This window comes from Diospyros lotus, chromosome 4, assembly GCF_014633365.1.
Source record: "Diospyros lotus cultivar Yz01 chromosome 4, ASM1463336v1, whole genome shotgun sequence".
NCBI lineage: Eukaryota > Viridiplantae > Streptophyta > Magnoliopsida > Ericales > Ebenaceae > Diospyros > Diospyros lotus.
Window position 1 is genome coordinate 31,679,435 of NC_068341.1, and position 72,089 is coordinate 31,751,523.

General features: G+C 37.4%; 2 protein-coding genes across 7 annotated transcripts in view; one reads left to right on the forward strand and one right to left on the reverse strand.

Moving 5' to 3' along the window:
- The first annotated feature begins 1,812 nt into the window (after positions 1–1,812).
- Positions 1,813–39,192, forward strand: LOC127800706 (alternative NAD(P)H-ubiquinone oxidoreductase C1, chloroplastic/mitochondrial). Its single transcript, XM_052335481.1, has 11 exons — positions 1,813–2,161; positions 2,262–2,467; positions 21,397–21,492; positions 23,025–23,091; positions 23,181–23,364; positions 23,587–23,680; positions 23,786–23,998; positions 31,249–31,647; positions 31,905–31,981; positions 38,608–38,711; positions 38,794–39,192. The coding sequence occupies exons 1-11, from the start codon at positions 2,110–2,112 to the stop codon at positions 38,931–38,933; spliced, it is 1,632 nt and encodes a 543-aa protein (XP_052191441.1). The 5' UTR covers positions 1,813–2,109; the 3' UTR covers positions 38,934–39,192.
- Positions 39,193–65,513: 26,321 nt separating this feature from the next.
- LOC127800704 (filament-like plant protein) overlaps positions 65,514–72,089 on the reverse strand; it is a 24,607-nt gene continuing 18,031 nt past the window's right edge. For 5 of the 6 annotated variants that reach the window (XM_052335475.1, XM_052335479.1, XM_052335478.1 and 2 more), the window contains one exon: positions 65,514–66,139. In XM_052335475.1, coding sequence (XP_052191435.1) covers positions 65,768–66,139 — 372 coding nt within the window. In that variant the 3' untranslated portion in view covers positions 65,514–65,767. Of the gene's footprint in view, positions 66,140–71,431; positions 71,595–72,089 lie in introns of those variants that run through there. The other variant, XM_052335480.1, reaches the window with a different exon arrangement.

Consider the following 72,089-nt stretch of genomic DNA (forward strand, 5'->3'; position numbering starts at 1 on the left):
GTGATCAAAGATGAGCTAGGCTTGAGTATTGGGTGTGAGCATGTCCTTCCCATGTAATGGGGAAAACTTGGCACCACATAGCATCTAATGTAGCTTGAACCATCATGTGGGAGGTGAAGAGGTCTAGGTGGTTGGTCGAGTCAATAGTGCCTCTATAGAGTTTTCCAACTAGGATGCTAGAGACTTTTTGGAAGGACTATTGCCATGATCTCTAGCTCAAAGGATGACTTAAACCAGAAGCTCGAGGTTCTTCCTTCCTTTTCTTCATCTAGGCAATCTCCTTTTCTAAGAGACATAATCGCTTCTCTTGTGGAGTTTCACTTGCTCAAGTATGAGCCAAGTTGGAGTAGTCTCCATCAAAGAGATGTCGTTCCTTTCTTTGTGCCTCGTGTGCCTATTCTCTCATTCCTCCTGGTGTAACTTCCTCTCTTCCCAGCATTCATCACTGTGCTCATCTCGACCCAAGTGTTGCTCATCTCAACTTTCCTCCTGACAGTGCTATTGGCTAAGGAAATTAACGAGTAACTAGGTTAAGTGTTGTACTTATCCTTCCAACTGAGTGAGACGATCCAGAAGTGGTGGTGAGTTTTTCGGGCAATGTCCCCTCGTGCTCCTTCATTACGTAGGCTTGCCCCTAACTTGGGTTAGAGTTGTTATTTCTTCTAGTGGCAGTTCACGAGGCGTTCCTTCTAGATGCCACACTAAAAAGGACTTGAGCTTGGAAAGAACACCTCGTAAGAAAAGAAAAGCAATCAATCCTATTGCGGGTGTTATGTGATGATGCTAGACCAATCATCCAAGTCTTGCCTTTAACCGAGTACCTACAAGGGCGAGGCCTTTGTCTCTAAGGAGAACTTTGATGCTTGAGTTAGTACGGAAAAGGTCAGCTAATATAGAATAGGTCTTTATTAATGTGTTTATACCTTCAAGAGTTCACTCCTATTTATAGATGGCATAGAGTGATATCTAGAGTGTAGTTTAACCGCTAGGGCAAGATTTTTAAGTGGTTAGAGAGATTGCTAAGATATTAAAGGAATTCTTAGTTAACTAGGTTTGCTAGAGAGATTCTCGATTGACTAAATCCAAAGGAGTAGACTAGTCCACCTTAATCTTTTACCAACAATTAATTTGGATTCGAGTCAGGGTTGAATCCAAGGATGGATATAGATCTTGGAGATCTAGGGGACACGTCGCACTCTTAGGTGAAAACACGTGGCAACTTCAAATTGGCTACATGTGATGCTTGGTGATTGGTGGGCCCACAAGGTATGAAGTAATTTCTCTCTTTCGGTTATTCCCTAGTCATCACTCTTGGATTAGATTAGCTATCTCAATTTGGTTCGGACAAATATTTGAATACCCTTATTAGTTGCACAAACACATGTTGCATGCTCTAGTATACAAAAGAAAAAACTATGAATCCAACTTAGGCATGACGAACGTTGTACAATGTCAAGGTACTTGGATCTATTCATGACAAGAGTGTTCACTTGGTTCGGATCAGAAGTAAAATTGGCAAAAAAATTGAATTAAAAATTGGATTGAACCAATTTGTTTTGGTCGAGTTCTACTACATGTTAACTATAGACAGTAGCTAGTGTAGTATATATACCACTGTATACATGCAACAATATGTACGTATTGTTGTTGCTGTATGTATCAGCAATGCGTAGTGCGTATAAATGTTGCAGAATATGCAGTATGCACTGCTGGATACTAACAATAATATATATGGCACATACATAACTGGTTTTCGGTCCCAATCAAGGCTGGACACGACCGAAACAATCCAAATCACGGATTGAAGACTAAAGAAGAATAAGCTCAATTTCGAACCAGGCTAATTATTTTGATTCAATCCGACTCAATTTTCAATCCGGACTGATATTTGAATTGTTCATGGTCGCACGGTTTATCGAAGCAGTACTAATGAAGGCCAGGATTGACAGCCGCCTCTTCCGGGTCCCGGCTTCGTCTATCCGGTCGAACAACCTGATCCGGTCTATCTTCTCAACCCAGTCCACACCTCTTCAAAAGCGTGGAACCGATAGAGCCACGTAAAAGCAGCAACAGCGCCCCCCACCCCCCTTCCTTCTCTCTCTCTCTCCAATGGCGCGCGCTACGTCGTTTGCCCCTGCACCGCGGCCACCATTATTCAACCGTGAGTTCTCTTCTATTCAGTAGGAAATCTACTCTTTTTCCTGTCAGTAGAATTACGAGTAAAACAATTGGATTGCCATATTTGTATTGGTTCTGTACAGGGTCTTCAGTAGGTTTGAAGCAATGGGGCAAACTGTTTATGCCGTGTTCTTTGACTAAATTCGGAGTAAATTCATTGTTGCTCGGAGGTTTCCGCAGGAGCGGATTGCGACTTCTTGTTTCGGGCGCAGCAGGAACGAATGGAGCAACAGCGGATGTGGCCGAAGGCGAAAGGGCACCGCGGCCTTACGCTTGGCCGGATAAGAAGGTTGAGATTGATTGAACTATTCTTAGGTCACATTCAGTATTACTTTTGGAAAATTATGCTAATATAGTTGATTCGTTATTTTGTTTGATGAGTTCAACAATTACATTTACTGGGAAAATATAATACGTGAGCTTTTGGTACTAGGTTTACGTACAACTAAAAACTGATGCAGAAATCTGAAAATTGTCTTGACTAACGGTTTGGTTTTGTAGCAAATTATTAAGGAGGGAAGCGTTCTGTTTGTTGGAATGCCCCTCAAATTGTTGCTATGCAATGTGCTTCTGGCTCCATTCTTTCTCTGCTTCTGGTGAATTGATTGGAGGCATACGCTATATGAGAAATATATCAATATGAAATATTCATTTTTTTTTAAATGCTTAACATGCCCAATGTAATTTACAACATAGAGACCGGTAGTTAAATTGCAATCGAGTCAAATTCTAGACTTCAATAGCCAATGTACTACAGCAAATATGGAATGCCACTAAACCATGGGTACTGAAAGAGCTATCCTATCCAGTGGATCAATTAGATTACGTTGACGTGTCTTTCTTTTCAAGCAATCAATTGGGATTTCTGACGGTGACTTGAATTCTTCAAGGCTTATGGATTTGGAAAGGCCCTTGTACACAACTGCTTGAAAGTAGTGCCATGTTTTGCTGCCCTATCTATATTGTACAGTGTTTGGTCTATGTTCATGACTCACCCTATTAAGTTGATTACAAGGGCTGTTTTAACACATAGTGGACAATAATTTGTTTTTTTAAGGTTTAGTGGCACAGGTTCAGGTTTTAAATGGTGTTCCTTGTGGTTAAATATTGTGGGATGGACCAAATACTTATTAATCTACATGGTTCATTAAGTGTTAATTGGTCTGACATTCATGATGATGGTGGAGAATTCTGGCATCAAAGTTTGTACTAGTAAAGAATGTGGCCTAGAGAAGTTCTAGGTGGTCGTTGGGAGAGTTAAAAGAAACAAAGGTTGGAATACTCATTTAAAAGTGTTGAAATTTTACTTTTCCAATACAATTTCAGTAAATGAAAAATAGAGTTCTAATATTGCTTGGTTGTTACTGGTTGTCTGAGAATCATCATGTTGAGTGTATTGTACCCTTTCCTATTTGCATTTGGATATCTGTGTCTCATGGGTTAAGAATTAAATGAATTATTTTATAGAACTGATTCTCTTTCCTCATTGATTAGAGTGAAAAATTGGTAGGCTAAATAAGGCTATTCCCTGCTATGCATTGCACTGTTATTGGTTTCCTTACCAAGCAGAAGTTAGATTCAGGATAATTCATTAGTTTATCTATAACCAAGTTGAATCTAAAAACTATTAAAATTTGTCAAGGCCTATTGAATGATGCTAGAATAAGTTTTTGACCAAGAAGCAGCGACTTCTATTTCATTTTTGTTTTTTTTATAAGATTATGACAAGTCCTTGAAACATAGTGGCAAAATGTACCCCCTCTGTCGTGGTCCATTATAGAAACAAGGAAATAAATTAAATATAGCTCTTTATCATTTCATAGTTATCTAATAAAGTGGAATTATAAGAAATTTTCACTTATTTCCATGAGTTATCTAATGAAATGGAATTATAAAGTGCCTAGAGAAGTCTTCTGGGGGGTTTTCTTAAAGAGGAAAGGAGTCCAACTTGCTTATACAAATTTTTAAAGATGTGTATCATGGAGCAGAAACAAGTTTAGAACTTGTGGAGGAGATATTGAGGCTCTTCTAATTTTGATATGATTACATTAAGGATCTGTATTAAGTTCTTACGTATTTGCCCTAGTAATAGATGAACTCACTAAACATGTTCAAGCAGAGCTGCTATGGTGTATCCCATTTGCAGATGGCACAGTGTTAGTGGATATGACAAAAGAAGGCATGAATATTAAGCTTGAATTATGGAGGAACACTTTTGAATCTAAAGGAATGTAAGTTTAGTAAGAATACAAGTATGGATGATGTTTTGATAAAATTTGAAGATTCCCAACCAAAAAAAAAAAAATTGAAGATCAAATTGTACCAAGAAAAGGCCAATTTAGATATCTTTGATTAATCATCCAAAAAGATATGGAGATTGATGAAGATGTTACTCATAAAATTAAGGTGGCTTGGTTAAAATGGAAAAGTGCATTTGGTGTTTTGTGATGGTAAGATTCAACTAAAGATAAAAGGAAAATTTTATAGGACAACTATACGACCAACTTTGTTGTATGGCACAAAATGTTGGGCAGTAAAGTACCAACATATGTGAAATATGAGTATGATAGGGATCAGCATGCTAAGATTGATGTGCGACCATGCAAGAAAAGATAAAACTAAAAAACAAGTTTTTGTAATAAGGTCAAAGTGACTCCTATTAAAGATAACATACATGATTAAGATGGTTTGGTCATATGAGAAGAAGACCAATAGAGGCTCTCATGAGGAGATTTGATTGCATGGAAGAAGTAGTTAGCAAAATAGGTAGTGGAAGACCAAAAAAACTTGAAAGGAGACACTTAGGTTTGATATAAGTAGGTGGGAAATTATTGAAGAAAACGAAATGGATAGAAATGAATGGATATCTAAATTTATAGTCGACCCCACATAGTGGAATGCTTGATATGTTGGGCTGGGCTATATGAAGTCTAGACCTTTAGCCATCTTTTTCTATGGTCATATCCTTTGTATAGCCATCATATCATATGTCAGTTTAAAGATTTTCCACCAAGTTTCTTTGGGTCTTCTTTTATATATTTTGCTACAAATTTTCTGCATTTCATCCATTCGCTTCATGAGTGTATCTATCGGTCTTCTTCTCAAGTGTTCAAACCATCTTAATTGTCTCTCCTGCATCTTATCCTCAATAGGTGCCAACTTTAATACATGTGATCTTATTTCTTATTTTATCTTTCTTTATATGGGTATACATCTATTGTAATATCCTTATCTCCTCATATTTTATAAATGTTGATACTTAACCATCTAATATTTTGAGTCATGCAACAAAAATGGTTTTATAATTGTCCGATCATATTTTCCTTTTAGATTTATAAGAATTTAATGATTTCATAAAATACTACACACTTGTCCACTTGAAGCATCATACCTTGATTCTATGAGCAACATCCTACGTTATCTTGTTTTTTTTTTTTCCTTTTAACAATTGAAGTAAGATATCTAAACTATTTTTTTAAGAATAACTTGATCTCCAAGTCTCCACAAAATCATCCTCACGTTTATTTTTGTTGAGCTTTCTATTATGTGTAGTTTTAGACTTGCTCAATTTAAAAACTTTGGATTTCAAAGGGCCTGTTTGATTGAACTTTCATTTTCAGTTTTAAAATTTTGAAAACAAAAACTGAAACAACGTTTGGTTACCTCTGTTCATTTCAAAATTTTAAGAATTTCGAATATTCCTAAAACCTTGTGTTCACTTTTGGTTGTTCATTTTATTTGTGTTCTTTTCTCATCCCCTCACACCTAACTTTCTATGCTACTCATTGTTGTCATGACACCCATATATTTTGGAATTCGACTTCACTGATGGCATCGCTAAAAATTGTTGGCCTTATCCCAAATCTCCTTTTCATCGACCGTAACCAGTGCCAATTCCTTTCTTTGTAGACATTCCCTATTGGCTTCTCTAAAAGACCTTGTTAACTCCCATCTTCATCTCATGTCTTATTCATCCTCTTTCACTATCAACTTCCTTCTTATCCTGCTTCATATTCAATTTCCAGTTGCAGCTCCAAAAATGTTAGGAGGTTACCATAGATGATTTTCTTTTTTAGATCTCATTCAGATTTGGTAGTTTTTGTATCTATTTTTCTTTTATTTTCTTTTTGGGTTTCTTGTTTGATTACTGTAGGTGGATGGTAGGAGGTCTTTTTAAATGTGAGGAGATTTCTTGTTTTATGGTTTCAGATTTGAGGAGGTTACTGTAGTGAATTTCTTCTTATACAACTTTTTTTTCTCTCTTTTTCTTTCTTGTTTAATTTTTTAATTAAAAATTATAAGTAATACTATTTTTATAAACAAAATGAAAATTTTAAAATAGAAAAAAATAAATTTATAGTTACCAGAAATGTGCTACGTTTAGTCATGGTATGGGATCATGTACAGGTTATATTAGCATGGCAATTTTGTGGTACGAAGAGGATAGGCTTAATTGGTTTATTATTTTAAGTTGTACTTAGATCAAATTAGTTGGATTGATACCTTGCTATTCTAGAAGCTGGTTTATTTTGTTTTGTTTTGAATTTCTTTTTATGTTCTTCTACAACTTATGCATTGAAGAATCCTATACAAAGAAAGTCAGGTTTGAATATAATTCAAAATGCAATACAATATATAAGAAGGTGAGCTAGCTAAGCTATCTTTTTTCTAATTTTTTTTGAAAATTATTCTGGCTTTTAGTTTCTTCCCTAGTTTTAAATTGTTTTAATTGATTCCATGCATTGGTTGGGATCCCATTCTTGGGGACCTAGATAGTGTTCCTCACAATCATAGGATGCAAAAGAACCACAATTCAAGAAAGCATGATCCAGATTACAGTTCTAGTGGGCTAGGAGGGAACTCGATAACTATGTGTGAATTATATATATATATATATAATAATGCAAAATAAACTGACTTTCTTAAAATCAAACAACATGTTCAATTGTTCATTTTTTATTTTCAAAAATTTGAAAATTAACAGCTTTATCAAACAATGGACTGAGTTTTTATTTTTTATAAAAGCAAATAAAAACCGAACACAAAAAATTGAAAAGCAAAAACTGAAAAAGAAACTAAAAACTGAAAGCTCTGTCAAATGCCCCTTAAGGTGTTTTTCCATAATTTAACTTTAATATTCATACCTTTTGTCTCACTTATCAATCCAATATTGTTTGCAAACAACACCAAAACACTACTTTTTTTATGTGCTTTATGAGTCCATCCATTTCAAGAATAAAGAGGTAAGTGCTTATTGTAGATCCTTGACGTAATCTAATTCTAAGATAAAAAGCCCTAGTATCATCTCTACCAAGTCCTGACACACATTTTTGCATGATCATATCCTTAGCAACATGTATATAAGTAATCCACGTTCCTTTCTTCTTCAAAATCAAAATCTTCCACAAGATTTCTTTAGACTCTGTCACAAGCTTCTTCCAAGCCTATAAATACCTTATGCATTTTTTTTAATATCTTGACCTTTTTATTAGAAGCCTTAGTAAGTAAGTAGCTTACCATGAATAAAACCAAATTAGTTTTCAGGGTCATTAGTTTTTCTTTAACCAATGCTCAATTACCCCCCTCCCCCCCTAAATTTCATAATGTGGCTCATTATATAGAACCCTTTATAACTTTCACAAGATTAAACATTTTCTTTATTGTTGTAAAGAGGCACTAAAGTGCTCTTTCTCCACTCGTTCAACATTCTTTTCGATTTAAGGATAATGAAAAAAATCCTTAAGTGGTTAGGTAGTCTCTTGGTATAAGCATCAAGATTCTCGCCTATTAAGAAAGTAGTTTATTCAGGAAAGTTGTTGATAAGCCATTCCAAAATAGCTTTGCCCTCATTATTTCTTCTCCAAAGGCCTAACCTTTGTGCTACTTATTTACTTTGCTGCCCACATGACCATTTAAGTTACCTTCTATAGTGATCTTCTCTACTTTAGGCATTTCTTAACGACCTCTCTAAGTCATTTCAAAATTTTGCCTTCATCTCTTCTCCTAACCTAACTTTTGTTGCATATGTACTAATAATTTTCCAAGTCTCTTCTCCTAGAATAATTTTAGCTGCAATAATCTTGTCTCCAAACCTCTTTCAATTTACTGCTTTATCTTTTAAATTCTTATCTATAATAATCCCCTCTCCATTCCTAGTATGATTTTTCCTTGAGTACCAAAGTTTTATCCAAATTCAGTTAACATTTTAGCCTTTTCGAACACATCTCATCTCTTGAAGAATCATACTAGGAATGGAGCTTCTTGTCAAATCATCAAATTCAGTTAACTCTTTTCCAAATCATCAAGTCCACTACTTCCATAGAGCTTCTTGTCAGAGTTCTAATGCTCCATGATCTAATCCTTACTCTTTGGCATTGGTTTAATTTTTTTAGTTGCATCTATCCATGAATATGTGAGAATCCATATACATTTTACACTACATTCAAGCATCAATGTAATGGCCATAGCTCATTTTTCACTGCTTTCAAGCAATACAATGCATCAGGAAGAACATTATGCAATAACAGTTTTCAATTTTTTTTTTTGAAAGAAGGTAGGATTTTATTAATGCAAATAATATGAGGACTATTATAACCAATAAATTATCCAGACAACAATACCACAAAACACTACCAAAAGTATTCAAAACAAGACCAGAATATGAATCCCACAACCACAATCAAAGCTGAAGAATTAGAAGCTAAACTGAGACCCTTCTGAAGCTGAATCCCAGATCTGCCATGTGAAACTGGATCAGATCCACTGCTACTTCCAAAACTGTAACAGATCCACACTTATAAGAAGCAGAGAGCAGGAATATGGAAATGAGCGGTCCCAAGCTTGTATCCAATAGATGAGGCATGTAATGGCAAACGTGGACAGATCCGAGGCAGGTACTAAACCATTATCAAACACCACTCTATTCCTTTCCAACCATATAGTCCATAAAATACTAAACAAAATGGAGAACCACAACTTTTTAATTTTTTTCCCATAGACAAAGCTTCCCCACTGGTCTAACAGGTCCAAAATAGATCTGAGCAACCCAACATAACCCCCACCACCGGAAAATCTTGCACCAGCAGTTCCAACTTACCTCTCATAGAAGGAATAAATGATCCACCGATCCTTCACTCAAAGCACAAAAAGGGCAGGCAATGTTATCAGCCCCGAAGAATCCTATCCTTGCTAAATTCACGTTTATGTTGATCCTGTTTAACAGAAGTAGCCAAGTAAAAATTTCCGCTTTAGATAGAGCAAGAGTAATCCAAATATTATTAACAGGCCGCAATGATTGAATACCCCTGTTGAGAACAGCATTAGCTTCAAATTGTAGGCATAAAGATCTGATGGAGAAGTCACCACTTGCCATCAAAGACCAGGAGATTGTGTCTTCAGAGTTAATACTGAAAGACTGAGAAGAGATTAGCTGCATAAGATCTTCCAAGTGTACTGACTCCCACTGGAATAAAGAGCGTCTCCAATGCAGATTCCAAACCCACACAGAACCTGACCAAGAGCCCACATTAGAAATTCAACGACCTTTATCCTCCAAAATCAGAACTAGTCTTGGAAACCTCTCCTTTACCATGGGCAGTCCCAACTAGTTATCTTGGCAAAATTGCACCGGTCCCGTTTCCAACACAAAACTTACTACTGCTTTCAGCCACAGTTCTAACCTCCGAAGGGTCAAGACAAGCTGCAGAAATATCCTTCCAAACTGTGCTAAAATGATGGGAAGAATTAGATGGAGATGTCAAGAGGGAGTGATATTATACTTGTCCATAATAACATAGCACCACAAATAACCATCCCCTCAAGAAGTCTCCACTACCATTTAGATAACAAAACATTGTTTTACTGAGGATAGAACCCACCCCGAGACCACCTAACTTCCTGCTTAACTCCACCTGATCACATGAGACAAGGGATGGCTTCTTCCCCTCACTGGACCCTCCCAAAAGAAATTTCTTATTTCTCAACAGCTAGGGTTTGTTTAAGGACAGAAATGAGAATGAGAGAGAAAGAGAGAAGAAGAGGGAGAAAAACAGAGAGAAATTAGGGAGAGGGTGGAAGAGAGAGAAAGGAATTCAGTTTTCTTATTTCTCAACAGCTTCAATACGGTCTTGAGTAGCTTTATATAGCTACTCTATATTCAGTTGTCAGTTACATGTAACTGAAAATGTACAACTGTTCTGGAACTAATCATTTCAACTAATCAATGGAAATAACAGAAATAATAGCTGCTAACTACTCAATTAATCTGCTGCAATCAACTCTCCTGTAAGCCCAATACACCTGAGGTCTTGACATTTTCCCCCTCCTTTAGAATTTTATTGTCCTCTGGAAATTAAAGAAACTGGGCAGCTTGAGGGAATTGGGTGAGCAGGTCCCGCAGCAACTCCCAAGGGTTGCTTCTTTCTCAACCTGATTATCATCTTCAATAGGAGGTAAGGCAAAGCTAGATAGATCCTGTGGACCAATTGTCTTCGTAAGTAAAGAACATGGAAGACTGGATGTATGTTAGTGTTGGATGGCAGCTGCAATCTCTGGGAAGGACGGAAGTGCAACATTGCAGGCTGCCACTGAATAGTCTGCCATGGAAATCCACTGGTCAGATTTTCTGTAACTTCAAATCCTTGTGCTTCCCATAGCTTGTATAGAAAACAGCTAAGCCACTTGACTTATTTTATTTCTGAGGAATTTCTGTAGTTTCTTCCCTGAAATTAGTTTACAAGTTCCCATCTGCTGCCAATAAGAGTCAACTTCTTCCCTTCTATTTCAAATGTCACCTCAAGTTTATTAAAATCAAAGAAAATGGGGCTAATTGTCCTCTCAGTGCACTCCCAACACAATGTCACAGCCCCCTAGTTTGAGAATCCGCAAGTCAGCAATAAATTCATGCCCTTGCATCTTCCATCTGAAATCCACACATCTTGACTTCTTGTACATCTTGTTCCCATTAGCCACTGTTACTGACAAGGGAAAAGTAGTTTTCACCTTGCAGTGCAATTCCTTGGCAGTGTTCTTATCCAAGAAGCTATAAGTGTTGCCACTATCGATCAATTGTGAGATAATTTATGATTTTCAACATATCAAGGAACATCTAAAGTGGTTTCTAGAAGCATTTAAATACACAACATTTAAAGTATTAAGAAAGGCTTTATAGTAGAGTCTTTTTGTTTTCCAATATAGCCTTTATGGCATTAATTCTCTAGGAATCTTTTTGTATTCCAAAGCTGCTGTAAATGCCTTGATTAGCCTTTATGGTTGTTTGGCTCTATATAAAGAGAAAAGAAATGAGTAACCATATCAGATTTAGTGAAATAAAAAAAAAACTGCAACTTTGCAATATTATCCAGCATTTGTGGTTCTTTCAAAAGTTTTATTTTTAAAACCACTATACTTCTACATGCACCAACAAATTTTGGTATCAGAGCCAACATCCCAATTCCAGTTTCAAAATGGCCTCAAATCCTCCATCTACATCAAGCACTATGTTCTCCTACTCTCAAAGCCAGGTTCCCATCTTTGAGGGTGAAAACTATAGATATTGGAGTGATCAAACGATGTTCTTCGTCATCTCTCAAGATTTGTGGGAATTGATTGAAGAGGATTATGAAGAACCACCAGCTGCAGGCTCGAATATAGCTTGGACTGCAGAGAATCAAACCCAATACAAGAAGAATACAAAGAAGAACGCCCTAGCCTTGATATATCTACATCAAGGCATAAGCAAGTCCATCTACCCTCGCATCTATGGTATCACAAAGGCCAAAGTTGCTTGGGAAACATTGAGGGAGGAGTTCCAAGGTAACAACAAGGTTGTTTCCATAAGGTTGCAGTCACTTTGGAAAAGTTTTGACACCTTATCCATGAAGGATTCCGAATCAATAAAGGAGTTATTTTCAAGGGTTTTTGAGATTGTGAATCAAATCAGAGGCTATGGAGATCAAATAGACGAAAAGAAGGTTGTGGAGAAGATTCTTAGGAGTTTACCTCCTAAATTTGATCATGCAGCAGCTGCCATCGAAGAATCCAAAGACTTATCAAAGATCACTATGTTTGATCTCAACGGTTCTTTGGAAGCACATGAAGAAAGGATCAAGAAGTCTTCAAGTCAGTCCTTGGAGCAAGCTTTTCAATCTAAGGTGAATCTAAAAAGGAAGGATCAAGAGAAGAATGGAGGCTAATTTCAGCAGGGAAGAGTCCCAGAAAGTCAAGGTAGAGGCCATGGAAAAGGCCATGGACGTGGAAGAGTCTTTCAACCTCAAAAACAGAACAACCAAGGCCCTTATTGAATCATTTGCAAGAAGACCAATCACGTAGCTGCTGATTGTTACCACAAATGCAAAAAGTGTCGAATCCCTAACCACTCTCAAGGGGATTGCTGGCATCAAAACGCTGAGAAATCTGGGGCCAATTTCTCTAAGGAGAATAATGAAGAATAGGTTTTTTACACCTGTTTAAGTACAGAAAGCAAGGAGGACAAAGTATGGTTCCTAGATAGAGGGTGCAGTAATCACATGACAGGGAACAATGAGCTCTTTGTGGAGATTGATGAGAATGTCTTAAATTCTGTCATCCTTGGAGATGGCAAGGTAGAAAGAATTAAGGGCAATGGAGTCATTGCTATCCATACTAAATCGGGAGAGAAAAGGTAGATTCATGATGTACTTTACGTTCTAAATTTGGCTCACAATCTCTTAAGTGTTGAACTGCTTGTTCAAAAGGGTTATCAAATTCATTTTGATAACAATGAGTGCAAGGTTATTGACAAAAAGAAGAATATGGTCATGGCAAAACTTGAAATGACCAAAAACAAGGTGTTTCCACTTGCAATGTCATATTCTAATGACATTGCTCTCAATGGAGAAAGCATTGAGGAATCCCTACTTTGGCACTTGCAGTATGGACACCTACATCAGAGGGGACTTCAGCTTTTGCAGCAAAAGGAGATGGTGAAGGGACTTCCCTGAATTGAGCAGAAAGATCAAGTATGCGAAGGCTGTATTTTTGGGAAAATGCATCATCTTCCATTTCCAAAAACAGCATGGAGAGCCAAAGCACCGCTGGAGTTAGTACATGCTGATATATTCGGCCCAACAAGAACCCCCTCTCTTGGTAATAAGAGATATTTCTTGTTGTTTGTTGATGATTATAGTTGGATGATTTCGCTTTATTTTATCCATGCAAAATCAGATGCCTTTTCTGTATTTCTTGAGTTTAAGGCTCTTGTAGAAAGGCAAAGTGGATATAAAATAAAGACTTTGAGGACTGATCGGGGGGGAGGGGGGGTGAGTTCGTATACCACCCATTCATGGAGTATTGCAGGAAAGAAGGGATACAAAGGCAGCTTACAGTAAGTTGCAACCCACAACAGAATGGAGTGGCTGAAAGAAGGAATAGAACGATTGTGGAGATGGCTAGAAGCATGCTAAAAGGAAAAGGACTGCCTAACAGCTTATGGGCTGAAGCTGTGACACAACAGCTTATATCTTGAATCGTTCCCCTACAAAATCAGTTTGGAATAAAACTCCCTATGAAGCATGGAGTGGGAGAAAACCAAATGTAAGTAATTTGAAAGTATTTGGTTGCCCTGCTTATTCCTTGAATAAATCTCCTAACAAGGATAAGTTTGATGAAAAAGGAGAAAGGTTGTTATTTGTTGGATATAGTGATGAATCCAAGGGATATAGATTGTTAAATCCCCAAACTAACAAGTTGATTGTTGCAAGAGATGTTATATTTGATGAAATGGCCGTGGGGCAATAGAGTTCCAGCTCTCAAACCTCAATTAAAGTGATTGACTCTGGTTCTGCAGAAAGTATAGAGACTGAAGAGGCATATCAGACACAAAATCTAGCAAATACAGAAGCTGGAAGTACTTCTAGAAGACAGATTTCAGGTTTTGGAGCCACAAGTTCAGTAGAATCTTCATCTCCAGCCCCTAATTTAAGAAGATCAGGTAGAATTAAAAGACCTCCTGAAAGGTATGGTGGTTTCAGGAGTTATTCAAATAATAAAAATGCAGAATTTGCTCTTTTTTCTTGTGAGACACATAAATTTGAAGAAGCAGTAAAAGAAGACTAGTGGCTGAAGGCAATGGATGAAGAGATTGCAATAATAGAAAAGAATAGAACATGGGAGCTGGTTGACCATTGTTGGTTATGAAGCATTCAACGACACTGTTTCAATTAAAGGAGCCGGGCAGGAGGGTCAGCTGCAACCGCTGCCACGTGGCAGCGGAGGGCAGCTTGGCAACCGCCCGGTTGTCCTTCTCTCGATCGTGCCGAATGCCTTGTCCTTGTGCGCAATCTGGACCGTCGATGCTGCCTTTTATCTGCTATAATCCCAGCCATTCTTTTGCATCGTGCGACCCTTATTTATTCACTGTGCATCGGGATTTGTAATGATCAGAGATTGAGAGAGAGGGTGAGTAGACGCTAAGGGGTTCAAGGGTTTTTCTCATTTTGTTGTTTCAGACTCTCTGGCTCCTTCTCGTTCTTCTCTCTGGTTCAATAGGGTAAGCCTCTGATCTTCCTCTTGTATATGGTTTTGAGGTGATTTTGTTAGTGAACCAGTCTGTGTAAATAGAGTGGTTGTGAGGTTTATATGTTGTAAGTATTGTAAACCCTATTTTTACTCCGATAGTGCAGTGAGCTCTCCTTTGCCAGAGCTCAACGTGGATGTAACCCATTTGGGTGAACCACGGTAAATCTCTCGTGTTATTTTTCCTTTCCTATCATTTGTGCGTTTACTGTTTGTGTTTTTCATTTCCCATTTTGTCTCTGTTGTTGGGTCTAAAGGCTTTCAGTGGTATCAGCGTGTGTGTGTGCGCGACAACCTTCCTAAAGGAAAGGAAGTGATTGGCTTGAAATGGGTCTTTAAGACCAAGTACAATGAAGATGGAAGCATGCAAAAAAATAAAGCAAGACTTGTTGCAAAAGGTTATGTCTAGCAGCCCGGTGTGGATTTTAATGAAACTTTTGCACCAGTGGCACGCATTGAAACTATCAGAATGGTACTGGCCATAGCAGCCCAATTAGAGCTGCAGGTTTATCAGCTGGATGTGAAGTCATCTTTCCTTAATGGAGAGCTTGAAAAGGAAGTCTATGTGGAGCAGCCTCCAGGCTATGACCTGAAGGGTAAAGAAGAAAAAGTTTACAGGCTGAGGAAGGCTTTACATGGCCTTAAACAAGCTCCTAGAGCTTGGAACAACATGATAGATTCCTATTTTCAGCGAAGTGGTTTCCATAGAAGTCCGAATGAGCCATCACTTTATGTGAAATGGAGTGGACAGAATTTTATGGTGATATGTTTATATGTAGATGGTCTGATCTACATGGGAAATAACCTGAAGTTACTTGCTGATTTTAAGCAGTCAATGATGCATGAATTCGAAATGACTGATTTGGGTGTTATGACGTATTTTCTTGGCATACAGGTGAAGCAAGGAAAAGGGGAAATTTTCATTTCCCAAGAAAAATACACCCTTGATATTCTGAGAAAGTTTCAGATGCTGAATTCGAAATCTGTATCCACTCCTATGGCATAGATTGAGAATCTGAAGGTTGATGATGGATCCAAGAAGGTAGATGAATGGCTGTATAGAAGTCTGATTGGTTCCTTGTTATATTTGACCCACACTAGGCTAGATATTATGCAGGTCGTAAGTATGCTATCCAGATTCATGAGTAGCCCGAGCACATTGCATTATTCTGCAGTGAAAAGGGTGATGAGATATCTTAATGGAACCAAGAAACTTGGACTCAGGTAAAATAAAGAATCAGAGTATTTTTTAAATGGATTCACTGACAGTGACTGGGCAGAATCCTTGGAAGATAGAAAGAGCACTTCGGCTTTTGTGTTTCTCTTGGGAAGTAACATTATTTTGTAGAGTTCAAGGAAGCAACAAACTGTTGCATTATCATCAGCAGAGGCCGAGTACACTACAGCTGTGGAAGCAGCTTGTGAAGCTGTTTGGTTGAGAAAGTTGCTTGCTGACCTAGTCCAGAAGCAAGAGGTGCCTACGATAATTTGTTGTGATAATATGTCTGCTATTGCTATGATGAAAAACCCTGTTTTTCACGCCAGGACTAAGCATATTGAACTCAGACATAACTACATTCGAGATTTAGTATAGAAGGGTAAAATTCAACTGAAGTTTGTGAGTACAAATGAGTAGCCAGTAGACATGCTCACCAAGGCAATCAGTTTAGAAAAGTTCAAGAAGTTCAAAGCTCAATTGAAAATCACAAATTAAGAGGGGAATTTCTGAGATAATTTATGATTTTCAGCATATCAAGGAGCATCTAAAGTGGTTTCTAGAAGCATTTAAATACACAACATTTAAAGTATTAAGAAGGCTTTATAGTAGTCTTTTTGTTTTCCAATATTGCATTTATAGCATTAATTCTCTAGGAATCTTTTTGTATTCCAAAGCTGCTGTAAATGCCTTGATTAGCCTTTATGGTTGTTTGGCTATATATAAAGAGAAAAGAAATGAGAAGCCATATCAGATTTAGTAAAAAAAAAAAAAGCTGCAGCTCTGCAATATTATCCAACATTTGTGGTTCTCTCAAAAGTTTTATTTTTAAAACCACTATACTTCTGCATGCACCAACATCAATACCATCAAATTTCTATTCCAAACTAATCCTTCCACTTTTATAATCTTATTAGTAGGGTGACCTTTCAGTGCATGCAGAGAAATTTCTCCATCTTCATTCCCCGATACACTCTTAGCAGCCATTTCTGCCTCTTCTAAGATTTCTTCTTCTTCATCCAAGCTTTCTATTCTCAACAACTGCCTCTTACATTGATGTCCAGGGCTACATTTCTCTCCACATTTATAGCACAGACCTAGCTGTCTTCTCTGTTCTAAAGTGGAGAGTTTCACCACACTAGGACCTTGAGGAGACCTAGGATAGGAATTTCCCTTAGTCACCCCTTGGATATTAACCCAAGAATTATTCAAAGACTGTTGACTCCAGAATTATTTCCTTTGTAAGGAATCTGATGCTTCTTAAAGATGGCGTCTACTGTTAATTCTCACAGTTTAGCCTTCTCGGCTGCCTGCTTTCCTGTCACAGGCTGCAACATTTTTACAGTACGCCTTAACTCCTCATTCAATCCACTAGTAAAGCCAGAGACAAAATAAGCTTCTGTTAATGTAGGATTTTCCACTATCATCAAAGATTTTAATTCTTCAAACTTAATCTGATAATCTAGTATAGATCATTGCTGTTTCAATTTATTAAATTCCTCAATGACATCAGTCATATTCCAATCACCAAATCTTTCATAAAATTCTTCTACAAATTCTCTCCAATTATAATCCTCCTTCAGCTTAACTAGCCTTGAAACCAGGTATTGGCCGCATCATTAAGATAAGCTGAAGCTAGATTTACCTTTTGATTTTCAGGCACCTTATAGAATTGGAAAAACTTTTGACATTGCCTGATCCACAATCTAGGATTATGTCTGTCAAATGTTAGTATTTCCGACTTTGGCAAAGGAGTATGGTTGTGATTCTACGAAAACTACCAATCTGATTCTCAGAATCGTTAACAGGTAACCTAGAGGTATTAGGAAGAGATCCATTACCTGTTATGATTGGTTCAACATTATCTCTTGGTGGAAAATCCACCAGAATGCTAACCTATGGTAGCTTTGAGAAAATCCATCTAACCTTTTTGCCAAACCATCCATAGATGCATCTAACTTCTTCTCTAAAGATTGAATTGCTTATTGATTCCAATTCAATCCTTCCTTAGTCTGGCACAGACCTGTCTCCATTGTTTCCAGTCTCACCTGCAGGCTGATCATCTGCGCCTCTAGCTACTTCATTCTCGTCCCTTCTGCCATGGTCTCCTTCCAAGAATTCCGGTTCTACTCAACTTCGAATAACAGCAAATTGAGAATCGGCTGCTTTGATACCAAATTGTCAGGATCCAATCTTGACCTAGGGTTTGTTTAAGGACAGAAATGAGAACAAGAGAGAAAGAGGGAAGAAGAAGGAGAAAAACAGAGAAATTAGGAGAAAATTGAAGAGAGAGAAAGGAATTCAGTTTTCTTTGTTCTCAATAGCTTCAATACAATCTTTAGTAGCTTTATATAGCTACTCTATATTCAGTTGTCAGTTACATGTAACTGAAAATGTACAACTGTCCTGCAACTAATCAACTGAAATACAGAAATAACTGCTGCTAACTACTCAATTAATCTGCTAATCTGCTAAAATCAACTCTCCTGTAAGCCCAATACACCTGAGGCTTTGACATTTTACCAGCTTTGACACCACTCCTTTAGGAAGCTTAAAAATGGATAAATATTAGACTGGGAGATTAGATAATACCACCTTAAACAAAGCCAATCTTCCAGCTATCGAGAGAGACATAGCCTTCCAAAAAGCCAACTTCCTGTTAACCTTCCGAATGAGACGGGCACAAGTAGAGATGTGCCTGGGACTTGCACCAAGTGGGAGCCTAAGATAAAGGGATTACCCAACTTGCAATTCAACAAAACAGCTGCTTCCCTCAACCAATTCTCTTCCATGTTAATCCCATTAGAGCACTTTTGCTGAAATTTATCTTTAACCCAGAAATCAATTTTGAAACAGATTAAAATTCTCTTCAAATTCTGAAGATATTTCATATTGCCAGGACAGAAAATCAAAGCATCATCCACAAATTGGAGATGAGAAATTACCAACCCACGAGACCCAATCTTCATCCCTTTAACAACCTGGAGCATTGAGCCTGGCCAATTAAACTTTTTAACCCCTCAGCTCTGAGAATATATAGAAGAGATGAGTAGATGATCTCCCTGCTTCAAATCCCTATCCATAGTAAAGGAATCAGCAATGGCTCTGCTTGCCAAAACTCTGATGTTTTCCTCAACACACTGGAACACCCAAGTGATCCACTTCTGTCCAAAGCCCATAATTCTCTTGATTTCCTTCAAATAAACCCAATCCACACTGTCAAAAGCCTTTTCAAAATCCAATTTAAACAAGATCAATGTCTTTCCCTTCTTTCTTGTTATGTCAATCAGCTCATTTGCCACCAAGACCCCATCCAAAATCTGCCGGCCTTTAATAAAAACACTCTGTGAATCTCCAATAACTTATTGAATAATTGATTGCAGCCTGCCAACCAACATTTTAGAAATAATCTTTTGTAATCCCCTGATCAAAGAAATAGGGTGAAAATCCTTTAGCTTAGAGGGGCTCTCCTTTTGGGGAATACATGTCAAAAAAGAAGCTTTAATACAGTTTGGCAATCTACCATGCACATAAAAATGAGAAATTGAGGCCAAAATTTCTTATGAAAGTTAAAATTGAACCCATCTGGTCCTGGGGCTTTACTGCCATCACAACCCCAAACAGCCCCCTTATCCTCATCCAAGGAAAATGGAACCTGAAGAGATTGCATTGAGGCAGACTGCAAGCTTATGAAGCTAAGACCTGCCATGGAAGGCCTATCTCCCCCCTTTTTCGATAATGCTCTCGAAGGGAAGTCACAGTACTTTTCTTAATTAGATTCGGCCCAGTCAATAAAGAATGACTATAATGAAAAGCCCCAATATAATTTCTTCTGTTTCTTGATGAAGGAGAAATATGAAAAATTTCATGTTCCTGTCACCTTCCTCGATCCATTTTATCCTGAAATCCTGCCTCCAATAGGATTCCTTTAATTTAAGCATCCTCACAAGCTCCCCCCCATAAGGACCTTCTACTTTCCATAACTGCCAAAGATGCTGATCCCTGCTCAATTTCCATCATCCTATACAGCTTCCAACCTGTCAGTTGCCATTTCCAGATTTCCCACATGCCATTTGTTCCATTCCTTAAGAAGAATTTTCAGGTGTCTTAGTTTAGTCACAATACAAAGGGGACTGGACATGTTACCTCCCACATAATACAACCAGTTCCTTATCATGATCATAACACCTGGAAGCTGCAACCAGAAATCCAAAAAAAATGAATAGGCCACGGACCCCAGTTAACTGGGTCTGAATCAAAAAATAAAGGAGTATGATCTGAGAGCCCCCTTGATAGTGCCCACGACTTTAACCCAGGAAAGAGTCACCAGTGGGTGGGGAACTCGAAGTGCCCATGATGGGTTCTAAAAGCAGTCTTATGGGTGTCTTCAGGCTTCATCTTGATCTGGTGGTAACCGGATCAAAGATCCAGCTTGGAGAATATGGTTGCATTGTGTAGTTTATCCAGGAGATCTTCTATTAAGGGTATTGGGAACTTGTCCTTTAGCGGTTACAACCGATTACCTCAGTCCTATTCCCTAACAAATTCCTTTGTCTTTTCCTCAGGCCTTACACGTGGCCTGACACCTAACCGAATGCTAGCTGGAGTGGAAATATTCTAACGGAAATAAGCAATTACAATGTAACAGAAAATTAACTAGGCTAAAAGCAAAAATTTAAAAGTAGCAGCAGCAGGTTCGTGACAGAAAGTAAGAGAGCCATTCAGAGGAAACCAAAAATCTGTCCAACTTACTTGCAGCCGTTGCATTTGTCCATGTAAATCTGTGACCCAACAACAGAATATCAAAAAGAGTGGAGAAATTGATGAAACTGGAAAAGACCAGAGTGCCCCGCAGCTGAGCCCACCCCACTTCTCCTCTTGTCACATCACAAAATTTCATTAAAATCACCAAAAAAGCCACAAGGAAAAACCAAACAGGTCGTGAATTGCTGAATTTCCAGCCATACCTGATTTCTGGCTGTCAAATCCGAAGGCCCATAAACCACAATCAAAATGCTGTTACAATTCTTTTGCAACCAGGATCCCTCTCTTCCCAACCAGAATTGAACTTAGAAAAAGAAAAAGAAAAAGAAATTATTGTGTATAAACATTATAACCATAACAAATGGAGTATAAACTGCAATATCAAGACTGACAGTAAACTTAATTGTTTGTACTCGTTAAGTTCCCCATGTGTTGTGCTAAACAGTCAATCTGCTAATGCCTTTCTCTTTAATGCATGTACTTGGATGTACATTTGTAGATTATTGTATTTTTATATTTCCCTAGATGGGAGCCTTTCTCTTCCCCTTTTTTGTTGTTCATGCTTTGTTCCTTAATTGAAGCAGATTACTTTGTTCAGCAGTGTTTGTGTTTACAATCTTATGCAACCTACAAATATATTGTTGACAACACAATATAAGTAACTAATGGGTAGTTTTTTCTTACAGAGACCAAGGGTATGCATATTAGGTGGAGGCTTTGGAGGTTTATATACTGCTTTAAGATTAGAATCCCTTGTGTGGCCTGATGACAAGAAACCTCAGGTAAGCTATATGTTTATTATTCTTTTCTTTGTGAACTTAATCACTTGCACCTATCAACTCCACTGGTGTGTTCTTCTTCTTAAATTACTTCATCATTTGTTAGATGAGCAGGGATGAGATTTTATGTCCATTGGTCCCAGTAATTTGACATTTTGGTGCATGAACATGTAAAGCGAGAAGTGGTCCTAGTTTGGTTCAATCATTCCACTTGCTTGGAGGCATAAGACTCTCATTTCTTTTTTATTCTAGGGGTAGTTGTAAGTTATCCCTGGAAGTGGCTTGTCTCATCTTTCATTGGCCAGAGGACAAATGAGAGATATGTTTATAGGCTTCAAACTTACCCATCTTCTCCAGAGGATGATTAGTCATCTGATGATTGTTTGATGATTAATGGCTCTTCATTGGAAGGAGCTGAAGTTACTAAGCCCATCATTCCCAATTCTTGTTTTGGGGGGGGGGGGGGGCAGCTCTTGGAAAATGTAAGATATCTGTGTGGGGAATTGCTGAATCTGACTTTTTTGGAGACCCGACTGTGTTTCCCACTACAAATGCAGGAAGTCTAAATTCCAGAATTTAAAATCAAGGGTATATTATGATTCAGTATAGACTAGACTGATTTCCTTTGAGATTCATTTTCACATTACAAGCTTGTAGTGCTAGTCCTTTTTAGCTTCCAAAGTGAGTTGTACATATTTCAATTGCTTGGTGCAAGGTTCTTGATTGGGTTTTTGGACAGCACAATTTTTTTCTTTATTAGTTTTAACTTATAATGTTTTTGTTAACCTTAAAGTTCAAATTATGTGTGTAATTGGATTCATTTTTATATTGACTTCCTAATTTATGGTTGGCTGGACCTTTTCTCAACTTCATGTGTGGATAAATTCCTTCTTTACTTGGGAAGAGAGGGAGTACTTTTGAGGGTCGAGGTTAGACTTTCGGTGCAACTGGAACTTATCTATACTGTTCAAGGTCTCATATCCCCAAGCATTCCAGTAATTGCAGAAGAATACTTGATTCAAACAATTGGAGTCCACTGCCTGAAATAATATAGATTTCCATGTAATGCTGTTTGTTGTGTCTTGCTACCTCATTGTAAATACTTGAAAATCTACTGTATTAAAGAATTTCTAAAGTTCACCTTTTTCTTTGTAAGTAACTTTCAGTTATTTTAATTATGCTTCAAGATATTGAAAACATTTACATCTGAGTTCTTTTTTCGTTTCAAATTGATTTCAAGACATACCAGTTGACTGGTCATCAGTCCCTTATTCTCTAAAATGAAAGATAACAGTAGGGACCTACAAACCTTAATGCTCCTTCCAATACAAAGTAGAGAGAGAGAGAGAGAGAGAGAGAGAGAGAGAGAGATTTTTGGGGGTGGGGTGGGCTACTGTAAAAGCGAAGAAACAACTGAGAAAGTTGAACAAAGTAGAAAGAATGGACATCATGTTGATAATTTTTATTCCATAACTGTGGCCACAAGCCTTCAAGTTTTTCACTCAGCAACTGAACACTTGTTTAAACTGGAACAGGTACTTCTTGTTGACCAGTCTGAACGTTTTGTTTTCAAACCAATGTTATATGAACTTTTATCTAGAGGTATGTATTTTATAAGAGGTATTGTAATTACTTGATGATCTTATGAACCTTGTGTGTGTTTTTGTTTATTTATTTTTCTTTTTCTACAGAAGTTGATATGTGGGAAATAGCGCCACGTTTCTCAGATTTGCTTGCGAACACTGGTGTCCAATTTTTCCAAGATAGGGTGAAACTCTTACAACCCTTTGACCATAGGGGAGTGAATCCACCTATGGGATCTACATGTGGAGGATATGTGCACCTGGAGAGTGGCCTCCTTCTTGAGTATGACTGGTATAACTTTTAACATTGAAATCAACCTCTAATTTTTTGCATCAGAGCAGAAAGTTTTCAATGTTGCCTTAAACCCTAACCCTAAAGTATATAAAAATTCCAATTACAACTCGCAGAAGGCATGCTTTATGTTTCTGAATCTCTATGGTACAGTCCACATGATTGCATTCACATGCAGTTCATCTGTCTGCTGATTTTGTGTTTTGGGACCTGGGCAGTCAGGTTGGTACTCGCTTTGGGTGCTGAAGCTAAAGTTGATGTTGTACCTGGTGCAGCAGAATTTGCATTGCCATTCTCTACCTTGGAAGATGCATGTGTTAGTAATTGACCGCATGCAAACTATTCATCTACTTAATGATATATTTGGTAACTAAGATGAGCATCCTCAGTTATCTTTTCATATTGGTGGTCCTGTGTGCAGAAAGTGGAAGAAAAGTTAAGAACATTGGAGCGCCAATACTTTGCTAAGGACTTGCCAATTTGCATTGCTGTTGTGGGTTGTGGTTACTCCGGAGTTGAGTTAGCTGCCACAGTATCAGAGAGACTGCAAGATAAAGGAATTGTGCAAGCCATTAATGTGGATACTGTAATCTTGCCAACAGCCCCTCCTGGCAACAGGGACGCTGCCCTTAGAGTAAGCAATATCCTGTGAAGTGAGAAATTTCATTAATGTTGAATGAAACTGTTACTGGCACACCATCATCTGTGTGTTGCATGAGTCTGCACCCTCTTTCCAATCTGCATGTGTGTCATTTCAGTAAGATAATTGAATTAATGGAGCATGTTAGTTTCTATTTAATTTTCTAATTGAAGAGTTTAGTTCTGTCAATCAATTTCTAAGGTTAAGTCTTACAACCATGTTGAATGTATCTTAGTTAATACAACATAACATTGAAGGGTAGACTTTCAGTGCATTTCCATGTTCTAAATTTCATGCATTCATTAAATAGTTAAATAAAATAAAAAAAAACAGCCTTGTTAACTTCGTTGACATTTGGAAATATCAAATTGGCAATTTGCTCAGTGTAGGATTTGTTGTTACAGTCCTTTTGCATCCTTAAACCTTTTTATAGATAACAACATACCTTTACTCACTTTTTGTGGTTGGTTACATAAATTCTAGCTCTCTAGTCATTTCCATCCTTATCTTTTGGAGGACCTTATAGCTAATATCAGGCCTCCCCCTCCAAGTTTTTGTTTGTTTGTTCTTCCTCTACATTTTTTTTTTTTTTGGCTAAATACTTGCTCCATTCCATCCATTCACCTCACAAGAGTCTTTATTGGTTTTCTTCTCACATAACTAAACCATCTTATCCTATTTCTAATTTTTTCTTTTCCTGTATGGCCATACCCACACTGTTATCTTAGCATTCTCATATTTATTATGCTCATATTTTGCACATGATGGTGCTTTACTACCCAATTTGTTGTACCATAGCGCATGCAACAAAGCTGATCTTATAGCTCTCTTATAAAAATTTTCTTTTAGCTTTAATGGAATCTTACTATGATGTAAAAGGCTGGATAATTTTCCATTTAAACCATCTTGCCTTAATTATATGGGTAACATCCTTATTAATCTCCCCATCTTTTTGGGTGATACTTTCTCATCCTTGCTTCTTTCACTTTGGGCATCAAAACTGGCGGGGTGACACTCTCCTAACTTAAATTAACAATGCCCTCCTTGTCACTTCCTCGTAGCACAATAACTGGTCTCCAAATTGCCACAAAGTCCTCTATTGCCTCCTAGTTGGCTTCGCTCTTCGACAAGCCCTTCCACTTGATTAAGTATTGGGTCACAAAACCCCTATCTTTCACACAACCTGGTCTGGCAGCACCTTCATTTCTTTGTTGAAAGACTTGGGCCCTATTTGGCATTGAGTTCATAGCCACGTTGAGGTGAGTTCGATGCCAAAATCAGTAATATGAGCATGTGGTAATATTCCAACCTTTCCAACTCAACTCAATTGTGTTGAGTTTGATGGCTTGAACTTAACCTCACCATTTTGGTGAGGTTGAGTTTGAAAACACAAAACTCACCATTTATTCCAATTTTTCCCTTTTAAAATAAATTATATAAATTCTAATTCCAACTAGTTATATGTCCTTTTTAGTCATTTAACATTTTAACCAAATTCAACTTGATAAATTTAGCAAACAGATTTTTGTAATTCAACCACCTCACCTCACCTCATTTTTTGTAACTCAATGCCAAATGGGGCCTTAGTCACAGTAGGTGGTGCCCTCTTAGGCATAGGCTACCCAAGGTTTTCCTCATCCACATGATAAGGTTTCATTAGTCTTGCATAGAAGATAGATGCATCCTTATTGTAGGTGGTAATTTAAGTTTGTAGGAAGCCTTAATTTTTTATACCACTGGATATGGGCCTCCATGCTTTGGCACCAACCCCTTTTCCTCCTTGATGGCCGTAAACTATTGGAGTATAAGCTTGACCATTACTTTGTCCCCCATGCATTAGTAACCGGTCATTACTTCTTATCCACCCAATATTTCATCTTTTTTGCGGCCTTGTTAATGTAGGATCCAACTCATGTGCCCTCTTCTACCAAGAGTTAGCCATATGGTAGGTTCTTGAGCTCTTCCCCTTGTAGTAGGTTGTCACATCCCTAGAGTTAATTAGGGTTGTGATAGGAATTGGGGAAGAAATCAAAATTGAAGGAGGGGGAAGAAATCAGTAGAAAGAGGGAGAGTAACAAATAGAAACGGGAGGGAGATTGGAGAGAAATGTAGAGAGAAATGAGAATTTCAATTACCATTTAACAACATGCCCTTTCATCCTCTCTAGTTGTGGCTTATATAGCCTCACAGCATTGCACATGCACCCATGTGCAGTTACAACAGTGACTATAACTGCTTATAGCCAAAACAAATTTCTATAACAGAAAAAAGAAAAGAAATTACAAAATATGGTAATGGATGTAAGCTAAGTACTATTATATTTCCTACTCTATCCTTGGGGATCTTCAGGGTCATGACATAGGTAACAAGCATAAAAGTTGCGATTATTGTCCAGTCACCACCTCAAACGAGCTCTTCCCTGTGGACTCACTTCTTTCCCAATTCTAGGAAAATTACGCCACTCCTAAGGAGCTTCACAATCCCTTTGGTTGGCACTCATAAAGTGCCTCGAGTAGTCATCAAGTGGTTCACCTACTTGATTTTCCCATTAATTTGATTGTGAAAGCTAGTGGAGAGGTTAAGCTCCAAAACCAAGGAGTATGAACAACTTCATTCACAATTGCCCCATAAAGTAGGGGGTCCTTGCTGCTAACAAGGTCTTCAACAACCCCAAATAGTTTACCACATTCTTAAAGAATAACTGGGTCTCCTCTTATGTTGTACAATCTGTCAATGTTGAGATCAATGCGCCATACTTAGAGGACCACCATAATTGATAGAATATGTTTCCTATTTTGATTATTTGATTTTAGAAATTAGTTGTCGATTAGGATTTATCTTGTTATTTTTTTTTTTGTTTCCGTTTTTATTTGATAATTATGGTTATGATGGGATCTGGATTCATAATTCTCTTATAGTTAGGATTGGATTTGGCCTATAAATAAGGCTCATGATGTATTCTTTTATCCATCTTGATTGATTGAAATATTATGCTTTCCCTTTTTTTGTGTTCTTTTACCTAGCTTCTCTCTCAACTTTTCTTTTCTCCTTGCTTCCTTCTTCGTCTTCTCCCTAATCTCCTCTCTTTCTTCTTGACTTTCTACAATCTCATTTCTGTTACACATTAATAATCAATCCAAACCTGTTGAACTCAGGCAATGCTCTTCCAAGTGCATTAGTATAGGAAGCAACTCCGATAATCTCCCTGGTTTTTAAGTCTCCACCTTATCCTACTAACTTACCAAGCAAGTCTTTGCATAGAGCTTGACCTCATCTCGCACATGTTATAAACTAACTTGGAGTGCATAGACATGCCTTTGCCCTAGGTGACTAGGCCACTTGGTGTCATGGTACTTTTATACAAGTCTTTTCCTCAAGGAGTCCCACTAAGGTCATAGATCCAACTCCCCTTTGTTAGAGGACTCCATATACATTCCTCCCAAAACCACTTAGTCTTTCCCTCCTTGGTAAGCCCTAGTAGCTTCTTAGCCATTAGATCATGCCACATCCCCTCCTTGATCCAACTAATGGCATTTCCCTTACCCTTGCTAATAGCCAAAAGCTAGTATGGGCCACAATGGCTTCAACCTTGTTCCCTTTCTTGCCTAGGCATTTCCCTCTTCCATGACTTTGGTGGCCTCTCATGTACCATTAGCTTGACATCTATGAGCCCCTTGTTTTCTATCTCTAAGATTGTAGGCTGAACCCTCATTGTATTGAATAATTATATGGAGCCCATTTGTTCCACCTCTTTCTATTGGGCCTCTTGTCATTGCACCATCTACAGCTACCAACGAGCCTAGCTTTGAGCTCTCCCTCATTTGATAAAGTCCCTTGCATGTGTAGCAATCCATCTTTGGCATGAAATCCTCCTTTTCTCGTAGTTTTCCTTTGAACACTTACCTCATGTGTGGCATTTGCCTCCATCTTAAGATTTTGCCTCATACCTATGGGTGTCCTTCTTGCGGTCTCCCCCACCTTTTGTGTGATAGGTCTTTAGATGGTGCCTTTCCTTCAAATAGGTTGGAACTTAGCTATGGACTCACCCTTAATGATGACTTCATTCACATCTTCTGATCCTTTGTCTATGGAGCTCTCATTTGGTCCACGTCTTTAACTTATCATAGTAGAAGAGGATATAAATCATTGGCTATCATGCTTAGATTTGCAACATGAAAGGAACTCCCTCATGTACTTGTCAATGGTGGTCTATTGGTTCACCTCATGCAACTTCTTTCGCACCTCGTAAACCACATTCTCTCGGAAGAATTGCCTCTCCAAATCCCTTTTAAAGTCATCCCATCTCTAGATGGCACATGCTTATGCTCCTTTCAACATTTTCCTTCACCACCATAGCATGGCAATGTCACTAGGTAGGATACATGTCTTTCTAGCTCATCCTTCTAGCCTAAGTCCACAAAGTAGTGCTCTATCTGCCATTGGAAATTCTCCACCTTTGTGGCATTCCTCGCACCTAGGAACTTTTTTGGTTTGGCCGAGAAATCATGTATCCTACTCATGTTGTCAACTACTACCACCCTCATGTGACTTTTTTTTTCCCCTTGGAAGGAAGTGAGAATAGTATTATTAAAGAATTGATGGGGACAATGATAGGCTATGAAGCATGGAAATGGATGGGGACATGACTTTTTCAAAAAGTAGGACATGACACTATTGAGATATGCTAGTTAATAAAATATATTTTTTTTTATTTTTAAAGTATAATAAAGTTTTAAAACGGTATTCCAAACTCACAAATATATGTTGAAAATTGATAAGCCAAAATTACGAATGAACAACTCTAATCTAATTAGCAATCAACTCACAATCCAACCGTCTTTGTCCCTTACAATCCAATCCATGTTTAAAGAACTAGATAATAGAAGCGTGTTGCTCTAACATGTTGGCAACACCAGTATGACAACCCGTAGGAAGTGTCCATGCTTTATAGATGATAGGGATATGATTCCTATTTTTATTATTTTGATTTTAGAGATTAGATTTAGATTAGAATTTATCTTGTTATTTTGTTACGTTTTTATTAGATAAATTATGATTTGATTTGGATTCAACGTCATGATAGGAGTTGGATTCACAATTCTATTATGGTTCGGATTGGATTTGACCTATACATGAGGCTTATGATTTATTCTTTTATTCAACTTCTGATTATTAAACGATATTGATATTCCCTTTGAGTTTCTCTTCTCTTTCCACCCTTCTCTTCTTTTACTTCTTCTCTTTTCTTTTCTGCTTCTCAACCTTCTTCTCCTCTTCTTCTTCCCCATTTCTTTCTTTTTCTCTCAACTTTATGCAATTTTCCCTTTCCAAAATCAACTTTGTTATCAGAGCCTTTGATTGTCTATTGATCAAACCCAATAATTTTGTTTATTGTCTATTGGTCAAGGGTTTGTTTGCCTTTGATTTTCTATTGATCTCAACATAGTTGAATAGAGTGACAGCAAGTGCATAGCGGTCAATTCTCCAACCCAAGATACCTTCCTAGTGCCATGGAGTCTACCTTGTTAGATCCTTCTCATTCAAATACCCAGATGATGGAATTTCTTCAAAAGATGCATCCAGATATGCAAGCTCAATTTGATAATTTGAGGCAAGAATGAAGAAAGATAAGCACAGATTGCAAGCATAATCAGTTTAGCTGTCATCATCTAAACTGATTATGCTTGCAATAGCTGATGGTAGGGATCACCAAGTTCATAGGGATATAGAAGGAGAACATGGTAATTACCATAGAAATACCAATCCTCCCCCTCCCCATCAAGAAGACTTACCCCTGAAACATGTCAAGTTAGAAGCACCTACTTTTGATTGTCATCCCGATCTGTGGGTTTTCACCCAATGGATTAACAACATAGATTGCTCCTTTCAATGGTACAATTTTTCAAAGGATAGGTAGGTTAGATTTGCACATTTAAAACTGATTGGGAGTGCTAGACTTTATTGGGAAGGTGTCCAAGCCCTCCTAACAAGGCAACATAAACCTCCTGTCAAAGGATTGGTAAGAGATGAAGATATGATTACGAGAGAAGTACCTTCCCCCATCTTACAAATCTATCTTATTGGACCAATGAAACAACCTCAGGCAAGGTAATGGATCTGTGCAAGAATTGTGGCCCAATTTGATGGGCTTAAAATGTGGTTTAATTTCAATGAGGAATTGTTATCTGTGATGACATTGGGAGAGAACTTCTTCTAAGGGACATATAAACTCTTGGCCATGCTTATATTTTTGCCTAGAACTATGAACTTGTGTCAAGATCCCAGTATTTTATGTATGGAGGTAATCACCCTTCTTTAGAGTGAGCCGCTTCCAGAAGAATGTTTCTTTTAGGTCCACCTCCTCAGAGCATACCACCCACTGTTGAAAACTCAGATTTGAGTTATTCTCCGATGCCAAATTTGACATGGGACAGCTAAAATTTGCAGAAAGTAGAAAAGAAAGAGAAGAAATTAAGAAGAAGAAGAAGATGATGATGATGATGATTAAGAATCTTGAGAAGAAACTAAATCTACATTTGGAATCTAAATTCTACTATGATTCCAATTCAAATCCTATAATATCTATAATCATCTGAAAATGGAAACAAATCAAAATATAAGATAACAAAATAAATCCTAATCTAAATCTAATATTTTAAATCAAAGTAGGAAACATATCCCTGTCAATAAATCCTAATCTAAATTTAATATTTTAAATCAAAATATGTAACATATCCCTATCATTTCTTGTACCTAGATGGATGTTGGTCATGTTTGACTTTAAATACAGTAGCAATTGTTTTTTGCAGTATGTTACCATGCATAGAATGTTACTCTAGTGAATGAAATTCATATCAGCAACTGTTTGTTTTGTTGTTTTTTTTTTTTCTTTTTCACGTTTGTTGGTTTCTGTTTCAAAGGTACTTTCATAGCAATTGGTTTCTGTCACTCTACCTTGCATAGAATGTGGGGTCATTTTATAATATTTAACCATTTATATCATTTCACTGGTCGATGACCATAAAATATTGTTTTTGTCGTCGTTGTTGTAGTCCACAAAATGAAAGCACAGCCCCCTAGAAGCACATGTTGCCCTCCTTTTGAACTTCTAACTGTTCATCTCACTCCTGTTTTAAATTCCTGTATTCTTAATAAACTTCCATCAGCATCTACTTAACATGTGAACTCCTGCATTTTACATTGATACTTCTTGGAGTCACAGCGCATATTTCACTGCTTTCCAGGTTCTTGCATCAAGGAAGGTTCAACTTTTATTGGGTTATTTTGTCCGCTCCATTAGAAGAGCTAGCAATTTAAGAAATTTAGACAATGATGTTGGAGCAGTTAATGACTTGATGGCACTGCAAGATCCTGAAAGACTAGTTCTGGATTTGCAGCCTGCTGAAAGAGGCTTAAAAAATAAAATTCTGGAAGCAGATCTAGTTTTATGGACTGTTGGGTCTAAACCTCTACTTCCTCAATTAGAACCTTATGATATTCCCCATGAGCTTCCTCTCAATGGAAAAGGACAAGCAGAGACAGATGAAACCCTTCGTGTCAAGGGCCATCCTCGCATATTTGCAATTGGTGATGCTGCTGCATTAAGGGACTCAAAAGGAAAACTGCTTCCAGCCACTGCACAGGTGCAATAAATAACTGTACTGTTGATCTATGAGCTGTGCCTGTGCATTTTTTATCAATGAGTAGAGACTTCCTTGTATTGTCAATGTGACTTTTAGATGTCAATTGCCATTGTGAATGTTGTGCCACCACCCCTAACTTGGTTAGGATAAGATGCAGTTGATGATGATGATATGAGTAGGAATTTCTTAAATCTTCTGCTAGCATAATTTGTGTTGTTTTGAGGGATAATAATAATGTGATATCATATTGCTTACAGGTAGCTTTCCAGCAAGCAGATTTTACTGGTTGGAATATTTGGGCTGCAATCAATGACCGACCTCTGCTGCCATTTAGGTTTGGAAGCTGAAACGCACTTCCTGATTATTATTTTCAAAAATTTATAGCATAGTTACTGGGTTTACTCCCTTTGGAATTGTGACCTGAATCACGTGTTCCAATTGTGGTTCTTTTGAGTCCCGAGATCTTGACGAATGCGATCAAGATCCCCAATGGGATCCCAAGTGGTGCATAAATTCAATTATATTTAAAATTGACTTTGTTTGCATAGGATTCTTCATTGCATAAGTTGTATTGGAACGTAGCAAAGAATTCAATACAAAAATTAAATTTACTTCTATAATGGCAAAATCTTAATCTAACTAATCTTGATCCGAGCACAAATATAAAGTGTACCGCGACTCGGAATAATGAACCAAGTAAGCCTACCCCCTCCATACCAGAAAATTAGCATTCTAATGTATCATGTACCTATTTCCGTATCACAATGCTGGAACATATCACTCCTAGTAACCATGGCTTATAGTCCAGTAAGCCTTTCTTCTATAGTGAATGACTGTTAAGAAGCATTAGGTAGATGCATAGTTGTCAAGGGCACGCCTAGGTGCAAGGCGCATAGAGCTCATCACCACCAAGGTGCAGCATCGTGGTTGGGGCGCTGCCCATGCACACAAGGTGCATGCCTCATGCAAAGTGCAAGGCGCATGCTTGTATATAAAAGTGTACTAAAACCCTATTTCTTGTACATTTGTCATCGTAGATCTTATTTCTTGTTAATTTGATGCGTATTCTTGTATATTGGTGAGAGGAAAACCTAGCAGTGTAAGCCTGAGTCTGCCAGATGTCCCACTCGCTAAAGAACTACTCTTGTTTGCTCTAATTTCTTTTGCAATCTAGAAGAAACTAATTATTTTCTGAACTGTTTTGTGCTGTGTGTTCTACTATAATTTTTTTTTTCTTTCTTCTAATTTGTGTTGTAATTTAGAAGAAACTAGTTGCTAAGAAACAAATGTTTTCATTTTGTGCTCTACTTTTTTTTCTCTCCCCTCTAATCTCTTTTGCAATTTAAAAGAAACGAATTGCTTTCCTATAACTGTTTTTACTATGTGTTCTGCTGTAATTTCTTTTCTTTCTTCTAATTGCAAAAGAAATTAGAAGAAACTAATTTTTTTCCTATAATTGTTTTTTGTAATGTGTTCTGCTATAATTTTTTCTTTCCTCTTAATCTCTTTTGCAGTTAGAAGATACTAATTGTTTTTCTGCAATATTATTAGTTGTTATTATGGGGTTGGTTATTTATTATTTATAATTTTATGAGTTTACATCTACCACCTTATAGGTATATATTGAAAGGAATAGTATTTTTTATAAGCATTTGGAATAAATGTGCACCTCATATGCATGAGGTTTGAGCTTCGCGCCTAGGCCCCAAGCACTAATTTGGGCCTCAGTGTGACTTGCACCTTTGACAACTATGGATGAACCCATGTGGAAAAAGATCTAGAACATAAATTTTGGTCACTACATAAACACCTCTACAAAATGCAGAAAAGTGGCCTATGTCGAGGTTTACCCTCCCTAATAACAACTATAAGAAAGAGACAGAATTTACTTGCCATCTAAAAGTTGTAACTCAAATACACTTGAAAAATTCCCTTTTTCTTAAAAGTGGAAAGCCAATACGACTGAGCTCCTAACTGCATAAATCCCCTACTCCAATATTCCACATATTTGATTTTCTACAATAATCTTCAAATGATTCCGTTTGATCCATTGACAGAGTGAAGATAACTAGAAAATCTCTTCCAAAGTGATATCCTTATATCACCTATGTTCAGTGTTCTAAAAGGCGGCCTAGGTGGCCGCCTAGGCGTTAGGCAAACCCTTGCCGCCCCAAATACATGCAAATCGGCATCCTAAGCGCCGAGCCCGATTAATCGGGTCTAGGTGGCGCCTAGGCGGCCGCCCAAGCGAGGCCCAAGCAGTGCCTAGGTGGCCAAAACACAAAACAACGCCTTGGCACCGTTTATATATATATATATATATATATAAATTTCTCAACCAACCAGTTCATCTAATCTGTATTATATATATATATAAGTTTCATTTGTCTTTAACTTTGACTTATCTAAAAATAATATGAAATTACGTAAAAAATTTAAAAAAACAACAGTCCGCCTAGGCCCCTCCTAGGCGCTAGGCCCTAGTCTGGCGCCCGACTAGCGCCTAGCGCGTTTTAGAACACTGCCTATGTTGCCATCTTTTTTGGTCCCAGCTATCTAAGTTATATGACCATGAAATCCTCTACCATGGGATAAAGATTCATTTGAGGTTTACCCAATCCAGAGAGGAATTTCTTAGCTGCTCTCATCTTGTGCTAAATTCTGAAGCCCTTCAAAGATCCAGTTCCTAGAGCCCAACTTTGGCAAATAAAATTCTGTCTATTAACTGATATTTTAGTTGAAATATCACGTTGCAACTTTGCAAGGTTTTCAGCCTACAACAGAGTTCTAACCAAAGACATGAAATACCTTATTATGCATGACACCCTCAATACGAGTATTCAAGCTCCTTTTTGACGAAATACTGTGTCTTCGTCCCAACCAATATCTCAATGAAATATTTTAACCACTTCGTCCTAACAAATCTATCTAGGAAGCCTGAATAAGTAATGGGAAAAGAACCTCCCTACAACAAGTCAACAATATATCAAGCCTTAATCCTACTTTGTGGGGTTATCTTGCCAATCACTTATCTGTGGTGTTATCGTCTATGAGACCCTTTTAAGACATGTTGTACCTAAACCTAAGCGTCTTCCTCTACATTTTTTGTTACGACTTATTCCATTACTTCCATTCTCCTCACAGGATTCTCTGTTCTTCTTCTCACATGTCTAAACAATCTTAATTGTATATAACATATCTTTTAATAAGATTCACTGTATCCTTATTACAAATAACCTTACTCTAATTTTATCTTTTCTTGTATGGCCACACGTCCATTGTAACATCCCCTCACCTTTGTAATGCTCATATTTTTCACATGTTGGTGATTTATCACTAACATTTTGTGCCATACAAAAAAGTTGGCTTTAGAGATCTCTTATAGAATTTTCCTTTCAGCTTTAACAGAATCTTACCTTCACGTGAAACACCAGGTGCCCTTTTCGATTTTAACCATCATGCGTTAATTCTATGGGTAACATCCTTCCTAATCTCTCCATCTTTTTGAATGACTTATTCAAGATATCGAAAATGTTTTTTTCTTGGGATTGACTTGATAATTAAGTTTTACTGTAGCATTATGTTTACTAAACTCGCATTCCATATATTTGTTTTTCAATATGCTTAACTTAAACCCTCTAGATTCTAAAGTGTTCCATTATATCTCGAGCTTAGTATTTATGCCTTCTTTTGTCTCATACACCAAGATAAGGTCCTTTGTAAATAGCATACACCAAGGGTTTAATTCATATCCTTAATGTAATGCAGTTGTAATTTGAAAAGCCTCATTGTCTCCTCCACATTCATGACACGTTTCTGTTCCATGATACACATCTCTAATAGCCTGTGTATAAGCAATTCAAACTCCTTTCTTCTCTTAGACCCTCCTTAAGGCTTCTCTAGGAACTTAGTCATAAGATCTCTCTAACTCAAGCAAAAAAAAAAAAAAAAAAAGCTAGCCTTCCAAGTTAGTTGCCCAGCTGACAGGATGAAGCTCTGTTTTACTCAAATTCACCTTGGGGCCTGACAACCAAAGTACAATGACACACAATGAAGATGACCAAACTACATGTATCATTCAATAAAAGTTGTTTCATCCACATGCTAGATCAGATAGCAATCCTCTGCACCTGACAAACCAGGAAATTGTTGAAACAGTCCTGTATTCATAAAGTCCTGTCTATAGTTCCTTTTAGAGCCTCCAAAACCAAAATAAAGATAAAGGCTGTTGTCGGTCATTTTACCTTAGGTCTCTGGAAATATTAAGGAAAACCTGCTAGGGTTCCGTTAACCATGTCAATTGTTAGATTTGAAAACATATTAAAAAGTAAAAAGCAAAGGGAATTTATAACAGGCTTGCAAGGTGTGTATTTGTATGCAGCACTGTTTGTATCAGCAAGCTATTATTTTCATATAAAATGGATAGTTGATAGATATAGAGGTTTATATTGAGTTGGAATCCGGCAAAGAATCTCAATTTTCAAATCAAAAGATTAGGCATCTCTTACATCCGTCAATAGTCATTTTTGGTTATCATCTATTAAACATATATTTTCTATCTTTTTTCTTTCAGAAAGAGAGAGTTTGAGTTCGTTAATGTTTTGAGGAATTTAAGTCATATTTAAGAGGTACAAGTCTAAAAGAAACAGGTATTAGGTATACTAAAGTAACAGAATATCCATTTTCTAAAAGCTGTATAAAAATTATTTATACATTGTGTTTGATGCAGTGAAGCAATTGAAAGAAAATAGAAATCCTACTTCTGTTGGTTATGGCTTTCTAAACTCAATAAAAAGCAAAAAATTAAAGTAACAAACATCAAATTTTGAAACATCGATGAACCAGGAACCTTATAAATCAAATGTTAACTCATATGTAAATGCTCCATTGGTACTGAGATAACCAAAAATAAAAGCAACTTGGGTAAAACCTTATTTTGGTTGACAATTGTAAACTAAATGGAGACCTGTTCCCAATCATGCTTGTCATCTGATTCCCAAATGCATTGCTGACACAGCCATCTGGTTCTCTAATATGCTCGCCAGAACCAGCTGGGCCAGTTATGAAAATGGGGAAAAGAATGGCTTGATACTGTGAGAACAAAAAGAATATCCCCAATCTGATCAAGAGATATCTGAGATGCAGAGAGAGGAGGAACTCTGCTTAGCAGCGTGTTCTGCTGCCTTTTCCTGCAGTAGAGGGCTTCAGGCATGATGTCATTGCCCTTGTTTATTGGCTTCTCCCTAGAGTGTGCTTCTTCTTCTTCTTCTTTGCAGGAATTCTTATACCAAAAATGCCACTAGAGTGATTAGGGAATGGTATTTTTACAATCCATGATCCACTTTTAGGATTTTTTTTTCCTTTCTAATGCATTGACATAATTGCGTCGCATCATTGTGTGAGAATTTTGTACAAAAATCTATTTGTATAGCATTAGCCATCAGTAAAAGGTAGGCGTGTTTCTATCCAAAATATTTGTATTCACTAAAATGGTCAAGTTGTAGTTTACAACAATCTAACTAGATTTTATCCCACTATGTGGGGTAGGCTGGTCAAGTTTTAATCTGATCCTCAAGAATTTATTCCCTTTATTCTTCTTGTTTTTGTTTTATTTACTTCAGCCTATTTTCTTTTTTGGGTAAGCACCTATGGGGAAGTCGAGCCTTAATAGCAACTAAGAGGTTGCTCTCTTTGTAACTCGAAGTTCGAGTTGTGAAAACATCTCTTTCTTCTGTTTTGTTATAGTCTTAAATATTTTTTTGTACTTTCTGTAGTGCTGTCGTGTAGGCATGTGACTAACATTTTATAATTCCTAGATGTGGGCATTTTATCTTGGTTGTTGGATGTAATCATGATCCATGAATTTCAATGGCATATTTGTGGGCGAGGTTTGAGGACATGATGTATTGACCCAACAGCATATCCAGCCTTTATCCCACTATGTGGGGTTGGCTACATGAATTTTAGACTTCCATATATTTCTGTCTTTTGTTATATCTTCATTTAGGCCCATATATTTCATATCAAATTTTAATGTTTCCCCCAAAGTCTTATTGGATCTGCCTCTACCTCTTTTTTGACTAATTGTTCCATTTCATCAACTCTGCTCACAGGAGCGTCTCTTGGTCTCCTTCTCACATGACCAAACCATCTTAGTCTAATCTCTCTCATCTTCTCCTCGATTGGCACTACTCCTACCTTATTACGGATAACCTCATTTCTAATTTTATCTTTTCTTGTATGGCCGCACATCCATCTTAGCATTCTTATCTCCGCTACGCTTGTCTTTTGCTCATGCAGGACTGGTCTTATAACTGTCCTATATAATTTTCCTTTCAGTTTTAATGGAATTTTACTATCACATAACACCCCCGATGCATTTCTCCATTTTAGCCAACCTGCCTTAATTCTATGCATGGCATCTTCGTGAATTTCTCTATTTTTTTTAATCACTGATCCCAAATATCAAAAATGGTCTTTTCTTTGTAAGATTTGGTCTTCCAATTTTATTATAACATCATCCACTCTTGCATTCTTACCAAATTTACATTCCATATATTCTGTTTCCCTTCTACTTAATTTAAATCCCTTAGATTTTAAATTGTTTCTCTACAATTCAAGCTTAGTGTTCACTCCCTCTTTTGTTTCATCCACCAACACTATGTCATCTGCAAATAGCATACATCATGGCACCTCTGTCTGAATGTGTTTAGTTAATTCATTCATTACTAAAGCAAATAAGTATGGACTTAGTGCAGAACCTTGATGTAGTCCCATTGTAATTTAAAATACATTTGAGTCAAATCTGCCGTTATACAAGGTTTAGTAGCTGTAGTGCATTTTGATGTGATGCTGCTGAAAACTGTTGTGGTGCCTTTCTTTGTGTTTCAAGAACATTGTACATGTGATCCCCTTCAAAGAAACATTAATGGTGCATCTAATCTGCATTTTGCATATTAGATTCCAGAACTTAGGTGAGATGATGACTCTAGGGACAAGTGATGCTGCTATTTCACCAAGTTTCATCGAGGGCCTGACTTTGGAAGGTCCCTTAGGTCATACTGGTAAATTCTGCTCCCCCTTTGTTTAATATGGTGCATTTGTCCTCTTTTGTCTTGGTAAAATGGTTTTTGGGTTATCATGCAGCGAGGAAGCTTGCATACTTGGCCAGACTACCGACAGATGAACACCGTCTGAAAGTGGGGATCAGTTGGCTAACGAAGTCTGCTGTGGATTCGGTCGCATCACTGCAGAGTACGCTTGCCAAAGTCCTTTCAGGCACTTAAGTTAGTTGTCTCTTCCCTGTGGTTTTCTGTTCTTTCTGTACACAACCATGGAATAGAAAGAACAGAATTCTATCTGATTCTTTGTGAAGCCATATACATACATATATGAAGTTAATGAATTTGGATTCACATGCTCATGGTGCAGTTTCAGAAAATTGATAGTGGTATGTATTTGGTGCCTAGCCAGTGGCCAAGGTCTGAAAGCCGTTTATGTAGTTTTGTTTGTGTTTTTTCTAATAAAAACGGACCGGGTTAACTCTTTTCCAGAATGTGATCTGGCTAATTAACTCAAAAGAGGAAATTTAGATGATAATCTATAGTGTTTTTTAGATAGAATATGACCGATAGTTGTACACTTTATTTTAGCCATGTGTTTGCCCCATGCTATCTAAGTAACACAAGGGCAAATTATCATTTTGGCCAATCGGATTCCCATTTTGACCCATGATTTTGGGATGTATATCGTTGTCCTTTTCTTTTCTTTTTGGTTCATGTTATGTTGTATTGCCTAGATAACATTCAGAATTTTAGTTTAGATTATTTAATTTTGCTAAATTGAACAGTTGTTGACGTGAATATTAGGGGATACCTTATAATTTTGTGATAATTCTTACAAGTATTACAAAATTGTGGGAAATAAACAAAGGAATTTATTAGTGTAAATTTTACACACCATCTTGAGATTTGCTTAAATTATACTATCTTTATGTTTTTAGAAATGTGCGAATCTCGTTTGAGGTAAACTTACACAGTACATAATTCTTTGCCGTTAACTAACAACTAATTTTGTTAGAATTTTCAAAATGCTCTCTTTCTCTCTTCTAAAATTATTAAAAAAAAAAGAATAAAAGAGAAATAGCTTCTGATCGAATTGTGGGTTTTGAAAAACCTAACCTATCAAAATCTAGACTCAAAGATGGAGAGAGAGGAGGAAATAGAGGAACTTATTGATGTCAATCATGGTCTTTGTAATTGGTGCTATATTATTTCTAGATGGGGTTTCAGTAATCGATTTAGCAACTACCAGAGTTTAACCATTGGTAAACTAGAAAGAGAGATAGAAATGAGAAAGAAAGAGAATAGGGGGGGTGGTAGAGGAAAGAGACAACGAGAGACTTACTAGCATTAATGTTTTTTTTTTTCCTGTGAGGGATTCATATAACAAAAAAAATCAACGCCGAATTGGTTACAAACCAAGGCCAAGACATACCCTGGACTAACCAAAAAAACCAAGGGCAAGAATACAACAACAATCACCCTCTGGGCCAAAAGAAGAAAAAATAAACTAAGATAAGAAAAACATAGGAAAAGGCAAAATAAAAGATATTATATACAAAAAATAAACAAAAGTCTGAGTGTGATCGAAAGCAACAATCCATCTCAGAAGAACAAGCCTGCTATGCTAATCACGAGCAGGAAACTGAAAATGAAGCGAGCCCCAACTAGAGTGGTTGCATCGAACACAAGGCACCTGGAAGCATTAGGCGCTGAACAAGAGACTTGAGGATCACAGAAGCTAGCTCCCAATAGTAGGCAAGCAACAACTCAATGGGGAGGGAAAACTTAGTCCCTTGGAAGCCGCCAAACATGACGAAGAGCATAACTCTGAATAGACGATCTGAATTAGAGAGTCATCAAGTGGGCCCTCACAGCACAATGAATCTGATGAGTCAACTGAGAGGCAGATCTCTCCTGATCACGGAAAGCACCTGTTATTGCGCTCCTTCCAGGTGAAATACACCAAAGCATGAAGCACCAATCTGTTCGCCACTTGCCACGGACCCTTGCCACTCCATCTAGCAGCAGCCCAAAACACACTCGTATCCCATTGACGCCAAGGCCAATTGAATTTCTTTGATTTGCGGAAGCATGTCAGCACCTCCCTGGAATAAGGACACTTGAAAAAAAGGTGACTGTGCGTTTTCGTATTCATCCTACAAAGGAAACATCTATTCAGAAAAGACAAAAAGATTAATACGATCAAGTGTAGAAAGACGCTCCAAAATCGCTAACCATAGAATAAAAGAATGAGCTGGAATACACTTCGGCGACCACACGAGCCTATGCCAAGGAACCCGGGGACGTTGCTCCTGAAAGTCCTTAAGCGCAACCCTAATCGAAAAAACACCATTCGCAGTCGGGAGCCAAAAATTCTCGTCCCTGCTCTTAAAGCAGGGAAGGCTAGGAAGGTGGTTCCTAATAAAGTCATAAGCCGGACAAGGGAAAAGGTCAGGCCAATTCCAAAAGCCATTCTCAATGAAATCAAAGATCTTGGCCAAGGTATGGATGTCTAATTGCCGAGGCAATTGGCGAGAGAAACGATTAATAAGCACACCCAAAGGGTGTCATTGATCATGCCAAAGGAACACACTATGACCGTCCCTAATTTTCCACCCCACTCTAGGATGCTCCCCTAAGAGAGAGCAGCTTCCTCCAGTACCACGGACAAGCGCACGACACTTTAAGGAGCCAGAAACACACCCCCTTAACTCGATAGGTATGCACCCACTTCACCTAGAAAGACTCCCCATTGCGTGAGAGCAAACACCAGATTAGCTTGGCAACAAGGGCTTGATTCCAGACATAGAGATGCTTGAGACCCAAACCCCCTTGCACCTTGGGGCAACAAATCTCCCGCCAAGCCACTTTGGCTCTATGGGGGTCAGCTCCATCACCACTCCATAAGAAATTACAAATTAATTACTCAATCTCATGAATCACCCGTTTTGGCAAGATAAACACAGAGGCCCAATACACGTAGATAGTGGAAAGAACAGACTGAGCTAACTAAAGGTGGCCCCCAAAGAAGAGCAACCTACTCCGCCAAGAGCAAATCTTATTCTTAACCTTATCAATGATAGGCCAGGCAATCCCCATGTGATAACTTGGTAGAAAGAAGAGGCATCCCCAAGTACTGCATAGGCAGCACGCATATTTGGAAACCCACAACAGTCATAATATTCTCCCTCGAGGACTCATCTCTACAAGATACAAAGCAATCACTTTTAAAGCATTGGCCTTGAGGCCAAATAAACCAGTGAATCTCTCCAAGTAAGATTTCAAGATACCCACTGAAACAAGATCACCATGTGAGAATAAAAGGAGATCGTCTACAAACATGAGCATCACCAACCGAGTCTACTCACATTTCCAGTGAAACTGAAAATCTGGAGACCTCGTCTGATGGCTAACAATGCCATGCAAGATCTGCATTACAACGATGAAAAGATAAGGAGATAAAGGGTCCCCTTGCCTAAGGCCCCAACCAGCAGGGAAGAAACCATTTAACTACCCATTGATTTTAATGGAGTAACAAGTAGTGACACACTCGCAAATCCAACTACAAAATTGCAGAGGGAAATTCATAAGATGAAGGACATTCAAGAGAAAGTCCCACTCCACAGTATCGTAAGCTTTCTCTAGGTCCACTTTCATCGCACATCGAGAAGGCCCCTTGTGAAGGTGATATTGGAACACAAGCTCCTGGGCGAGCAAGATGTTATCCCCAATCAAGCGCCCAAGCACGAATGCTGCCTGAGCCTCATTCACAAGACCAGAAAGCACAGGTTTAATTCTATTGGCCAAAATCTTGATGATGACTTTATACAAGACGTTACAATAAGAAATAGGCCTAAACTGTGACGGTGACTCGGGGTGAGAGACCTTAGGAACTAGACTAATGATGCCTTCATCTGACTTAAAAGACGGCCTGTGGAGAAAAAGCTCCTGACAGCCTCTACCACATCATTCCCCACAATCCCCCAAGCCCTCTTGAAGAATTTAACAGTAAATCCATCCGGCCCAAGGGCTTTATCATCCCTCATACTAAACAAGGCTCCCTGAATTTCCTCTGCTGAGGCCTCAGCAATAAGCCCCCCCCCCCCCCCCTGACCCCACGACAAGCGCTTGTCGATAAAGAGGGCAATCTCTTCAGGGGACACAGGGGCTAAACAGGCACTATGACCAAAGAGGTTTTGAAAGTAGGAAGCCATACAACTCGCCACTTCCTCTTTAGTATCCACAACAGATCCATCTTCTTTTTGGAGGCTATAGATGTAGTGATTATTCCGCCGAGCTAACATGGACTAGAAGAAAAAGCGGGAACACTGGTCTTCCTCTGCAAACCATCTTATCCAAGCTCTGAGGCGAAAATAATTAGATTTTTGCGCCAGAGCTGCCGAATAATCCCTATTAGATCAAGCTCTCACTAGCGAAGATTAGGATCATAAGGGTTATCCTGCATCTCTCGCTGAATTCTGTGCAGATTATCTCGGAGAGACAAAATGAGATCAGAGACATGGTCACTTGACTTATTAAGAGTCTTCATAGCTCCTTTAACTACCCTGAGTTTCTAGACCACTCGAAACATAGGGACCCAGGAACCCACCTGCTCCAGCTGTTGGCCATATTCTCAAGGAAAAGAGGATGGTTGACAAGGTGGTTGAGGAACCTAAAAAGGCTACCATTATTCCGAGAAGTACTAGATAAGAAAACCACGGCAAGCAAAAAAGGCTACTTTTATTATTTTATTATAATAGTGTTTTTTTTAAAAAAAGAAAATTATAATTTTGATTTAGTGATAGTAATACTCTATTTTCGAAAATGGATTTAGCTATGTGGCTACCAAATTTTTACTTTGATTTACAAGAATTAGTCATAAAAATTATTGCAAAATATAAATAATTAATAATAAAAAAATTTATTATCATATAAAATATAGTAGTAATCAAAATATTTTGCCATAAAATATGAAGACAAAAAAGTTTTATAATAAGACAAAATGTAAATCGTGACAAAATGATGTGTCATAAAATGTAAGGTAATCAGTGGCAAAATGTTTTGTCATAAAACATAATGTAAATAGTGATGAGGGATTTTGTCGTAAAATATAAGATAATTTTTGCAACAAAAAGTTTTGTCATAAAATAAAAGTAGTTAGCGACAAAAGAATTTCATCTTAAGGTAAAAACTAATAGCGACAAATTTTTTTTATCAAAATATAAAGTATTTTGCGATAAAAATTTGTCACCAAAACAAACAAAATCCTCACTTTAGTAACAAAACTAAAATACATATAGCTACAAAATAAATGGTAGTTAATTAGAATTTCGTCACCAAATAACCCTGCTTGAGGTCTCTTTTTTGGTTATTTAGTGATGAAATACGATTTTTATTGACGATCTATTAACTATTTTATGATAAAATATTTTGTCCCTATTAGTTCACATTGGACGATGAGAATAATTTTTGTCAGTTTTTCTTAATATTTGGTAACAAAATCATTATTCGTCACTCTATACCTTTAGCGACGCGCTTTTAGGGATGAAAGGTTGACGAAATATTTTTTGTTCCTAAATATTTTTAGTGACAAAATGCTACTATTAGGCTACAAAAATTTTTGCAACTAAATCCAAATTTCTTTTAGTAACAAAATAAATTTAACTAACTAATCAATTAATTAACTAAAATAATAATTTAATAAAAATACGAATAATTCTTAATAGAAGCTATGAATATAATGACACAAGGGTTTAGATTTCAATTAACCTAAGTAATGTGATTAGCTAAATAATCCAATCCAAGACCAACATGTAATATGTTGATTATTATTGCATATGATGGCAAATTTCTCTTAATCAATTAACTTTCTCAAGTTTAGTTAATTCTACCCTCTTATTAAAGTAATCATATCTCTATGCAGTTTTAAACAAGCGAGGGAGCATTGAGTTTTGTAGAAAATCTCTAGTTTAAGGAAGAGGAGCTACTAACTTTCTTTTCTTCCTCCACTATCACATGTGACGGTAATTACCTCTTGCTCTCTTAGCCTAACACATGATTTATATTATTATTGGCCTAACACATGACTTATATTATTATTGGTCTAACACAAACAATTCTTTCATGTATCAAAAGACCATTCAAAAGTTGATTAAACTTTTGAAGTAGTAAATTCAATAATACAAACTCATTATGCCAAATAACAATAAAGTCTTGAATTGAATCAATAATCAATCACATAATTCAACAATTAATTTACATGTCAGGGCCCGCTCTCGGATTTTTTGGCTAGCATAGGAAGTCCGAGAGAAGATCCATTCAAGATGGATACAGATACAAAAATCACTCAAAATTTCTCAAAAATTTCTTTTCATTTTCATGTTTGCTCACTATCAATAGGAGCTATAATAAATTTTATATATTCTTTACATTATCATCTCGGGCTTACCACTCTTACATTTTTAAAGTAAAAAGGGCACTAAGACTTTAAATTCAACATGAAACACTCTATTCATATCCTAAAAACTTATACTCATAGATCTTGAGGCCAGGACATCTCTATACACATCTAACTAGAACTCACCCAAATATCTATCTTCTACTTTCCTGGAATGACAAAAGAAACAAAATGAACCACAAGGCTCAGCAAGTATATAGCAAAGGGAGTATTAATAGAACGATATATGAAAGCATGAATTACTCAGAGGCAAAAGAAAATCACTACTCGACAGCTAGACAACCATTGGGTTCATGCTTTCTACACTTGACAACCACATCCTCAAAAAAATATAATTTCTTACATTTCATCAAAACACATTTTTCAAAGTGAGCCATAAGGCTCGACAAGCATATATATATATATATAGCAAATGGAAGCACAATGAAATCAATATATAAAGACATGCATGAAATAGAGCCAAGAAAAATTGCAACTTGACATATAGACACCAATTGGATTCATGTCTTTCTTATTAACAATACTTCCTTGGATTATGATTTCTTTTCATAACATCATAACATATTTTCAACTCCACAAGGTGACATTCACATACTTAATATAATGGCACACAAGGCCTTCGTCGTACATAGCTTGTATCACACTACACATAGCACATAACAATGTATATAACATGAGATCATCCAACCTTGGGTTTGGGATTCGCAATCACCGACTAACCTACAGAGTTCGTACCCCCCCCTCCCATGCAATGCAGTATATAAAGAATGCAATGGCTCTTGCAGCATTAACGTGATAGCAAAGCCCCCATAAGCCAAACATCAGGTCATGTTACGCCCACGTAGGAATTCACACATGCAAATGCTTTTAATGCATATGCTCACCTAACATACACCAGTTAGCACTCATAGGTCAACCGTGTCATACCAATGCTCATGCTCCAAACACATACAAAGTATGCCCCTTAATTGCGAAGCAATATAAAAACACAATGCAATGTAACATAGTCATAAGCACAGTTATACTGAGTAACATTCACACACCCTTAATTTATGTCCATTAAGGTTCTTGGCTATTTCACCCAATTCAACCTTTAAATAGGTTCCATCACATCAATTAAGGGAAATTATTTGTAGTGGCCCACTCCTAGATAGTCCAGCTAGCATAGGATATCCGAAAGGAGGTCATCACAAGGATGATATAGAAAAATAATGTACAACAGCACATTACAATCCTTAGATAAATTCAGCGGAAGCCAACATAAAGGTTTACAATATCTTAGCACCATGGCCTACACAAAATGAAATACAAGGGCACTAACAAATTTTACAACATAAAATTTTCTCACACATGCCCTCTTCACAAACTCTAACATGGACCATCTAATCTGGGAGGTCTATGTACACCTCTAACTCTAGACTCTAGTCCCACTAGACTCGCCCTCAACCACTGTTTTACCTTTACCTGGAATGACATGAGAGTAAATAAGGTGAACCACAAGGCTCAGCAAGTATATTTATAAAGCATGGAGATATAGAATCAAATGCATGGATAATCAAGATAGAGTGAACAACTCTATCAGAAGATATTAGTATAACACAACTCATAAGTTTTTCATTTACGTCAATTTCTCATGCTGTAATTATTATACATATCATGTAGTCATTTCCATACTCATGCACATGAACCAATAGTAAGGAATTTTTCACATAATTCCTAAGGCTCCCATGGCCAATATATCCATACATGAATATATATGCATCATGAAAATACATCAACAAACAATAACAATTTGATCCTTGCCTACAGGGTTGATGGCCACCTCACCCGCGTCAGGCGCTCATAGGATATTCTTTTCTCTTCCACAGACATAATCGCTGCGCAAAATAATAGGTGCACAAGATAATAATCATGCATCACATATACATATTCCAATTTCATGTCAATCCTCAATGATTAAGAAAAATACCACATGCTTATTATGGACAATTACATAAATTAAGGTGTGCACTATCTCATGATCACATGGTAAATTTTTACCCCAACAACAACTGCAAGAAACCAAAATTTTATACATGCAAGAAACACCAAATCTTGCATGACTCTAGACCCTAATCAATAAATGTGTCATTCCTTAAGAAATATAAGGTGATAAAAAAAACCCTATCGAGACTTCCAACAAGACTCCACAAAATACAAGAAAATTTCAAAACTTAGCAACACAAGGGAAATACAACCCATTTAGCAAAATGGGGGGTTTTTCATGGGCAAAAACCATGATATTAACATAAGAAGCGTAGCAACACAATAAATTCTCAAAATTTTTAGATTTCAATTGCAAATTTGGAGACCTATTTCGGGCTCATAACTTGGTCAAACATTACAAATAATATAACCCAATCGAAGCCTTGGACCTCTAGTTTCTAAAACAATAAATAGATTCAAAATCGGAAATAATCACAATGAGTTATTGCCCAACAACCAAAGCAAGGCAGATTACGCGATATAGGAAATTTTTAGATTTTTGGACATAATTTAACAAGGTCATTACAGGTCCAAATCATAACCGAATAAGTCGATTAATAAATCGAAACGAACCCTATGATGTTTAATTTACAGAGCAATAGATGGATTTCAATTTGGATATGAACACAGAAAGTTATAGGCTAGAAACCGAAGCAATAACAGATTACACAAAAATAAAAATTCCAGCCTCCAGTAAGTTTTTCACAGGGCACATACATGCTCAATACTTGGTTAAAAATTCCAAGTAATATATCAAAACGAAACTCAAGAAATCTAGTTTACATCATAACAAACGGATCTTGATTTGGACGTAAACACATAAAGTTATAGGCCAAAAACCGGAGTAATGACATATTACACAAAAAAAAAAAGAATTTTCAGATTCGAGTAGATATTTCACAAGGCACTTACAGGCTCAATACTTGGCCAAAGAATCCAAGTAATATATAAAAATTAAGTTCAATAAGTCTAGTTTACATCACAATAAATGGATCTTGATTTGGATGTAAACACAGAAAGTTATAAGCCAAAAATTAAAGCAATGATAGATTACACAAAAATAGAATTTTCAAATTCGAATAGATATTTCACAGGGCACTTATAGGCTGAATCCTTGGCCAAAAAAATCTAAGTAATATATCAAAATGAAGCTCAAGAAGTCTAGTTTATAATATAACAAATGGATCTCAATTTAGATATAAATACAGAAAGTTATAGCCCGAAAAGTACAACATGCGCAAGTTGGCTGAAAATTTAATACTTTCAAAACGAAGAGCACAAAAGGAATGGAACTTGCCTTAGATGGAAAACGGAACTAAGAGAAGAAGAAGCCTGCTAAATGCTGCAAAGCCACTCCCCTTGAAGCTCTAAATCAATAAAAGAAAAAAAGATAGGAAGTTGGAGGAGGAGGAGAAGAAGAAGAAATACTAACAGAAGAGAGAGAGAAGGGAGAAAGAAAGCAAGGAGGGAAATGGGGGAATGTCTGCCACCCCACCCCCATTTATGCTTTCTCAACTTTGCCCCTCCCATTTGCGCGCACACACATATTTTCGTGCTCTTTTATGTCATTTGCACTCATTTAATTTTCCTTTTAAATTTAAATCATCCTTTTGTAAATGCGCTCAAGCCCAAACCCATTCATTACTCACATATAATTTAAGCCCAACTCATTTAATTAAGCCTAACATCTTATAAAATCCAAAAGGCTTATTTTCAACTTGGCCCAACACTTAAGGCTCAAAAGATCTATTTTTCACTTGGTTCAACCCATTTCATTTAAAATCAACTATGAACTCAATCTATACATAGTTAGGCCCAATCCATTAAAAATAGTTTCATTTAAATTCTAATTACCATTTGCCATGGATTTTCTCACATTGGCCCAAATCTAGCTTCATTAAACCCTCAATCTATTTTATTTAATTTTAAAATAATGTCATTATATATATATACACTAAAATGAAATAAATATCAATAATGATATAGACCCAATAACGAGTCGTTACATTATTTATATGATGATAATACTGCATCACACATGAGATTCCATGAACATGCCAACCAAGAACATTTCTTAACGACTTCTCAAATGTGATTATCATGCTTCCTCATGCAACTCAATTACATTTTTATCTCATGAATCCCATATATATAACATATATATATATATATATGTCTTCAACCACATCCTATCATTTTAGAGGATTGAGTGATATCAAAGGAAGCATTTAATAGCAACTTATTTTAACAATCATACCTAATCTGGATTGAGAAAAGCCTAATTCAAATTGTAACCAAAGTGTATGATATTATATATCAAATCGAATCCCTAGGAGTCTAGATTATGATAGTCCAAACGGATCTCAATTTTGATTTCTACATCAAAAGTTATGACCAAAGTAGTGCAGCATGCCCAATGTTGTCTTTTCTGCTAAGTCAACTTAAGGGGAAAATAAGTGCACTGAGGCTAAGTGACTTAACTAAAAATAAGTCAACTTTTCACAAAATAAGTCGACTTGACCAAGAATTAAGCAAAATGGCCAAAAACTGGCCTCTGCTGAGTCGACTTAACCCAAAATAAGTCGACGCAACGCACCAAAAATGTATGAAACAAACACCAAACACACCAAACCCCCTCCTCTAGCTTCCTAGCCCACAAATGCCATTCCATGAATGAAATATGGGGTAAACAAGCCCCAATGAAACCATCAATGAGACACAACAATGAATCAAAAAAGAAACCCACAACTTGAGAAGAAAATGAAAGATTTGGCTACCATTGCCAAGAGTGATTCTCACCACTAAGAGAAGAGACTAACTATGTATATATAAATATATATCACCTTGAAACCGAAAGAGATTTCTTTAGAAGAGAACAAGGGAAGAGAATGAACTTGCCTTGATGATGGAATCCCAAAGAGAAGATGAGCACCCAACTATAATCTCTCCACTTGAAGCTTCAATAGACAACAATAATAAAGAAGAAGAAGAAGAAGAAGAAGAAGAAGAAGAAGAAGAAGAAGAAAAAAAGAAGAAGATGATGATGATGATAATGATGATGAGAGCAACTAGAGAGAGATTGAGAATGAAGGAAGGAAGGAAGAAGCAAGAAGAATGAAAAAAGGAAAGGGATGGGAGGGGAATGACATGCACATCCATCCCACCTACCCCCATCAACCCATTATCCCTTCTCTTTCCACATTTTCCCTTCACCCACACACACAACACACAATATCATCATGCCCAATTTAGACCTTTTGCCATTTATTTCATTTAACCCACTTAAATACATAGGCTCAAGCCCACTCACTAGCCCAATTCATAATGGCCCAACTCACTTAAGGCCCCAATCAAAATCATTCACATTTAATTAAAACACAACACACTAATACATAGGCTTAGGCCCAAATGGGCAACCCAAACCATTTTAACCCAATCTTGCCAAAGACTTATTCATCCCCTTGGCCTAATACATTTGAGCCCTTTAACATTACTTTAATTAATTAATGCCCCCCCCCCCCCTTACAACACAAAATATTTTCCACACTTTAATTTAATAGGGGTAAAATTTCCAATGCCCATAAATAAAATATTAATAAACTCCTAGACCCACTAACGGGTCGTTACATTTCATCTAACCCTAGCTTAATAATTTTTCTCATCATAATTAAATTCAACACATCCATAAATTTTAAACAAGCTTCCAAGCAAAAATACAACAAATAATTAGTAGGAAAAATAGGATAAAACTTGGTCTTTAAATGTAGAAGACAAGTATGGCTACAGTCCCTTTTCCTCCTTGGTTTCAAGCTTGTTTCTTCCTTGCTTTTTCTCTTCTTTTTTCCCTTCCTTGGTGTGTTGGAATTCCTTCTATTTTTTCCCTCAATCAATAGCTAAACCTAAAAATAAAATAGATTGTTATCGTCATCTTCCATGTTGAAACCCTAACTATTGTTGTCCAAATTGCTACCATCTTCTCTCCCCTCTTTGGTTTTTATTTTCTTTCTTCTTTTTATAGCTGGAATTCTTTGCCCTAATCAAACTCCTTGTTTGATTCAAAGTCCAAGTTGAAATCCACATTCTTTGCCCTAATCAATCTCCTAGTTCTATCATCAACTGTGGGTTTGATTCTTAAGAGAAATTCTATAGAATGTTTTCTATCCTTTTTTTTTTTTTTTTTTTTTGTCTTTCCTAAATGATAAGGAGCAAAAAAGTTGGATCAAAAGAAAATGCTATTCTGGAGTTTTATCAATAATTTGCTTGTGTAGGTGGGGATCTGATTTTTTTAGAATCCTTATGTAAGGAATTACAAGAGAAATTCTTTCAACAAAGATGTGAATTAAGAAGGATTGGTTGACGAAATATAAACCAAGGGATAAACCCTAATATACTTCAAAACAATACATTTTTGTTACCACGAAATATATTGGTAGCTACGGATCATTTGATTGGAATGAAATTTGGAATAGGTACACTTGACAATATGAATCATTTGAAAAATAAATTTAGTCGTTCCATAGCAGATCTTTTACAAAATCAACTAGAATTGGCTTTAGTTTGTTTAGAAAATGTGGTTCAAGGAACTATATGTGGAGAAATTAGAATTGATACTGACTCCTCAGAATTTGGAAACTTCAACTCCATTAACAACTACTTGAGTCCTTTTTGAACTTACACCCATTATCTCAAGTTTTTGGTCAAATTAATCCATTGACACAAATAGTTCATGGGAGAAAATTGAGTTATTTGGGCCCTAGAATTGATGGGGCGAACTACTAGTTTATGAATACAAGATATCTATCCTAGTCACTGTGGACGTATTTGCCCAATTAACACATTTGAAGGAATCAATGTTGGACTTATTGGATCCTTTCAAGTAAACCCAATACCTGAGATGATAGTACCTCAAATTTGTTTAGTACTCTAGGATTATGTGTGCCTACATTAACTTGACCAAAGCACCTTGCAGATCATCAAAGGGTCCAAACCTCACCATAACTGCAACTTCAAATTTTCTCCACAATCTCAATTGATTACTTAACTCCATGAAAAAAAAATTAAGATCAACTTATAATGATCAAGCACTCCTTAGAATTCAAAATAGCATATAACCTTGTATAACTAGTCATATGGGGTCTCAAACAATAACAATTAGTCTGAGAACATAAGAAAAAGGTAATTATTTTATTCATTGAACCATGTACAAGTTATAAGCTAAAAGCTAAGAAATATTAGCTATCCACTTTAGTAAATGGACCATGATCTTCTCCTAAAAGTGGACCATAATCTCCTCCTAAAAAGGCTCTAACAACCTTGACTTTTATCGAGTCCAAAAACACTCATAAGAAAATAACTAATGGAAAAGCAATGACTGAATCAACACTGACTCAATCAACAACAAAAAAACATTGAATAAAAATAAATTAAAACAACATGCACTAAACTTTAACGCTCCCCCTTAGTGCATGCTTTTGGTTTATTAAACTAATAGCACCATGAAAGAGCTCCAACTTTGGCTTTGTGAGTCCTTTGGTGAAGACATTAACAACTTGATCACTTATTCTAATATTATCCAAGTCAACCTCTTGTTTAAGAACTTTCTCTTGAATGAAATGGTGTTGAACTTCAATGTGCTTGGTTCAAGCATAAAATAATGGATTTGATGCTAACTTGACCGCACTTTGATTGTCATACTTCAAAGTGATGGGGTACTCCACTTACTCGTAAATGTCAATAATCAACAATTTCAACCAAACTCCTTGTTGGCTTGCTTCATGCTGCACCATGAAATTGCTGCTAATCCCATATCAAAACAATAGTTTGTTGTTGATCTTCTATCTTCAACATTTCTTACCCAATCAAAATCCACAAAACCACTTAGCAAAAAGTTTCCATTCTTCTTGTATAACAATCCAAACTCAAAAGTGTTGTTCACATATCTTAAGATTTTTTTTCTTTCATTGAGATGAAGGACCTAAGGACATTCCATGAACTGAGAGACAACACCAAAAGAGAAGGACTCGGGTCTTATTATAGTTTGATAAATCAAACTACCAATAAGTTGGTGAAACTTGCGCAACTCCACCATTGGTTTTCCTTCATCCTTTTTCAACTTGATGTATGGGTCCATGGGAGTCCCTTTTGGCTAGGCATTTTCCATTGAAAAATGCTCCAATAAGGTTTGAGCACATCTTCCATGAGACAAAAACAATCCACCTTCCATTTGCTCAATCTCCAACTCAAGAAGACATCTAGCGTTTCCTAGTTTTCATCCCAAATCGAATTGTCAATTCATCTTGATTTCAACATAATTATCTCTAGTAATAAACATGTCATCAACATACAAAAGAGCTAACACATGCATCTTTGGATTTTTCTTGACAAACATACTTGAGTCAAAATTATAAACTTTGAATCCACAAAAGAATAAGTATTGGAGATTTTTCCATATTGTGCACGTGGAGCTTGGTTATATAGAGCTTTCTTGAGTCAAAAGGCATGGTCAAGAAATTCCTTAGAGACAAAACCTTGAGGTTGATTCATAAACACTTTTCTATCTAATTCTCCATAGAGAAATGCATTTTTTATGTCAAGTTGCCACAAATTCCACTTCTTATGGGTAGCCAAGGAAATAAGAGTTTTGTTGTTTTCATTTTGTCAACTAGTCTAAAAGCCCCTTCATAATCCAATCCATAGTGTTGTGAAAAACCTTGAGCGACCAACCATGCTTTGTATTAATCCACTGAGCCATCCATCTTCTTCTTCAACTTGTAAGCATATTTAAAGTTACTGGTTTGATGTCCTTTATCTTTGGCATAAGCTCCCAAGTATTGTTCTTTGTGAATGATAACATTTCTTCCTATATTACTGCTTCCTAGCTTGAGTATCCTCTAGCTTCTTCAAAGCATGAAGATTCACAAGAATTAATTAAACCTGTAAAAAGTATTGGGTTATAGTGCACTCATTTGCTTGGGACTTCATAGTCTTTCTACCAAGTTGGTTGTCTTCTTTCTCGGCTTGATCATCTCGGTGATGGGATAATTTGGTTATTACTTTCTTATGCCTACTGTTGGTTTCTTTTTTCATCATTGCTGCTACTTTCCTTACTGCTCCCTTTTTCTTTGGACTCCTTGGTTTCTTAATGTTTAACTCATAATTTTCTGAAGGTTCGTAGTAGAGTGACCACATCTTGAGAGATGGTGAACTTCTTGGTTTCTGGATCCATCACCTCAAACCCTTCCAATGTTGATAGGTCATGGGTTCAAGCTGCCTTAGAAGCAATTCTAGGGGGGGATTGTTATGGAGCCTCAGCATCCTTCTGGCAACTCGCGGGACTAACCGCCTAGAGGCTTAATAGCTCGACCTGTTGGCACCCACGTTGGTGTAGCCCCTCATGTTTGCCCGCCGCTTAGTGTGGGGCTTTATGCTACATGTGTCATAAGGACATAAAGTTGCATTATCTGCTAACAATTATAGCCTTTAGCCTGATAGTAAGTGCTTGATCCTAAACCGAGATATGTGTGGGACAATGGGCTTGTTTTTCTCCTCATTGTCGAGCTATAAGCAGGGAAATAGGCTTGTTTTTCTCCTCATTATCGGGTTACTAGCGAGACAACAGGTTTCACTTATTGTCGGGCTATATGCATGGCTTCGAGCTTGTTTTTCTCCTTGTTGTCAGCCAAAAACAGGGCAACGAACCTTTTGTTTTTACCTCATTGTCGGGTTGTTAACGAGACAATGAGTCTTTGGTTTTCACCTCGTTGTTAGGATTTTAGCAAGACAACTAGCCTTCTATTTTTACCTTGTTGTCAAGCTTTTAAAGAGACCACAGGCCTTCTGTTTTTATCCCATTATCTCACTTACCCTACTTCTAGCCCGACAATAAGGAAAAAAACATACCTGTTACCCCCCACATAGCCCAACAACGAGGAGAAAGTGAAATTCATTGTCCCACTAATAGCTCGACAACGAGGAGGAAAACAAGCCTGTTACCCTGCCTATAGCTCGGCAATGAGGAGAAAAACAAGCTTATTGTCCCGCACATAGCCTGACAATGGAGAAAAAACAAAATTGTTGTCTTGCACATAGCTTTACAACGAGGAGAAAAACAAGCCCATTATCTTGCGCATAGAACGGAAATAGAGGAAAAGCAAAATCGTTGTCCCCTGCACGTAACCTAGTAATGAGCAAAAACAAGACCGGTTGTCTTGTAAGTAGCGTGACAATAGGGAGGTATAAGACCGTTATACCACAAGTATCCTAACAGCGAGGAGATGTAATATCCATTGCCCTGCATACGACTTACACTATTTCTCCTGGTGACCAAATGGCATAATATATGTTATCTCGTAAAAAGCTCGATAATGAAGAGACGTCATGTCCATCATCCCGTACGAAACTCAACAACCAGGAAATGGAACGTCAATCATCACGAACATCCATGGTTCGAGAAAAGTTCCCAACATGCCAATGCTTCTCCCAACAAAATATAAATGCATATACGAGCCAACACCGAGCATAGTCACCAAGTCCATGTCTAACACTCTTGAGAAGATTTGAAGATCTCCCCAATGAAGCATTGAGTCATCAGCAAGCATCACCATAAACAAGGAGAAGAAGAACCCCTGCCTCCCTAGGGAGTCGAGAGAGCATGAAGGAGTTGTGTCTACGTTCTCAGGGGATGGAGAACTAAACATTGGGATCTCTGCTGTGGGAGTAGAAGCTTCAACACGATGCGCATCCTCCAAAGCATTTGCCTCATCATCTCTGAGCCATTGGTGTTTATGGAAAATCAAAATACAAAGATGTTAGGGCTACAAATGATCCAGAGACTTGAAATGATTCGGAATGACCTTAAGACTTGAGACTTGAAAGTCGCTTGCTTGGAATAGAGCTTAAAGAGAAAGAAGTGAAAGGAAAGCATGTGTGAGATCTGCAGGGCAAGATACTCTTCCACCTTAGACTTCCCATCAAAAGAGTATCAATTGATATGCCTTGTAAACAACAAACATAACCCGATTGGAGACTTCCCATCGATCCATTAATGAAACATGAAGCATCTTGTTGAGCAACTACATAATTGAGCAAGGCAAAGAGGGAACAAGGCAATGATCAAGTGGCCACCACTTGATCCACTCGGTTATATCGAGCGGCCACTCAGTCAAGAAGGATCAAGGCTAAAAGATGGCCCACTATTGAAGAGCAACTAAGAAATTAAGAAAAAAGTATAGGCAACAAAGACCAAGAAAGCGAAAGAAAAGGCCAGAGTGGCCACCACTCGATCAAGAAGATCGCGCACAAGAAAAGGCTCATTAAAAGAGGAACAACGAGCAAAAATTAAACGAATCAAACAAAGAGAAGAGACACCATCAACCAAGGAAGAAAATATATCATCCAACAAGGGAAGAGAAGCCAAAAGAAGATCTTACACTCGACAATGATCGAGTGGCCACTCCGTCATGACCAAGTGGAACATGTCGACTCGCTCGTCTTTGTCCAACCATGCCATCCATCACCCCTATGAGCCTCTCTTGTAGCCAAAAGACCTTCCCAAGGCATTCCACAAACTGAACTTGGGAGCCTCTTTCCAAGACCCTCTCGGGGACCCACAAGAATATTCTAAGATTCTATAGAATATGTTAATATTTCACAGAATTTGCCACATATGTGCTAGGAATATACCATCCTACAAATGTGGGATGGCTTCCACATGTCCCGCTCTCCCTCCTCTATAGAGAAGAGAACCTTTTCCTTTCTCAAGTACGCTCACTCTGCCATTTTGACTCTAATTCTTATGCTCAAGCACTCGAATACTATGTTAAGCATCAGAGGGTTTGCGCTGAGACCTCTACCCACACCCTAACCGGTTGTATGTCTTAACAAGGCTCTCGATCATCAGAGAGTACTTGGTAATCGAAAGGCATCCATTCATCACCAGCCACTTGTTCATCAGCAAGCCACCCATTCATCAGGGCACCTGATCATTGCAACAAAACCCTTAGGTGTAACGACCCAGATTTTCACCCCAATTTTTCTTTACAAGAGCATAAGCGAATTGGTTAAAATTACACATCATAGCATCAACTAATCAAATCTAACAAAACACCTCGTCTGAGCCCCTGCCTACACTCTCAACTCCAAATATCTTTTCGGTCTGGAGAGCCTCGTACACATAGTTATCGACAAGGATCTAACACCACGGAATCTGACCTCGAACTTCCTCTTCCTCAACCTAGAATGATGTTAAAAACAAGATGAGCCATATGGCTCAACAAGTATACTTGAAATAAAGGGGCACCATAGGAAATTATAACAAGAAGATATCACTTAAGACTAGCCAAAACAAGGCTTCCCACATATGTTCCCACCTCATCTCAAGTTATTGCATAAATTCGTTATACTTTACATCGCATTCCCATGTCAAGTTCCACAGGTTGATATGGCACATATTCATGATTATGGAAATGGCCATTTAGGCCTAGTTTATATAGTATGGCGTGTCCTACCATACATGCTCATGTTCGCATTGCTTTTCATGCAGCATACCCCATGTTATGGTTTATTTCATATGTAACACACGTTTTTGCTCATGGAATACAAGTGGCCCTTAGGCTCACACATATCAATATGCTCAAAAATATCATATGCAATATCAAAACCTGTATTATGCATCAACCATGTGTCGCCTTCTTTGGCATGGCAACACACGCCTACCATACTCGGACGTCATCGACACAGTGATAGCAGTGCCCCCGCTCAGAGGCCTAGGGGACAAAAACCATTAGGTAGAAAGAAACTCACTTAATACATGTATATACAATGTCGTGCATGATCATATGCAACTCACACCATCATGTATATGCCAGGTTCTTTACGTAGTTATTATGGGAATATTTATGCAGGTAGTTCAAAGGCCACATGTTCCACATTATGCAAATCACATCATTGAACCCATATTTGTACGTTTTCCAACACATTTATGGCATAAGGCTTTAGCCCAATATTCATAAGTCAACATATTGATATTTGACATGATTCTAATATACAATTATGAATCCCCCGTATGGGTAAGTATTTGTACCACGCTTTCCCAACGTTATAAATAATGTCTCTTTTTCTGAACCTCGTCGATACCCAAATTATTAAGCGATCCGACATATTTAATAATATTGAAGATTGGGTAGAGACAGATTGATTGTCTGCCAGTGTAAAACCCATAATATTCATCAACCATACTGAGTCTCCCCGACTTACTAAGAACCTAACCCCACTTTGGTTCAGCATCATTCCCAAGGAAATGAGGTGATACAAAGCCCCATGGCGATTTGAATCGAATATTATTTGGAGTCACATATTTAGTTTAAACCTACCATCCACTGACTCAACAACAGCTCACATGCCCGCATGGGCAGCCCAGTTGGTCAAGAAGGGGGGTACAAAGTGCCTTCCGTGGTGAATCTTGGACCAAGACCGAGGATTGAGTCTCGCAAGCGGCAGTGTGGGAGTACCTCTCTCCAAAGTGAGGGGGGACTCCTTGTGCGCGGTGAGCCTGGGTCTAGCCACTGCGTCCGGCTGGGTCACCATGATTAACCTCCCCCCACGTCCTGTCCGGCCGGGTGTGGGGGGCGCCCGGGGTGAGCGATTTCACCTTTTGGACCAACAACAGCTCACATATTAGAAAATGATTACCATGCGTATTTACATAATTAATGCATGGAACCAAATCACAAGAAGAGAGGGAATAAAATATTTAAAACGAAAAAGACTTGCATAGGGGTTGGAGAACACGTAGAGAGGGTTAGGAAGTTTCCTTTAAACGATCAATTCTCGTCTTTTTTTCCCTCCCGTTGCGAAGTAACATGTTTTATAAAAAATAATAAGATTACAATTTATAAGAATCTAACAGTGTAAAGTCTATAATTTAAACGCATAATGCCTCTAATAATTTATCCTACTTACCAGATTACTTTAAATGCTAAATAATCCCAATTTTCCTTCTCTTTTCTCCCAATCTCCTTGCTACTCGAGCACTTCTTCCTCTTTCCAAATTTCTCCAATTTAATTTTTCATAGCCTTTTTGCTCGCAACCCACTTTTTACTTCCTATTTATGCTTCCAATGTGCCTTGGCCACCAAGTTTCCCTCTTTCCCAAGTCAATCAATTTTCAACCATCATAATTAGCTTCACATGGCCCCAATTACTTGGCCCATTTTTAGCCACAATTTCTAATCTCATCTCCCGAGGTTAATCATCACACTTTTTTCTTAATTACAAAGCAATTGCATAGGATATACATACTATTATATATATATATACGTCCTAGCCACCGTATTTAACTTTTCCACCCACATACCCTTTTCTTTTCTTTCTTTTTTTCAAAAAATAACAATTATTAGTATAATATATATATTGCATATTTATCTATGTAATCATCACCTAACCTATGCCCATTTCCATCCACATAATTTATGCATTTTCCTTCTCTAAACACATCATTTGCTCCACTTTAATCTTTACTTAGCCACAAATTAATTGAACAAATCTCCAATTTGAGACTTTCCAAGCATAATCATGAGCTTTCTCATTTTCAAGTGTAATCATTAGTTTTGACTTTGCATACACAAGCATCCACCAAAATATTAATATACTTTATATTTACTTAATACATATATATTACATACATACTTATACACTCTAGTGCACGGCATCCCTCCTACTTCCAATTTCTCCCACTTTATTATTTGTTTTCCTTCCCACTTACAAACATAATAAATTTAATATCTTCAATTAAATTCTTTAAAACCACGAATCCTAAGTAAATCATAAATAAATCACCTCAAATACCGAAATTAATAATTATTATTTATCTCCCAAAATTTCGACATGTTACACTAAGTCTTTTGATCATCATCGTACAAGACTATCAAGATCACCCTTCCCATGTTACAAATTCATTGTTGTATTTCGGAAACAATAGTAAGAATACTGTAAACAAAAATGCCAACGACTAGAATCTATAACGCCCCACCTCTCCTAGACGTTAAAATTTATGCTAGGATTTTTTTTTTTCTTTTTTACATACACGAATCATACTAAAATCCTCAACATACCTAAACAAGATTAACATTCTCAAACATAACTAGGGAATGGTGTACTTTAACATAAGCAGAAGCGAGAATCGAAACCTTAAGAAACCTCAAAAAATCATAACATAAACGAGTTCATATATATTATTTGTTCATCATAACATTACAATAACCGAAAATAAAGCAAGCCAATCTAACTGGATAACTTGTCCTAGCCTTGGCTTAGGACCCATCACAACTTTCATCTGCTCACGCCTCAATCACCCCTTACCTTTCTGGCGGCTCGTCTCGCCTGGAACATGGAATATTCTAGGGACATATGTCCAACATTAGAAGATGAATCTTCTAAGAAAGGGTTAAAATAACATGAATGTATGATGCATGGACTTACATAAACCGATACCCTAGTGTAACTTCCCTGGCAAACAGCCTGGCACGGAACCTTAGGCAGTAGTCCCGTCTTGCACACAAGGCAACAGATTACTCCTATACGTTGTTCCGGCAAGTCTCTTAGGGAATTACGGCTACACTATTAGGGTGACATCTCATCCTATGCACAAATATCAATATGCCAACAATATCATGTAATGTGAAGAAATTACGTTTATCGATGCAATAGTATATGTACAGATATGACAACATGCTCATAAATTTCATAGTACTTAGCAATTCTCAAGAATAACATGCATAGTAAAGAAAATCCCATCATGTATAAGCCTTTAGGGTAAAAACCACTCACCTCGAACAAATACAGATTTTTTCTCAAAAAATGTGTACTGCCTCAATTTCGTACCAAACCTCAAAAGTCACACAAACGCCCAATCTTCAAGCCACAAAACACCATATCCATTATATTTATTCAAATAAACATCAACACCTATTTTCTTTTTTATAATTTCTTCACATTTTTCTCTATTTTCTTTCAATTTTTCTCTCCAAAAAATTTAAATTACATACTTGCTTAATCATTTTTTTAAATATTTTTGTACCAAAAATCCTAAAATAATTTTCTCAAAATTCTAGAAAAAAAATCAGAAATTACCTATTGGCCACGCACTCTCATGTGCCCTACGCCTTGTAACATCTCGTATTGAGCGATAAGAAGAACCGGAATAACTTACCCTGATGGGCCTACGCGAACTTCTCAGGGGGTCATCTATCCTTAAGCTTCCCCAGCTCAAGCAAGCTTAATCCGGGAGTTCATTGCCTACATTCAGCCCAAAAGGTATCCAACTGGTGTTGTTTCCTTCCTTACTTATCCTCGATATATACTACCCTTCTTTGGGCTTTCGGAGTATTACATTCTCCCCCATTTAAGCACATAACGTCCTCATCATGCGACCTTACGGCTGGTCCCAGATCTTCTCCCCCCATTGCATGGCCGATGTGGGATTTGCCTAAGGTGCCTACACGCACCCCCCTTAGGGACTCAACACCCTCGCTGAGGTTTTCCCCACCACCGCGCTTAGAGGCTCGGGGGTCGACTCTGATACCACCTGCAACATCCCATATCGAGTGATAGGAAGGACCAGAACAACTTACCCTAATGGGCCTACGTGAACTTTCCAGGGAGTCACCCATCCTTGAGCTTCCCCAACTCAAGCATGCTTAACCCGAGAGTTCTTTACCTACATTCAGCCCAAAAGGTATCCAACTAGTGTTGTTTCCTTCCTTACTTATCCTCGATATATACTGCCCTTCTCTGGGCTCTTGGGGTATTACACCTATAACATCCCGTATCGAGCGATAGGAAGGACTGGAACAACTTATCCTGATGGGCCTACACGAACTTCTCAGGGGGTCACTCATCCTTAAGCTTTCCCAGCTCAAGCACGCTTAATCTCGGAGTTCTTTGCTTACATTCAACCCAAAAGGTATCCAACTAGTGTTGTTTCTTTCCTTACTTATCCTCAATATATTTCTCTGGGCTCTTAAGGTATTACATGCGTGGTCTGTGCGTGAAGACCAGCGCGTGCACCTCACTCGCCAGTCGTCTTCTCCGGCTCTGGTACACCGGCGATGTTGGTTTTTGCTCCTGGCTTGATCTACCTTCTTAGTTAATAACAATGGTACCTAGCTTGGTTTGAAAGGAATACTGGAAGAGGTCCAACCAGCTAATCAGAGTCTTGGCCAAAACTACCGCCTAGGACTTTTGACCAAGCTTCAAAACCTCACCAAATTAAACTACATGAAAACCCTCCAAATTTTCTAGAAATGATCCTCACCATCTCAAAAGTAAAAGCCCCTTATCCATTTCACTCATTTTTTTCAAAAAATGTGAGCAATTTGAAACCCCAATTTTCTGAAAACCCTCTGCCAAACCCTAATCTATTTATAGTCGAAAATCGAGCCTCCAAACCACCAACACCCTATGTAATCTAAGGTCTATAAAGCCTTTGTATGCTCTAAGTCGACCCATTTCCCTTGTTTAAGCCCAAAAATTTGGCCTCCAATATCCTCGATTTTTCGGCCAAGAAACGACCGAAAATCTCCATTCAATCAGCTGTTGATGTGGTTGATTCTCGACCAAGGACTAGCCATGGTGGCCTAGGCCTAGCCTTGAGGCCCCTCAGCCCACTCCCTTGAGTCTCTCGTGGCCAAAATCGACGATGGGAGGTGGGCCTGGCAGCTTGGTCGGCCATGGCAATGCCCAAGTTCGAAAAATTACACTATAGGCCCCTCAACTTTTGAAATTGCATTTGGCACCTTTCTAAGCAACCCCTTGAGTTTCCAAAAATTCCATAATGACCCATAAGCTCTAAAATTTTCATTTGACCCCTAAAAATTTAGAAAACATCTTTTCAACCTCTCTCGGGCAATTTCAAAAAATTACACTTAGTCCTGAAATTATGCTTTGATTGCGAAACCCCTTTGTTTCATCCCGAAGCCACTTAAGAGTTGTTCCTTACGTAAAAATTGAAACTTTCGAGAGTTCCGTTGGCTTCTCAGAAGTCCCTTACGTCAATTCAGTTTTTCAGCCTAAATCGAAGTTGTACCGAAAACTGTCTCTGATCCGATTACTTTCGATGCTAAAAATCATTCCTCAAGATGTTCATCGACCCCATACCCTTTTTCTAGGTATCTAAGCCCTAAAGTATACCCTACAATCGATTCGGTCAATTTTTTGGGATTTTTTAATTACTAATCTTCCACGAAACTCGTATTTTTCTCAAATTAACCATTCTCGAGGCAACCCAAACTTTCTAGGTGTTACAGAATCCATCACCACTTCCAGCAATGCAACAAGGATGAGATGGATGGGTTTAATTTCTAGATATGGGGAAGTGCCTTTTCACTAAATCTTCTTTTTCTTTTTTCTATAAATAAAAATATATTAACAAAAAACTGCAAAGCGTTTACACAAAATTGCTAGGGCATTTCCCACGCAACCACAAAGGGAAAGCCAAATGCCAAACACTAGGAGACACACAATGAAAAGGAAAAACAAGCATCACACAAAAAGAAACAAAAAAAAAAAAGAGCCCCATTAAGCTGGATCAGGAAGAACGCTACAGCTCTTTTTTTCCAACTCAAGGGCATTCTTTTTCTTCTGCTCTTTCTTCAACTAGGACTTAGGCTTTACCAGAACAAACTCAAAACTAGATTTATCAGTCCTATCCAAAATCGAGTCTTCATTCACCACACGACCACACTTGCTCGTATTCTCAATATCCATCTCCACCGCAATGTGATACCTTTTCTCTATCAAAATAGCCAACTCCTTTGGAAAAGGAATGTCCATGTCATCCTCCATGAGAGAACAAAATCTATTAGCCACCAAAGACTCCACCTCATTCGGCTAGGCAAGGACAACCTTAGACGCAGATACAACAATCTCATTCAAAGACATAAGGAAAAAGGGCTTCAAAATTGGCACCGAATGTTGCTTAATGTCATTCCTCGTAACGCTCTCAACCACCTTACCCTTATGCTTTCAAGGGATGGAATGAATCCCTTAAACAGAGTTAGGCATCCTAAACAAAGAAGTAAGTCTTAGGATAATTTGTGACACTATAGCCAAATACTTTGCAATGAGGGCACACCGAAGGCATCCACCAATGGATGGCCACGGGACTACGCTCTCACCGACGATGACCAACAAAAAGGCATGGCAGTTGCGATTTGCTTTGTATTTGCCACAAGATCATCATTTTTTTCTCTCTACTTAGAAAGATGACCTAGAGAGAGGGGTTGCCACAAGTTGTGTTGCCAAATCTTCTTTTTCTTTGTCCTATGTCCCATTTTCAAATTTAATTGCAAGCTTTGCACGTTTAACTTCCATATCTATTGTCATTGTTGTTTCTCATCTTTTTCGTCTTCATCTTTCCCCCTTTTCCCTCTCTCTCTCTCTCTCTATATATATATATATATATATGTGTGTGTGTGTGTGTGTGTGTGTGTGAATATATGTGTGTATGAGCGTGCGCATGTGTGCACACACACGAGCTCCTTGGGAGGGAACTTATGACAACTGATGGTTTCAGTAGATCTAGAACTCATTAGTTGACCAATGGGTGTCAGAACTCAAGAAACCTAGTAGTTGACTAATGAATTTTATCACCAATTGTATGCTCTCTTTTTTTTCATTAGAGATTAACTTAATTAAGATTTAAGTAATATTGTTTTCAATGTCAGGGGAGTTTAAGGGGAAAAAAATAAATCACAAGAGATTTTAGTGAAAATAGTCCAAAGCATCATATGAGTGCAATTTATGTTGTTAAAAAGCTACATATGGTAATAGTGCTTAGGTTGACTTCGATTAATTTGAGGACAATGCAAACGGAGGTAACGAAGATGGTAATAATGGTTAGTGTTGGCCTAGAACAATAATAACCCTTAAATTTTATGAGGCCCAGTCTAATCTATAAATTCTAACTTGCAAATTAAGTTCCAACCATCTTTGTCCATAATTATATAATCCATAAAGTCATTGATATAGGATCATATATATCCTATATTGAGCATAGAAATTTCTCACCTAGAAACGGAAAGTAAAGTGGTGTTAGTAGAAGTAGAGGAGGAAGATGGTGATGATACCTAGTTTATTTCTTTCAATGTCGTAGAAATAATTGATAATTGTTAGGCTAAAATTTATATAACCAATCTTGCTCAATGGAAGTTAGTCCCAGTATGATGTCTAATGTAGATGTAATTGAAGTTTACTACGGAAGGAATGTTGCTTAACATAACATCATAGATCCTGCTATCACATTAAAGAACCACAAAACCAAGGTCGGAAGCACAAATGAGCAAAATCTTCTTAAAGTTCTGTACAGTGTTCAACCATAGAAAGAGATTGTTTATTGGAACCACTAATACATAAATTTACACTCTTTACCAGCACCCAGAAATGGGAACCTATCATCAACATTATGTCCACGGACAATGATTAATTCTCATTACATAAAATCTGGCATTGCTAACAAGCTCAAATCAAGACTTCTGCTGTACAATTCCCAAGCCCAAAACCGCTTTGTCCTCACTGATTTTCATCCTGTTGCCTGCTTAATCCGAGGGAACAACTTTCCAAACCCGCTTTGGCTCTTTTCAACAGTAATCACGGGGCTTCCTGACAGCAAATAATCAACATCGTTACCATTTTCTGATTGATTGGCAGAACTGACCATGTTTCTTGGAGCTTGAGAATCCATTTCCTGCAAATGCAAGTCACCGGGATGCAATTTCCATGTTGCAGGACTGTCTTCGGTACATTGCGATCCTTCTTTATGAAGCTCCAGTGTTTTCTCTGTGCCAGTTAGGAGGTCCTCCAGTGTTGCAAGGGATTTCAACTGGCGGCCAAGAGAGGCGATTGTTTTCTGGCATTCTGAAAATTTACTGGTGGCCACTGCTAGTTCCTTCTCCTGTCATGGACATGATAATAAGATGACCGTCTTGTCTTATTAAAAGGAATTATATGCTAAACAACTCGGGCATCAGTTTAACAGTAAGTCAGCAGTAATTCAGAAATACAATGTCATTGCCTCTTGATTTCCCAAGGATGAAAGGTTTCAGGGTTTAGGCTGATATAAAGTTGAATTAAGCATGAAGCACCTCTCCATTTGTGACGCTGGATTTAGTTATAATGGAGTTTAATAGAGTCCACATGAGATTCAAGTTATGATCCACTTGTTTCAGTCACCACTGTACAGGAGGTTTTTCTCCTTAGATCACAATTTTTTTTTTTTTAATTTTGAAAAGCTAGCTTAAGGGTTATTTATGACCCATCTTTATAAGATACTAGTCCACAGGTTACTTAAAAGGGAAATTTCACTTCATCATCACCAGCCTTAATCCCACAACCTATGTCAGCTACATAAATTCTAGCTCTCCAATTTTGTTTAGAATCTATGTTAACTACCTAATGCAACCGTTTTCTTTTATTTGGCCTAAGAATCGACTATGAAAAGGTTGAAAACCTTTAGAACTAGAATTGTTGACATACAACATGCATAGGCACAGGTATACATGGAAAGAACATGTTAAGGTATGCAACACACAAATTATTCCATTATGCTTTGTGTAATGGCAAGAACATGTTGTGGGATAGTCTCATATATTTTCATTGGTCTTGCTCTACCTATTTAGCTACATCAATTGGATATTAAGAATGCATTTCTCAATGGAGATCTAGAAGAGGTGTACATGGAGATACCTATAGGTCTTGAGAATAAAAAAAAAACAAAGTTGAAAAAATCTCTTTATGGTCTTAAACAGTCTCCTAGATGTAGTGGAAGTTCAGACTCCTAAAACATAGTAAAGGCCTTCCCTTCCCTTAGCATTGCTAATCATCTTTTCCCGAAGACAAGACAGGTCCTGAAAAACATAGTGAGATGGAAAGAATGTCACCATTACAACTCATATCTTTGGTTAGCTTACTTGCAGATAATAAGTTGCATTTCAAGTTAGGCACATATAACATGGATTTTAAGTGTAGGCCTACTATATGGACGGATCCTTCTCCTTCAAAAAAATGACTATCCCATTAGCCTTTGAGACGATTACATCCCTATCACACTTCTTATAAGTTGACAATGTATGAGATGAACCTATCATATGATCTGAAGCGCTAGTATCTACAATCCAAACATCTATAGTAAGGTTTTTAGAGAGTAGACACTGGTGTGATGTACCTTGTTTGGCAAGGGACGTTGTTGGTTTAGGACACTGTTGAATCAGATGATTTTGACACTTTCATCTGATTTAATACCTACTGCAAAAGTTCCAGTTGATCCATAGTCAAAGTCAGGTTAGTTGTTTTCCCCACTTTAGAATCTACTGCATAGGCCGACTGAGTGACTTTCCTCTAAGTTTTAGGCTTCCAAGTTGTTGGTTTCGCCATGGATTTTCAAAAAGTTTCTCCTGTATGATAAGATTTATTACAATGATCACACCACTATTTGTCTCGTTGAGATTCACCATGTGGTGATGTTGTAGGTTTCAATCTGGAAGTAGCAAGGGCTGAATTTTGAGTGCTATTCTCATTGGCAAAAAAATGAACTCAACATTACCTTCTTTCTGCTTTCCTCTCGTCTTACTCTACAAATGCCAGCAGATGGATGGAAATGGTTTGGTTCCCAGCAATCAACCTCGAACGTCATCTAAGTCAGAGTTGAGTCCATGAAGAAAGTCAAACACTCGTTCTTTCTCCAACATCTTGTTGTACTGCACTCCATCTTCGGAACACTCCCAACTAATTGTCAGATTCCAAGGGTTACCCAGGGTTGTGACTAGAATTAGGGGAGAAATCAAAATGATATAATTGAATGAGGGAGAGAAATTAGCAAAAAGGAAGGGAGAAATCAGAGAGAACTAAGAAAGGGATAGAGAGAATTAGAAGGGGAGGATTTCAATCTCATTTCACATGATATCCCATCCTCTTACAAGTAGCCATTTTATAGACATGGCTAGCAGCTAACTGAATTCTTAACAGCACCCATGTGCTCCTAACAAATTACAAAATATCTCCTAACAAACTATTATAACCTGAAAGAATTAGGTAGAGATTTATGAAAACATTCCACCTTGAATGATTCATTGAACTATGGAAATATATATACAGAAAACTACTAAAAAACCTCCTATCTATCCTCATATTTTATATAAGTAGATTACAACACTTTTACCTATCTAATTTACATATTAGGATTAGCAAGAATTCAAATATTTCGAGACTGACTTATCCTTATTCTTAGATTGAATTCCTCCGTGATCTTGATCTGTATTCCCGAGTTATTCATGATTCCTTATTTTTTTCTAACACTCCCTCTCAAGCTAGTGAATAGATGTCAATCATTCCCAGCTTGTCTCTAAGCAATTCAAAGCCTTGTTTTTGCATTACTTTAGTCAAGATATCTACTTCTTAATCTTCAGTAGGGACATAAGTGAGTCTTATGTCACCTCTTTCCATCTCTTGCTTAACAAAATATCTATCAATTCTTACATGTTTCATCTGATCATGTTGTATCGGATTGTTCACAATGCTGATAGCTAATTTGCTATCACTATAAAGTAGTTTAGGAGATGATATAGGCATAGATAGATCCTTCATCAATCTTTCGATCCATATTATTTCACAAATATCTTGAGCAATGGCTCGGTACTTAGCCTCTGCACAGCTATGAGCAACAACCTGCTATTTCTTGCTCCTCCAAGTCACTAGATTTCCCCATAGTTTAGTACAATACCCTGATGTGGATCTACTATCCTCAATAGAGCCTGCTCAATCTAAATCCACATAGCCACTGATTCCTCTATCCTAATTTTTCTTGAACATTAGCCCCTTCCCAGGTGTTCCTTTGAGATACCTAAGGATATGGTGAGTTGTTTCAAGATGTCTTTCAAGAAGAAAGATGCATATATTGGCTGATAATGCTTATAGCATATGCTATATCCGACCTTGTGTGAGATAGGTAGATGAGCTTCCCTACTGGGCGTTGATATCTTCCTTTATCAACAAGATACTCTTCTTTTCCTTCTTTATTCTTCCAATTGGGCTCTAGGGGAGTACTTGTTAGTTTACACCCTAGTTTGTCTGTTTCCCTTAGCAAGTCTAAGGTGTATTTCCTTTTGAGTTATGAATATACCTTCCTTGCTTCTTGCTACTTCCAATCCTAGGAAGTATGTTAATTCTCCCAAATCTTTTACCTCAAATGTTTCCCTCAACTGATGCTTTAATTTTTCAATCTCTTAATTGTTATCTCTCGTGATGATGATATCTTCTACATAAATTATCAAAATTGTTCTTCTCCTATCATTTTCTATTTTTGTGAAGAGAGTGTAATCTATCTGCCCTTACTTGTATCCAAGTTGGTGTAAAGTATCACTGAATCTCTTAAACCATGCCCTTAGAGATTGTTTAAGACCATACAATGATTGCTTCAACTTGCATACCTTCCCTCTTGTGTCATTCTCCTCAAAACCAAGTGGTATTCTCATATAGATTTCTTCTTCCATCTCACCATTCAAGAAAGCATTTTTTATATCCAATTGATGTAATCTCCAATCTAGATTTACTGCTAAGGATAACAATGCTTGGATGGAATTTAGCTTAGCTACTGGAGCAAACGTTTCCTCGTAGTCCAAGCTTGAGTTTGAGTAAATCCTTGGGCCACATGCCTAGCCTTGTACCCGTAAATACTCCCATCAAATTTATATTTCATGGTGAATACCCATTTGTTGCCTACTATCTTCTTTCCATTTGGTAGGTTTACGACTTCCCATGTATCATTTTTTTCTAAAACTTGCATTTCTTCCATGACTATTGCCTTCCATCTTTCATCCTATAGTGCATGATAAATGTCTCTAGGAATAGCCACGCTATCAAGACTAATAGTGAATGATCTAAATTGAGGAGACAATTTTGAGTATCTTAGAAAATTGGAAATATGGTGCTTTGTACAAGATCTTACCCTTTTTCTTAAAGCAATTGGGATACCTAGATCATCCTCTTTGTTACCCCCTTCATGTTCCATTATGTTTAGTGCCTTAGCATCATATGCAACCATATTTTTTGGACTTATCTCCAGCTTAGATGATTTGGTTACCTAAGGATCACAAGGCTTTCTAGAATAAACCTTTAATGGTGGTTTATTTTGGACCTGATCATCTTTTGGAATTTTGGTGTTCTCTTAGGGTTAAAGGAATAGAATCTGAACTGCATTCAGGAATAGCATTAGATGTTTCAGGATCAAGGATAGGAGTCGGTAATGGAGTAGGGTTTGAAGTAAGAGAGGAATCAGCACGTATAGGACTAATTGGATTCAAATAATCTTCAACATTAGAGATATTCTCATGCAATGAGTTGTCTTGAAAAAAATGGTTGATGCTCGATAAAAGAGGCATCACAAGACAATAAACTTCTAGGTAATGGGATTATAGCATTTATATCCTTGCTAAGTAAGAGATTATCTAACAAAAATACACTTAAATGCTTTTGGGTCCAATTTGGATTGTGTAAGCTAGTTTTTGTGTACAAAAATATTACATCCAAAAACCTTAGGAGATAGGAGTTTAGAACTCTGGTATGGTGAGGGAAAGTTTCAAGGAAAACATTCAAGGGAGTTTTGAACTCCAGAATTTTTGAAGGAAGCCTATTGATGAGGTAGGCTGCTGTAAAAAGAGCTTCTCCCCAATAAGCATTTGGAACTGAATGAGTAAACATTAGAGCCCTTGTTGTCTCAAGAAGATGTCAATTCTTTCTTTCAACTACCCCATTTTGTTGGGGGTTATAGAGACATGAGCTTTGGTGAATAATACCATGCTCGATTAGGTACTAATTGAATTCACTAGAAAAATACTCTTGGCCATTATCAAATCTCAATATATGAACAGATGATTGATAGACATTTTGAATCATTTGATGAAACTTTTTGAAAACAATGTAGGCTTCATAGGTGTCTTTCATTAGGAATACCCAACTAACTCTTATATGGTCATTTATAAATGTGATGAACCATCTAGTGTGTTAGATTGGGAGTCCTAGCTGGTCCCCAAATGTCACTATAAATCAAATGAAATGGTTTTGAGGGTTTATAGATATGATTTGGATGTGAGCCCTTGGTTTGTTTTGCAAGGATACAATGTTCACAATGAAAATTTTGAATTTTATTGCCAGAAAGAGAAGGATACAAAACTCTTAAGATACTCAAAGCTAGAATGTCATAATCGTTGATCCCATAACATAATGTCAGATTCTGAAACAGTAGCCGAAGAGGACTGAATAGATAACCTAAATTCGGTAGGATGATCAAATCTTGAAAGCTAGTAAAGTCCTCCCTTCTCCTCAGCATTGCCAATCATCTTCCCCAATGATAGGTCCTGAAAAATACAATGAGATTGAGAGAATGTTACTACACAACCCTCTTCTTTGGTTAGTTTACTTACTAATAGCAGGTTACATTTTAAATCAAGTACATAAAGTACTGATTTTAAAGTTAAGCCTGATATGTAAGTTGCCCCTCTTCCCTTGGCTAAAGAGATTGTTCCATCAGCCATAAAAATAGGAATGCCTTGATCACAAGGTTCATAATTGAATAAAATTTTAAGAGAATCTATTATGTGATCTGATGCTCCCGTGTCTATGATCCAAAAGTTAGTATAAAACTTTTGAGAGAGTAGAGAGTAGTTTGCATTACCTTTTTCTGCTAGGGATATCACCAGATTCATGTTGTCAGTAATTTCAGCTTTATTCACCTTAGTTTGGCTGAGTAATTGTTGTAAAACCTCCAGTTGATCAGCTATTAAGATGACATTATTTGAACTCCCTTTTTCAGCCTCTACAATGTATGTAGACTAACCTCCCTTTCTCTAATT

Bases quoted from the DNA above. Each gene is read 5' to 3' on its own strand.
- LOC127800706 (XM_052335481.1), top strand. From the start codon at position 2,110: ATGGCGCGCGCTACGTCGTTTGCCCCTGCACCGCGGCCACCATTATTC. The intron at 23,999-31,248 runs GTAAGCAATATC...ACTGCTTTCCAG, and splicing joins ACAGGGACGCTGCCCTTAGA to GTTCTTGCATCAAGGAAGGT. The intron at 31,648-31,904 runs GTGCAATAAATA...TATTGCTTACAG, and splicing joins TGCTTCCAGCCACTGCACAG to GTAGCTTTCCAGCAAGCAGA.